At 34.1% G+C, this 72089-nt stretch overlaps 5 protein-coding genes and 1 non-coding gene across 6 annotated transcripts; 3 read left to right on the plus strand and 3 right to left on the minus strand.

Annotated features, from left to right (window-relative positions):
- Positions 1 to 11444: 11444 nt before the first annotated feature.
- Positions 11445 to 14856, minus strand: LOC120085350 (uncharacterized). Its single transcript, XM_039041291.2, has 2 exons — positions 14467 to 14856; positions 11445 to 12030 (listed from the first exon to the last, which is right to left on the minus strand). The coding sequence occupies exons 1-2, from the start codon at positions 14797 to 14799 to the stop codon at positions 11464 to 11466; spliced, it is 900 nt and encodes a 299-aa protein (XP_038897219.1). The 5' UTR covers positions 14800 to 14856; the 3' UTR covers positions 11445 to 11463.
- A 5402-nt stretch (positions 14857 to 20258) lies between these two features.
- Positions 20259 to 21862, plus strand: LOC120086327 (large ribosomal subunit protein eL42). The gene is made up of 4 exons (XM_039042916.2): positions 20259 to 20405; positions 21142 to 21321; positions 21418 to 21492; positions 21631 to 21862. The coding sequence occupies exons 1-4, from the start codon at positions 20403 to 20405 to the stop codon at positions 21688 to 21690; spliced, it is 318 nt and encodes a 105-aa protein (XP_038898844.1). The 5' UTR covers positions 20259 to 20402; the 3' UTR covers positions 21691 to 21862.
- A 142-nt stretch (positions 21863 to 22004) lies between these two features.
- On the minus strand, positions 22005 to 26949 carry LOC120086775 (uncharacterized). The gene is made up of 3 exons (XM_039043569.2): positions 26257 to 26949; positions 24844 to 24971; positions 22005 to 23889 (listed from the first exon to the last, which is right to left on the minus strand). Exons 1-3 carry the CDS (start codon positions 26479 to 26481, stop codon positions 23130 to 23132), a joined length of 1113 nt encoding a protein of 370 aa, XP_038899497.1. The 5' UTR covers positions 26482 to 26949; the 3' UTR covers positions 22005 to 23129.
- A 7059-nt stretch (positions 26950 to 34008) lies between these two features.
- Positions 34009 to 40247, minus strand: HCF136 (photosystem II stability/assembly factor, chloroplast (HCF136)). Its single transcript, XM_039044139.2, has 9 exons — positions 39779 to 40247; positions 39035 to 39270; positions 38583 to 38713; positions 38209 to 38341; positions 37913 to 38035; positions 37272 to 37346; positions 36534 to 36649; positions 35885 to 35969; positions 34009 to 34345 (listed from the first exon to the last, which is right to left on the minus strand). Exons 1-8 carry the CDS (start codon positions 40095 to 40097, stop codon positions 35903 to 35905), a joined length of 1200 nt encoding a protein of 399 aa, XP_038900067.1. The 5' UTR covers positions 40098 to 40247; the 3' UTR covers positions 34009 to 34345; positions 35885 to 35902.
- Positions 40248 to 40271: 24 nt separating this feature from the next.
- TRNAA-AGC (transfer RNA alanine (anticodon AGC)) lies at positions 40272 to 40344 on the plus strand. The gene has a single exon. It is a non-coding gene; the product is annotated as a tRNA-Ala (tRNA).
- Positions 40345 to 64190: 23846 nt separating this feature from the next.
- LOC120084575 (uncharacterized) lies at positions 64191 to 64886 on the plus strand. Its single transcript, XM_039040377.2, has one exon. It carries the CDS (start codon positions 64191 to 64193, stop codon positions 64884 to 64886), a length of 696 nt encoding a protein of 231 aa, XP_038896305.1.
- The last annotated feature ends 7203 nt before the right edge of the window (positions 64887 to 72089 follow it).

Below are 72089 nucleotides of genomic sequence, written 5' to 3' on the forward strand. Positions count from 1 at the left end.
GACAAATTATATATCTAATAAAATAAGATGTATATTATTGACGTTTAAACTGCACTAATTCAATCTAATAAACTAAGATCCAAAGTTATCTAATGAAACTTAAACATGTATGTAAGGACGTACAGGTGGATCATGTTTAAGTGATAACCTAAATGGTCTGTAGTATATGGATAAGGCTGGGTACCTTATCTTATTGACACTATGAATACAACTCGCTTTGTAGATGTTACAATTGTTGTAAAGTGCTACAAATGAGCTGATCATGATCATTTATGTAGAGACATGCGAGTAAGGGTATTCTATATAAAGAGTTTGTATAAGACCGAACCATGAAATGAATAGACTCTCTATATAACACCGTTGATAGAAGAAACTATGACTTGACCTTAATCCTGAGTGAATTGTGAATTCCCGTTAATGAAGACGATCCTTTGATTTGTATAGGTGAGAGTGGCCAAATTAGCCGACTCAACAAGCCTATCATTTTAGGGATTTGTCCAAGTGGGGAATTGGGAACACAACTATTTAAGATGAAATTCACTCTTTCCCGAACTTAGGAAAAATAGATAAATTGCTCCCTTAATAGCTGATTTCGGGTCTTGAACATTAAGGCATCAACTTCTCATTGGTTCGAGAGGTATTGGTTTATAGTTGGACTATAAACTGTTTGTTCATTAGAGGATCATTGGTACTTATGGAGTTAGATGTAACTACTGAAGGATCTCATACCGAGAGTTCCATGAGTGTGTTCAGATCGCTCTGATTTCATAGTGACTGAAATGCAAATGATATACATTCAACACAAACAGTTATGCACATAAATCTAATTATCGGCATGCTCAGAACAAAATAAATAACAGGGAAAGTATTCCATACCAGTTGAAGACTCTCTTCGAACTTCTGAACCCCAACGCAACGGAACCCTCCAATAGATCTACCAACACCCGGCGGGAACGTTGACTACAACACCACGATCAACACTAACACGAACGTTGCAGTGGGGATGACACCACCACTAATGAACCCCGGGTATTCTCGAAGTGAAAACCCAAAGGGTGGGCTTTGGTGAGTTTGGTAGAGGATGGAGGACAACGAGTCATGTAGACGATAAGCAAGTGGGAGATAATACAGTGCTATCGTATAGCATAAGTGTTTATCGTATAGAGGAGCTACACGATCGTGTAGGAAAGGCTGAACGATCATTTAGGAATGTATACAATTGTTTAGAGAAATCGTGAGGTGGACGATCGTTTAGACGGAGAAGCTACTATCGTATAGGCTCTCGGACGATCATTTTCATGAATTCTTTTGGGCGGTCGAAAATGATGAATCCACGATGCAAAATGAAAACCTCTTTTCATTTTTAATCTGTCCGTTACCAAAACCAACGCTGCCCACTACCCACGTCCGAACATGGAAAAATTGGTTAATTAGCGTATAATTAATCAATCAATTAATTAATTAATATAATCATATTATATTTATATCCTATAGTTTAATATCACATATCTACTATAGTATTTTCTCCTCTACTTGATATAAATCATATTAATATCTAATTTCCTCCAAAATAATGTATCTCATACATTTAGCCAATTATATCATATATAATCAAACTTCCTCTTGTCAATTTGAATATTTCAAATTAACCCAAACATTGATTCTTAACTTTATCCAAGCTACCCAGTGGACCTAATGGATCTGTGGCTCGAAGCTCCAATCGTACGTGAATAGCTGACTAAACTCTTTAGCCATGAGATCCACCATCCGTTAACTGTCAGTGATTCCACTAAAGACCAACAGTTGAACTCTTCTTACCACAGATATATTTATATGTCCATCGGATATAACCAATCATGAGTACGATGATACTTCACAGATGCTCGTAAGTACAACTGAGCCAATTTACCATTTTGCCCCTGTAGTTACATCTCACTCCTTAAATACCACTGATTCCTCTAATGAACAATACAACATAGTCCAACTATGTGTGAATACCTCTCGGACCAAGAGAAGGTGTGTGGCGCCACATCGTTCAAGCCCCGGAATCAGCCCTTAAGAGAGCCATCTATCTACTTACCCCTGCCTCGGGGAAGGAGTGAATTCCATCTTGTGTAGCTGAGTTCCCAGCTTTCAAATCAGACGAATCCCTAAAATGGTAGGTTTGAATCGACGATCTGGCCACTCGTACTCATACAAATCAAAGGACTACCCTCAATGGTAAGAGTTCCCAACTCACTCAGGATTGAGGTTATGTTACCTATGTCATCCTAGTGAAGTGAAGTCTCTGTCATGAACGGTGTTATATAACGAGACGTTAATACTTCGTGGTCAGGTCTTATACAAACTTTTTGTATAGGACGCCCTCGCTCGCATGTCCCCAACACGAATAATCAGGATAAGACCATCTATGATAAGTCACAGCATTTGTGACCATTCTACAAAGAGGGCCGCATCCGTAGCGTTACCAGGATAAGATTTTCCTCCTATATTCATATACTACAGACCATTTTGGTTATCACTCAAAACATGATCCACTTGTATGTCACCACATACATGCTTGAGTCACATACAGATAACCAGAGATTTTATGTTTATTGGTTTGTGGTAAAGCAAATTAAAACAATTAACCGAGCAAAATACAAGATGTGAAGTAAATATCATATATTAACAACACAAGTGTTCGTACATACTGTTTACAAACTACATGACACGAGAATTTAGGGCATCAACCCCAACAACTACAAGGGTAAAACGGTAATTTGACCCAGCTGTAGTTACGAGCGATTTGTGAAGGGTTAACTCATTGTTGATTGGTTATATCCGTGGACACAAAAATATATCTACAGTGCGAAGAGTGCAGCTATCAGTCTTTAGTGGACTGTCTAGTAGTTAATGAATATTGATTACTTTAATTAAAGAGTTTGATTAATTAATCTTATATTATTGGAGCTTCTAATCTGTAGGTCCATAAGGTCCCTTGTTAACACACTAAAGAAAAAGATGAATGGTTTGAATTGTTCAAATCAATCGATGGAATAACATATTAATGAGGTTAATATGAATGGTTAATTATAGATCTAATCTATAATTAAGAGAAAAATATTTGAATAGGATTCAAGTATTAAATGCTTATGAATTTGATTCATAAACAATTAATTAGTTAATTTTGAGAGGTGTTGACAAATAAATATATGATGTTTATTAATTAATTAAATATATTAAATTAGATTTAATATGATTATTTAATTAATGACCTAATTAATTTAATAATGGTTATTTAGTTAAATTAGCCCTAAGGGAAATTTTGGAAAGCTATGGAGAAAGTCTTCATATAAATTCATTTTTTTGCCTAAATTAGTGGCAATGATTTTCATTTGATGAAACCTTAGCCTCCAAATCATTTTCCTCTCAAAATTTCACTTCTCCATATTCTATATTCTTCTTCCTCAACCAAGGTGGGAGAGACCACTCTTCTCCCCTTGTTTCCTAGAGAATAACAAGGTCTCACTTACGGTAGTGTCTATTGTTTGTTGGAGAATCGTTCCGGAGAAGACAGCGAGAAAATTGTGAAGAGATTAGATTCAACGAAGGTATGTGATATTATTCTTCCCTTTTCTTCTCTCTTCTAAACATGTTGATCTGAATGTTTGTCCATTATCCATTTTTGTTATTGCTGTATTTTGTTTCTTTTAAACCAAAAATGAAAATGTAAGGTGTTCACACGCTTCTCTCGGGATTCAATCCCTTTAGGGATAAGGTTAAGTACCTTATCCTGATGACACTATGGATACGACCCACTTTGTATTTGATACAAACGCAATGATCCAATGCATTCGTGTGAGTGATATTCAAGTGGAGCTATTCTATGCAATGAGTTTGCATAAGACCGGACCGCGAAATAGCAACCACTAGATGTAACACCGTTGACTAGTTAGGTTTCTATTTCAATAGGATGACCTAGGCAACTTAGTCTTAATCTTAAGTGTATTATGAATTCTTGCTCATGAGTGATTGTTCTTTGATTTGTATGGGTGAGAGTAGTCAGTTCGCCAACTCAATAAGCCTACCATTTTGCGGACAAGACCGAATGGGGAGCTGGGAACATAATAATACAAGATGGAATTCACTCCTTCTCGACTTAGGGTAAGTAAATAAGTGTTCCTTTAAGTAGTGTTTTCGGGACTTGAACAAAGGGTCATGCCCTCTCACTGGTCCGAGAGGGGTTTCTGTTTAATGGTTAGACCATAAACAGGCTATTCATTAAAGGAACCCTGGTACTTAAGGATACAGAGGTAACCTAAGGATAAAACGGTAATTTGACCTAATAAGTGTTACGAACACTCGTGAATGACTAACTTGTTGTTATTGGTAATATATCCGTGTACACATAAATATATTTACAGTGAGAAGAGTGCAGTTGTGGGTTCTTAGTGGAGCGTACCCACAGTTAACGAATATTGATTAATTTGGTTAATGAGTTTAGCCAATTAATCTTATATCGTCGGAGTTCTGATCTGTAGGTCCACCAGGTCCTCTTGTTAGCTCACTAAAGGCTATTAATGAGGAATGATTTGAATTGTTCAAATCAATTAAGAAAATTATATATTGATATGATTAATGTATAATTAATTATAAATGTGATCTATAATTCAAATTATGTAAAAGAGATATATTTGAATGAGATTCAAATATTAGATTTATAAGAATTGGATTCCTAAAGAGATGTATACATATAAATATGTAAATTAACTCTATATTAAATATGATTTAATATAGTTATTTAATTGATTAATTAATAGTTAATTAATTGATTAAGAAATGGTAGAGAGGCGGAAGAATATAAACATCTTATGTTTATATATATTAATTAATCAATTTTATATTAAATTAAATTTAATATATGGTTATTTAATTAATGTACTAATTAATAAAATATTATTTAAATAAAGAGTTATTTAATTAATTGGTATCAAAGGGTACAAAGGTAAATGCTTGGAGAAGGGGTAAACCATTCTCCATGTGTAATCATCTTATTAGCTCATTTAGGGAAAAAATTGTTTTTGGTGAAAAATATACCATAGCCTCCACAAATTATTTTCCTTTATACACTATCTCTACAATCTCTCTACATCTTTCTTTTTCAAGTGTTGGAGACCACTAATCCAACTCTTGGAATCCTAAAAAATAACAAAGTTATTCTCGTGGTAGTGTCGGTGATCGTTGAGGAGACGTTCGTTCAAAGAACAAGAGGAATTTCAAGGAGCTTAGGATTTTGCAATGAAGGGATCGAACCTCGCAGCAGAAACGTTTGTGTGAGAATGTCTTGCATTCTGCAATTCAATTTTTACATAAACAAATTCATTATACTAAAACAAAATATAAACATGTAAATTAGTATGCTTTGGGGAAAAAATTAGAACCATTCTTACCTTTGTAGATTCCCAAGTTTTACAAACAATCCTCACGAAGTTCCAACGAACGGCTCCTCCAACGATATTGATCACGAAGGATTTCTTAAACCACCTTGAATACTACCATGAGGGTAACCTCGTAATTCTCTAGGATTCCAATAGAGGGATAAGTGGTATCCAACTATTGGGAGAGGGAGAGGAGAAAAGGATTTTGGAGAGTAGAAATGACTCTCTTTGTGGTTTAGGGAAAATTTTGCACAATAACACTTGTATGTTGTGTATTGTCAATCTCTGTGTCTCCCAAAGAGGTCGTAGGGAGGCTTTTATATAGAGAAGAGTCAAGCTCTTTTCTACTTCCTTTTTCCACAATTAATTAATTAAATAACACGTATTTAATTAATTGGCTCAAATAATTAAATAACACTTATTTAATTAATTAGCATAATTAAATAACATTAATGTAATTTAATTTAATGTATATATATATATATATTTAATTATCATAAACATCGTAGGTATATGTGCAATACCTCTCTATTAGTTAATTCTTTATGAATCTAATTCACTTGAATTAATTAATTGAATTTTATTCAAATATTACTTTAGAATTTAATTTGAATTATAGATCATATTCATAATCAATTATATATTAATCACATTAATATATGGTTTCCTTAAATTGATTTGAACAATTCAAATTATCCCTCTTAAATATCATCTAGTGACCTAACAAGGAGACCTGGTAGACCTGTAGATCAGAAACTTCAATGGTATGAGATTAATTGGCTAAACTCATTAGCCAAGTTAATCAATATTCGTTAACTGTGGTACATTTGACTAAAAACTCACAACTGTACTCTTCTCACTACAGATATATTTCTATGTCAACAGATATAGTCTAATAACAGCAAGTTAGTTCTTCACAAGTGTTTATAACTCCAACTAGATCAAATTACCATTTTACCCTTGGGTTACCTTTGATTCCTTAAGTATCTCTGATCAAATTACCGTTTTACCCTCGATAGCTCAATAGGATTAAATGAGAATCAATTTTTGGATTAATTTGAATTGTTCAAATTTATTAAGGAAATTAATTATATGTGATATAATTGATTAATTTTAATTATATATAGTATAATTACTATAATATATTTGATACATTATATTAATTTGTGAGAATAAATAAATATTTGAATATGATTCAAATATTAATTATATGAATTAGATTCATATAATTAAATTTTATGTAAATGTGATTTATATTAAAAGGCATTGGTAAGAGAAAATTGAATATTAAATTTTATCATATTATATTTATATTGAATTATATGTTATATCAAATATAACATATAACCTATAGTTTTAATATCAAATATAACAATATAAACTATAGTTTCTTTTCTCTATTTTATGACATTTAATATAAATCATATTTATATTAAATTTAACAACTATGAATCATATTCATAGATAATATATTTTAATCTCATTCAAATATATTATATATGAATATGACATTCAAATATTTATTTCCTCCCATTAAACTATAATGTATCAAATACATTATGATAATTATATCATATATAATTGAAACAATTTAATTATATCCCTTTTATTAATTTGAATAATTCAAATTAACCCAAAAACCGATTATCAACTAAATCCTTTTGAGCTACCAAGGGAACCTTATGGACCTACAACTTGAAGCTCCAACAGTACATGAATAATTAATTAAACTCTTTAATTACATTATTCACCGTCTGTTAACCGTCGGACACTCCACTAAAGATCGACAACTGCACTCTTCGTACTACAGATATATTTATGTGTCCATTGGATATAACCAATCACCAGTACGATGACCATTCACGAATTTCTTGTAAGTACAGCTGGGCCAAAATACCATTTTGCCCCTATAGTTACATTTAACTCCTTAAATACCACTGATCCCTCTAATGAACAATAGATCATACTCCTACTATGACTCAACTCCTTTCGGGCCAGGAGAGGATGTGGTGCCACATTGTTCAAGACCCAAAATAAGTCCTTAAGGGAGCAATTTATCTACTTACCCTTGCTTCGGGGAAGAAGTGAATTCCATCTTGTGTAGTTGTGTTCCTAGCTCCCCAATCATACGAATTCCCAAAGTGGTAGGCTTGTCGAGTCAGCGACCTGGCAACTCTCACTTATACAAATCAAAGGACCGCCTTCATAAGCAGGAGTTCACAACTCACTCAGGATTCAGGTCATGTTACCTATGGTCATCCTGGTGAATGTAAGTTTCTATTATAAAAGATGTTATATAATGAAACTAAATATTTCGTGGTTCGGTCTTATACAAACTCCTTTGTATATAATATCCCCGCTCGCATGTCTAATATATGAATGATCAGGATCAGATTATTTGTAGCACTTTACAACAATTGTAACACCTACAAAGCAGACCATACTTGTAATGTCACCAGGATAAGGTACCCGGCCTTATCCATCTACTACAGACCACTTAGGTTATCACTTAAACATGATCCACTTGTATGTCTCCACATATATGTTTAAGTTACAATGATAACCTTGGATGTTAATTTATTGGTTTATGGTTAATACAACTAAAATATCACATATTTTATAGAAAAAGTGAATAAAATATCATATATTATTAATCACATAAGAGTTTGTTCATACAATGTTTACAAACTATAGGACCCTACGAGATTTAGGGCAGCAACCCCAACACTAATGATACTTGATTAATTAATTAAACTCTTTAATTAAATTAATCAACATTTATTAACTGCCGACCATTAAAGATCGACAACTGCATTCTTCTCATTATAGATATATTTCTATGTCCATTGGATATAACCAATCAACAACACGTTAACCCTTTACAGATTGCTCGCAAGTACAATTGGGCCAAAATTACCATTTTACCTCTGTAGTTCCATTTAACTCCTTAAGTATCACAATCTATCTAATGAATAATTAGTCATAGTCCCATTACAACTAGACCTCTCTCTGGCCAGTGAGAGAGTGGGAGTCTATATTGTTCAAGACTCGGAATTAGTCCTTAAGGGAGCAGTTCATCTACTTACCTTAACAAAGAAAATAAGTAAATTCAATCTTATGTAGTTGAGTTTCCCGCTCTCCACTCAGACGAATCCCCAAAATGGTAGGCTTATTGAGTCGATGAATCTAAGCACTCTCACCCACATAAATCAAAGGGTCGTCTTCATACGCAAGAATTTGTAACTCACACAGGATTAAGGTCAAATCACCTATGGTCATCCTAATGAAATGTAAGTCTCTTCTAGCAAGATGTTATAAAGAGAGACTAATCATTTCGAGGTCCGGTCTTATACAAACTCTTTGTATAGGATACCCCGCTCACATGTCTCCACACGAGTGATCATGATCATATCATTTATAACACTTTACAACAATTGTAACAATAACAAAGTAGGTCGTATTCATAATGTCATTAAGATAAGATACCCAACCTTATCCATCTACAATAGACCGTTCAGGTTATTACTTAAACATGATCCACCTATATGTCTCCACATACATGTTTAAATTACACAAAATAACCTAAGATCTTAGTTTATTGGATTGAGTCAGTTTACGTAAAATAACAATTTGTTTACAGATGTTTACAAACTAAGAGAATATAAAAGATTTAGGACACCAATCCTGACACGTTGTGCACAATGTGAAATAACAAACAGACCAGTTGTATCAAATGACTATTTTTCCTCATACGATTCAATCATGAGACGATGTATCACACCTGATGGCACTTACTATTATTACATAGTAAGAGTTTTATTGTCTTACTTTCCCAAATGTATGATATGAATATTATTTAATATTAATTTTTTCATCATACAAAATAATTTTGTTCAAGATGTTTAATAGTATTTAGTACAACATAATTTACTAGATTTGGGTTCAATGTATGACCAAACCTTGGTAAATGTAGAAAGTATTATTCAACAGACAAGACGACTCAATGTTGCTGACATTGATCGAAGATGTATTCGTCCTAAATAACAACGACAACAAGGCAAAGCTAATCTAGAGGCACACGAAGACGACCACCATGTAGAAAATTTAGCGACTCGTAATTCAAACTTTTAGTTTCATATGAACTTCTATCTTGAAATTAAAAAAACTAATGAAATTACATTCTATCATGAGACGCTAAATCTAGTAAATGAGTATGATATAAAAGATTAAGAACAAAACAAGCAAGAAAGAAAATTGTTAGTTAAAAACTGGGAAAAAAAAATAAACTAAAATCGTCCACGAGTTTGGTCCTTTGATCAGTCAGCATGGCCGACATGGCAACCATCTAGTGTCCACGGTGTGCTGATTGGATAAAACCATAATTATGTAACGGGTACACGATTATTCCCCCACACAAAACTATCCTATTTTTGTAAATACTTTTTCCTTCCATCCTACTTTCGAAATTTCTTTCCTATGTACCCCATTGTTGTCATTACTTTTAAAAATCACATTATTCTTGAATTTAACCTAACAATAGTTTTGTGTCTCACTTGTACAACGTGTAAGGTACCTTATTTATAATCGAAAATATTCATATATAAAAATTTTGACCCCTAAACTTACCAAATTGTATAAATTTTAACTCTAAATTTTCTTTTTAATCAAATTACACCTCAAACTTACATAAATGTTGTAATCTTAACCTAAATCTTTGAAAAGTATTGCAATTCCAACCTTCTAATAAATCATCGATACAAATATTAATTAAAAAAATGTTCTCTCTTCTCTGTTCCATTGAAGGATCTTTGTCCTTTTTTTTATGATCTATGTGCATTTTCTTTTAATCTTAAAATAAAAGGAATATGCATTGTCATTGTCTCATGAGTGATAAATGCAATGCAAGCCCAACTTCCCTAACCAAAAAGCTCAAAAAAGTTGTAAACTTCTAGAAAACCTTTTATTTAAAAAATGTACCACTTGAATATTTTTCCACATTGACTTGCATTGGGTTACAAGATATAAGCTAGTCAACCTAGGTCATTCCAAACTTCCACCCAACCAAAAAGTGTGCAAAAAAAATAAAAAAAACCCCAAATTTTAGTTTTATCCCATGGACAATCTAGGTTTAAATCTTGCTTCAATTTCTAAATTTTTAAAATTATTCTACTTCCATTTATAAACTTTTAAAACATGCATTTTCATTCCTACCCTAATATCAAAATATTTACTCTTAATATTTTTTAAAAAAATTATCATTTTAATTCTTATATCTCTTATTTCTTTGTGAGTTTTTTTTTTTTTTTTTTTTAAAAAAACATAATTGTGAGTATATGTATCATCGTATATTGACACTCTTATTGCATCAAAACCATTATAATGGATGCACTAAACTAAGATTTCTTTTTCCCTTTTCTTTTAGTTTAACAACATATATGTAACGAGGGTAGGGATCTAAACACACACTTTGTAGATATAAATGTCTTAACCAATTAGATTATATGTTTCAAATTTGATAATAGGTTGAGATACTATTTTAATTCCCGTATTATCAAAATTTTTCCATTTTAATCTCTATACTTTCTAATGTCTAATTTTATTATATATACTTTCTAATGTCTAATTTTATTATATATACTTTCAATAAATCTGAAGTCTGTTTTTTTTTAATTTCTTATCAATAAAAAAATAGTCTCAATTAATATAAATTGTGAAAATATATTTACATTTGTCATAGGAAAAGTATTATTATTTAATCAATTTTGATAAAAATTAACTTTAAATAAACTAATATATTTGTTGATAATAAAAAAGTAAACTTAAATAATTGATAGTATATAAACTAATGGAATATAATTAAAAGTACTCCTTTGACAATAATTTTACATATACTTTAAGAAAAAAAAATACATTTTCTAGACAGTTGAATGGATTTTTTTTTTCAAACACAGTAATGACACACTTAGAGAAATCAAAAATCAATCTCAAACATAAATTAAAAAGGGAAAAAAAAAACAAAAATCCTTCAATAATGTCCATTTCTTTATAATTCCTTCAACAGATTCTCCCTGTGATTTCTACAAAGAAACCCTTTTAAAACCACTAATTTCTTCTTAAACCCTTCAGAATATGAATCAGATTCAACAAAATCAATTGTATCACATTCTTCAACAATTGTCCTTAAACTCGTAACAATAAAAATCCAAGTTGCCGTACACAAAATAGCACAAATTCTTCCCCAAAGTACCATCATCGCCAATGTCATCATCAAAACCGACACCGCCGCCGCTGATCGGTACCGTTGGCTCGTTTCACCGTTCTTTGACTTTAACCCGTCCCGCTTGCTCCCCGGCCATTCGTTGTTCCGGTTTCTTCGGGCCGGGTTCGGTGGAGGGAATGATAAAGAGTGTGATATGGTGGGTGTCTTCAGGTTGGTGGATTTCAAATTCTTTTTAGGTGAGGCGGGTTGAGTGAACCGGACCGATCGAAACGACTCGAGTTTTTTGGTTAATGAGAACCTTGATTGACTTTGATCGGCGGGTTTCTTTCGCGAGTTTGATTGTTCACAACTTTCTTTGATGATTTTTTCTGCAATGATGTCATTTTTTACCTAATTTTTTTTTAAAAAACAAAATTTAGAAATAACAGAATTAATACAGATTTTTTAAAAGGTTAAATTACAAGTTTATTTATTAAGACAAATCGTATTAGTAATCACAAGATTTATAGTTCGAATCCTCTTATCCCTAATAATATTAAAAAGAATTACAAGTTTATTCTATGAAAGTTCATGGTTGTGTCTATTAAACTTTAAAAAAGTTTCAAGCTAGTAGTTTACTAAACTTTTAATTTTGTGTCTAATAAGTTATTGAGTTGTATTTAACATTTATTAAAATTAATGAATCGGTTAGAACCAAATTTAAAAATTTAATGTGATAGTAAATCCTAAGCTCAATTTTATGTCTAGTAAATCTGTTAATTAAAAAAATGTAAAAATGTAATAACTTATTTGATATTTTCCACCTATCTCATAAAATTCAAAGAGACTAATTAAATATATTTTAAAGTTAAAAAAAATTGAAGGCATATGCATAAAGTTTGGGATTTCTAAATTTATAATTTAACTTATTTATAAATATGATAATTACTTTTTATAATTAGGATAAATTCAATTTCAATTGGATGAATATCTTACAAGTTATTTATTTTTGTTAACTCTATTACTTGATTAAATTCGATCACCACTCCATTCAAAGTTTGATGTGACATAATACATTGAATAATTTGATGTAGAATAGATTTTGTAGATAACTAGACACATTAATTAGTTGATATGTCATATTAATGTTCTTTTAAAGATATTAAAAGAATAGGCTAAATTTTAGAAAAATATAAAATTATACGTATTTTATCATTAATCTCTCGTATATCTAACTATATAAAATTAATATACATTATTTCACCCATATGCTAATATGGGTTATAGCTTGATTATTATAAGAATTACAATATTGTCCAAAACGATAAAGATTAAAAATTTGAATCACTCACCTCAAATTGTTAGACTAAAAAAAAGAAAAAGACTATTTCACCCCTCCATAAGTTTTTCTTCAGGTCTCATGCTTATTCAATAAATGCAATTAATAAATTTTGATATCTTTTAACGAGATAAGTCAAAGTTAATACAAAGTAAATGAACATAAGTAAATTACATTTTTTTGTTATTTCCTTCCAGCAATTGAATTCATTTTAATTCCACAATTTAGTTGGGATAGGAAATTTTCCGTTGCTATAGTATATAAATGGGTTGAAATTATATTTTAGTCCTTTGAATTCTATTCTATTTTTGTTTCTAAACTTTAAAAAACGTTAATTTTCGTGCTTAAATTTTTAAAAAAATGTTTATTTTAGTCTCTGCTATTAAAATGATGTTAACTCTTTAACATAAATGTGAGAGAACTTTTATTTTTGGATGACTATGCTCAGCAAGATAAAGGTGAAGTATAATGTTAACAACTAACATGTCAAAATATTGAAGGACCAAAATTTTGAACTAAAAATGTCTTTAAAATTCTCTTCACCTTATTCAAAATTGAAACTTCAGATTATTTAATGTAACTAACTTATTTGGTAGTGTGGTCATAAATAAATATAAATCACTTCACCATTTTGTTAAAGAGTCAACACGATCTTAATTTAACAATGATCAAAATAAGTCGTTTTTAAAAGTATAAGGACTAAAACAAACCATATTCAAAGTTTAGGGACCAAAATAAAACAATATTCAAAGTTCAAGGACTAAAATAAATACTTTTAAAAATTGGACCAAAATACAACATTGTTGGAAGTTTAGGTAGGGGTGTAAATAGATCGGTGTCGGTTTTGGGAGAAAATCGGCACCGAAAACCGACTAAAGAAAGAGTGAAATTCGCCCGACCATCGGTTGGTTTGGTCTTTGATTTCTTTCTTTTTTTAAGAGGACTCATGAATGAAAAAGAATGATGAATTGATAATGTGTTATTGTTAGGTTAATAAAATTAGCAACTTTTTTAATTTTAAATCAATCATCTTTTTTATGAAAAAATTTAAATAAATTATGTAATGGGTTTGAAAATTAGACAACATAAAAATAATAATAAATTAATATTAAAATAGTAGGCTTGAACTTGGGTCGTGGTAATGGACTTACTTTTATACTTAGTTTTTTTTTTAAAAAAAATTATTTATATATATATATATATATATATATATATATATATATATATGTCGGTCGGTAGTCGGTTTTCAGATTTTTTTTTTTTTAGGAAAACTGAAAACCAACCAACCGATCCCTAACCCCAACCGACCTTATTTTGGTCAATTTTGATTGATTTGATGTAGAATCAAAATAAGATTTAAACCTATATATATAACATTTGGCGAGCAATGAATTGTAATTTTTCTTTTGTTTAAAAAGAAAAAAAAAAAAGGAAAAATTAAAATTTCCATGTTTCCATATTAATTTTAAACAAGAATAAAAAGTTTCGAAGCAAAATTATTCACATACCTCTTGCTGCCCAATGATCAACTCATCGCCGGTTCGATTTGTCACCACCGACACCGCGACGGCGAAATCTTCATTCGACGACTTACTAGTGGCGGTCGGAGCAATAGAAATCGAGGAGAGCCGGTCGGAATCAGGAATGGACCGGTTAATCTGGACCGGAAGAGAAGAGTGAACCGGCGGAGGCGGCTTTGAGTGAAAGCTCATCCAAGAAAACGGACGTTTACGCTGACCGGCGGAGGATTTGAGGGGCTTAAAGCGGCGAAGCTTGCCGGAAAATCCAAAGCAGGAGAGGAAAAAGTGAGGTTTGGATTTGGAATTTGAGGATTTGGCCATGGAAGAGAGAGAATCGAAGGTAAAGGTTTATTTTGGCATGAGAGTGCCTTGAAGACGACGATTGAAATGTACGCTTTTTATAATATTCAATAAATAAATATATTATTATATCAAATATTAATTACGTGGCTTTAAGAGATATACGTATACAAAAGACATGGAGTTGGTGGGGTCTCTACATGCTGACATGTCAATCAATTCATTTTTGAGAAAATTATATGTTTTTTCACATAAATTAGAAATATATATATATATATTTGGGGAAATTTGATGCGTAATATGAGTGTTTTATTTTTTGTTTTTAGATTTATTAACGCCAAGTTTAGTAACTATTTGGTTTTTTTTTTAAAAAAAAAATTAAGTCTATATAATTTACATTTCTTATCATGATTTATATTTTTCTTAAGTATAATTGTTGAATTTTTAGTCAAATTCTAAAAAGAAAAACAAATTTTTGAAAGTTACTCTTTCTAATTCTCAAAATTTGGCTTAGTTTTTTAAACCATCTGGTCAAAAGGAATAACAAAAGAATAAATTTGGAGACGAAAGTTGTGTTCGTAGGTTTAATTTTAAAAAACGAAAACAAAAAACAAATTGATTATTAAATAGGGTATAAGACAAATGAATTCAATGTGTATCCATTTCATATAAGGTTTTTCTTTCCTAAAAAGAAAAAAAGAAAAAATTGATATGTGATTTGAATTGTGAAAATTCTAAAAAAAAAAACAATATTTTTAGATCTTTTAAAAACTGTGTACCTCAATTTTAAATTTAAAAGTTAGAATTATAGTTATAGCTTTTCAAAAATGGTTAATATATATTGTTTCTTATACTTCTTTTGAAATAAAATACCTAGATTTTGAAATAATAGCTATACAAAATTTATAAAACAAAATAATTAAAAAGTTAGAGGTTTAAATTTTTCTCAATCTCTTTGTTCTCTTTTTCTAGAGCACCTCACATTTTGTTAAACTAAAAATAAAGTAGAATTATTTTTATTATTTACAAATATATTATCAAAATATTTTGAATGATTTTTAAATTTAGATCAATTTTTTAAATCCACTACCAAACACGTATTTAAAAACACACACAAAAATATCTTACATATAATTACGTTTTTCCTTCAATCTCTTATTTTAAATTATGTTATGAGACCAGTACTATATAATAGTTAGATATTTGATATGAAAATTTTTAATATAGTAATCAAAACCAACTTATCTCAACGGGCACAAGTTGTCGCTAACAACTAAGAACTTTGTGTTTTGAATATTTTATGATGTAGTAGCAAAAACATACGATTTCACTAATAATTATAGTTGAGAGTTGAGTTATGAATTGATTTAGGACTTGTTTAGTAACTATTTTATTTTTAATATTAAATTTATGGACACTATTTCCACTTCCAAATTTCTTTATTTGTTATCTACTTCTCACCAATAGTTAATTTTGAGAACTGAAAAAAGTAGTTTTTGTTTTTGGAATTTGACTAAGAATTCAATTATCGTACTTAAGAATGATGTAAATTATTGTAAAATATGTCGATAAAATAGGTATAATTAAAAAAAAAAAAAATTATCAAACGGGATTTTAATTAATTATATTAATTAAATTGAAATAAGTAGACTAATTAAGAGGTATAGTAAATATGTAATTAAAATTGGACATAAATAAATTGAACATATACTGATTTTTTAATCAATTGTATCAATTTCATAGTTCTCAACTTTGACTATATGAATTTAAATATCTTTAACAATGATAAGTTTTTTAGTTCAACATGTGTGAGACCACCATGAACTAAAAAAATATTGTGTAAACAATTGATGACCAACTGGATATAGATTTGCAACATCTCACACCATTTAACAATTGGATTCTTAACAAACATCATAACATCTACTTCAAGAACACTTTGAATGTTCAAATCTCAATTTCAAGAATATTTAAATAAAGATATCATTGTCCAAATTTATTTAATAATATATAAATTTCACAAAGTGTCTTTATATTAACCAAAAAAAAAAAAAAAAAATCACACACTTATAATTTTAAAAATTATAAACATATTTTAAGTCGACAATATGAGGGGTGGGTAAATCCTAATTTCTTAGTTGATAGATGTTTTACTCAATTGATAGTTCTATATCTAGTTTAAACTTGATTATATTTTCTACTTTTTAGTAACATCATTACAAATTAAATCACCAAAGTAAGCTTGGGTTAATAGTATTGGCACGACCTTTGTTTCTAAATGTTGGAGGTTCAATCTCTCACCCCACAATTGTTGCACTAAAAAATTTACCACGCTCTTGTGGGATGACTTACCCCATAAGATCTGGGTAGAAACTTGATTAGATTTGCCATTTTAGTTCAAGAAATCACCTACGACAAAATATTTACATAGCGGTTTGATGTGGTCTAGTTGTGTTTAACCTCCGTTTGTGAGATCCTTAATCTTTTTATTGCAATTCAGTATCTACGAAAAAAAAAATCATATTAAAGATTGTCCGTATCCATTCAAAACATTTTTCATTTCACACGATTTCTATCATTTAAAAAAGTCTTATACACTCCTTATAAATTTTTATTTCTAAATATATATATATATATTAAGTCAAATTTAAAAATAGATGATAAAATTGAACATAGCTCAACGCTAATTCACATGTATTATTTCCTACCATCCATTTTGAAATCTGAGACCAATGTGGAAGATTTGAATGTTATTTTCTAGGAATGGAATGGGTCCAATCTATTGTTAGTTGTAGGATCCGATGAGTTTAAGGTCATTTATCTCATTAACGTGGTGGAATCTTCTATATCTGATATTCATTTCTTTTGTGGGTAATTCTGTTAATGTCTTTGATTTTTGTTATGTTCCTTGTGAGAAGAACAAAACGACCCGTGTCACAATATATATTTTTTTAATATGAAAAGATATTTTTCTAGATTTCATTCTTTCCGTCATCCCTGATGAGGGAGTTGGGTTGTAAATTGGTTTCCTTTTGTTTTAGTTTGTAGAAAAAAATCAAAGTGATAATTAAGATATTGTGTAGATAAATATAGTGAATATAATATATATATATATATATATATATATTTAGAATAGGTAATATAGTGATAGAGAAATAAAAGGGATATTAATTTTGTTGAGCGTTGAAGCGCGTGGAGACATTAACTTTATGAAGCTGTGAATCGGAGAACGTGAGCGGAAGCGATGGAGACTCCAAAAACAAAGTTGAAAGTTTTTGGGTCGTGAATCCCATGACTCCAAACGTGACCCATTCATCCTTTTGGCATTAAAACAAATTCAAATTTCATTTTTAAATCTCTCTTAAAAACAATAAAAGTCGTTTTAAACTTTTTTTTTGTGTAGAAATGGTCTTTGTCTTGCTCAACCCATCGATCAAATTTCAAAGTTATTCGACGGTTTCAATACTACAATAAATAAATTTACTCATCTTCCTCTATTTTTCTCGATTTTTTTTTTTTAAATAATTACATGATACTCTTTGCATTACTTTGGTGAGATTTTGAAAGATTAACAATTTTGTGGGTTATTGCATCAAGAGTTTTTTTAAGGATAATAATTAAGTATATAACAATATTTTTATAAAATTGCAAATATAGTAAAATCTATCAATTCTATCTCTATCAACAATATGGTCTATTCTTGATAGACTTCGAGAACTTCCACTACACACCTTGCATAATCGTCAAGTCAATATTCTGTGTGCAAACTACAAACTTGTGGAACTGCTAACATCGCATTATCTATCGTGGTAAAACGGACATACCATAAGAGTGAACTCTGCATTTTTTAGAGGAAGTCATCATCTCTCCTGATGAAAAAGACTATTCTATAGCGAACATGCTCTGCTTTTCATGTGCTTAAACTGCATGCATTCCTCACAACGTATTTACTTTTTAGCTCAAAGCTATGAAGCACATACACAGATACGGCTACACGATACGAATACGTCTAAGGATACGTCATTTTTTAAAAATATTTTTAATATATATTTCTAAAAAACGAGGATACTAATACGTTGAAAATACATTTTTTTCTTTAAAAAAATCTAGGATATAGATAAATTTAGCATACAAGTTAATAACAATGATACAAAATAGAATACAAATACTGAAGTACAATACAAAAAAAGCAACATTTAAGATGTTGAAGTATAATACTTAATAAAATGTAATAGAAAAGTGACTCATATTGCAAAAAAGAAGAAGAAGAAGAAGATTATAGAGAAAAATATGAAGATAAACGAATAACTTATTGTTGAAGATATCCAAATGAGTTTATATTTTGCTGGACTTTGTGGGGATTCAAATGTGAAGATGGAGATTAGATGATTCTAATCTAGGGTTTAGTCCGTTACTTGTTTTTTTTTCTTTCTTTTAGTTTTGGACTCGAGTAGTGAGCTTTTTAAATAGGTTGCCAAATTTTAGATTGAGAAAAATTAGATGAGATACTTAAAAGACGCATAAAAATAGATACGTCAAATCGTGTGTTAAATACGTATCTGGAAAGTATCTGGAAGTATAGATACGTCAAATCGCATGCCAGATACGTATCTGGGAAGTATCTGAAAGTATCGGTATCCGATACGTGTCTGATACTGATTTCTTGTCTTACATGAAATATCTGTGCTTCATAGACTCAAAGACTCTTTACTTGAAATTTCTATTGGAATCACTCATGAACTGAATTGGACCACCATCATTGCTAACTTGGACTCTTGTAACCCAAGATTGTATCGACAAATCTCGTGATAAGTTGATCTCATAACTTGTTATAAATTTTGTTATATTTGCAAATTTGTTTGCATTGTGCTATATCTGCAAATACTTTGTTTATGATTGCTATATTTACAACTGTCCTTACTTTCATTTAGGTAACTTTGGATTGGTTTTAAATATAATCTAATAAAAAGAGTTATAAATCACTGATCAAAGGTGGTTCACTTATAAAAGCTTAGAGATTAATTGATACAATACTAGATTATGGTTTTAATAGATACAATTCATAAAGTTTGAGGGATATAAACTTATTTTTTTCTCTTCTAAAAACAATTTTTTTTTGTTTTTTTTTGTTTTTGGTTCATCATTAAGCATATTCAAGAGTCATTTTAAGATTGTCAAAATCACTTTTGTCATTTTTAAAGTCAAAACATGTTTTTAATGGCTAAAAATAATTTATATTAAAGTTTACATATTCAAAAGTAATTTTTATATCATCAAAATTAATTTCGGAGGACTAAAAATATATTTTTCAATATTATTGAAAATGAATTTTAGTCATTTTAGAAATACTACCAAATATATCCTAAGACAATTGATTTAAAAATACTAACGGGATAAAGTTCTCAGAAAATCAGACCATACATATTCTGGCCCATAATTAGTTAACAATTGGGCCAATTAATTGGGCTTGGAATGGATCGTGGGCTAAAGTGATCAGAAATCGGGCCCATAATCGGCCTCCAATGTCCACAGTTATGGAGTATATAAAACGAGGGATTTTTTTTCTTCCCGTCTGTTCGCCGATTAGGGTTTCTTCAGAGAAGTAGCAAGGACCAGAATCCATCATGGTAGTCTTCCTTTCATTGTTCTTTGCTCTTTGTTTGGATCTTCTACCTGTTAATGATTCTATGCTGTGTTTGGTTTGAGAATTTAACTTTTAACTGGGAAAACTAAAGCGTGTTCTTCATTCTTTAATCTTATCCTATTTGATTCCGAGTGCTGGGAGGTGAAGTCTCGTAAAATTCTTTTTGACGTGGCTAAAATTGTCGGTTTTGTGGAGCCTAGCAGATAAGCTAATGTTTTGTTAATGCATATGTAATCTAGGATATTGGATTGACGAGTTCCGGGATTGTTTATTGGTATTTATTAAGGGCATTGTTCTTTTAGAAGTTTATGCTGTACTATGCAGTGTGGTTATTTGATGTTTTCCCCCCCTTTTAGTTTGTTGATTTTTCGTAAGTGTTAATGCAGTAGATCTGGTTTCAATATAGTCGAATTGGACAACAAATTAGTATGTTGATACTTGAGAGACTAGAAATGCCATTGTAAACTTACTTTGAAATTCACTCAAGATTATGTTCTGGTTTTTCTCAATTCAATCATTTTTTGTTCATAGTTGTCGATTATGTTTTCCTATACAAGCGTTTCATTGAATTTGGGGGCTATGTATATGTGTCTGTGTGTGTGTGTGTGTGTATATATATATATATCTGTATTGTGCACAGCTCTAATGTATGATCTTAAAATTCTAGTTTTTTTTTTTAAAAATTTTATTTGAATGATATTAAATCTTCTGCTAAATAGGTGAACGTTCCAAAGACGAAGAAGACTTACTGCAAGAGCAAGGAATGCAGAAAGCATACCTTGCACAAGGTTACCCAATATAAGAAGGGTAAGGACAGTCTTGCAGCTCAAGGAAAGCGTCGTTATGATCGTAAACAATCAGGATATGGAGGACAAACCAAGCCCGTCTTTCATAAGAAGGTGAACATCTCTCTTCCAAGATCTGTTCAACCCAAAATCAGAATTTGTTTATTCTCCTTGAATAAGTAATCGTGAGATGTTTAACTTTCCTTCCAGGCCAAAACTACAAAGAAGATTGTGCTAAGGTTGCAATGTCAGGGTTGCAAGCACGTCTCACAGCATCCCATTAAGGTTTGTGTTACAAGAAAATTTCCCTTTCGTTAGTGTTTATATGCTAATATCAACTATAAGGATGGAGAGAACTCTTATTTTAGTCATTCTTCGATTTCTTCATCGTTAATATCTACATTCTATCATTTGTTAATGCAGAGATGCAAGCATTTTGAGATTGGTGGAGACAAGAAGGGAAAGGGAACTTCTCTATTTTAGATGCATTAACATTGTCATTCACTATATATTGCTGTTTTAGGGAGTCAGAATTATGGGCTGTTTCTGCCCTTTGCTTTTTGTTTGGTGTTTTTGATATTTGGGAACGTTTTTACTTGTTGAATTTTGTTTATTGTATCAGTTTATAATGGAACCTAGCTTATCCTCTACCAAATTTCTGGTTTTGAAACCTCACATTTTCGTTTGATGTCTCATTTAAATCTTAGGTGACATTTTCATATGAAATTTCAAAATGTTACGTTTTTCTTTTTGAATTTTTAGCTTTATTTTAATTTGATTGGGGAAGATTTAAGATTTACACTATTTACTCTGTCTAGGTTCTAATGTTTATAATTTAAAATAAGGATAATTAAGGTTCGACAATTATTTTGTTTTTGAAAATTAAATCTATGCAAATTGCTTTTATCTCCAAATTTCTTCTTTCGTTATCTAATATTTACCAATGGTTTAAAAAAGTAGGTCAAATTTTCAGAATAAAAAAAAAAGGTAGCTTTTAAAAAATTGTTTTTATTTTTAAAATTTCGGTAAGAATTTAATCAATTGTACTTAAGAAAGAAGTAAAATTATTATAAGAAATGTGAATGAAAACTAAAAAATTAAGGTTCTATTTTATAATTCATTTTGTTTTTAAAAATTAAATCTATTTTATTTACATTTTTTTTATAATGATATGCATCTTTTTTAACTACCATGGTTAAATTTTTAGTCATTATAAATTCTTTCAATAATTTGGAATTTAAGCTTTTAAAAAGAGCAAGAGCCAAAGTTTTAACATAAGAAAGATGAAGTATATATTCAATTAGGTACAGATTCTTTTTCTCTTAGGATCCTTTGTAATGATTCAACGAATTATCAATAATATCAAAATCCGGCGAATGGATCCATGTCGACTCTAATGGGCCAGTCCAAATGGTTATTTTAAATTGACTAATTGAATAGTTATCTTGAAATATCAAAGTGAGCATGCGGATAAAAATATAAAAATGAATTCTAACGATCAAATGGAAATTAAAAAAGTGTCAAAGTTTAAACTCAATACCTAAGATCAAAAGAGGGAATCTTTCCTGAAACAAAAGAGATGCTCAAAGGTTCTCACAGTACTATATGCCCTTTTGTGAAAGGTGAGAAATGAGGATGAAAATGACAGTAACAAAAGAAAAAGAAAAGAGCAAAATTGTTTTCATATACTTCAGGGGATACTTTATCCATTCACCGGGTATGAAGTTACAGCATGAACGTAGTAGTTTAGTAATTTCCTTCTCACATAGATTACACATTCAAAAAAGAATGTTCTTTCATCGTCAAAATTGATGGGTTCTTCTTATTCAAAATCTTTGCTCGAAATCTCAAACAAACAAGGGTTTTGATCATTGAGCTGGGTCATCCTCATATAAATTTTGTTAAAACCAATGGATTATTAATCAATCCATTGAAGCTTTATACCTGGTTGATCCTGGCTTTGGCAAACCTTCAAATATCGACTTGGTTACCTTTGCAGATGAAAGTGCTTGAAGATCTGTTTTCAAACTCCAAGAAGATGTTGACCACATGGATGAGGAAGAATTTCCTTTTTCAACTTCCTGTAAATTACATGTACTTGATGATCTTCTCATAAACGAGTCTCCTCCCAAATCATCCGTTAAATTTGGTGTCAATTTACTCACTTCAGTAACCCCATTTGATGCTGCAGCATTAGTTCTTGCAAGAGCTCCTTTCAGTCTCACCTCTAAGCTTTTTCTTGTCAATGACAAACAGTCACCATTATTGCTGGCATACGTCTTGTTCGAAATGCTTTCGGTAGCGGTGGAGAAGTCCGCCATAGATTTCTGGCGTCTTCTGACCCGTTTTTCACCCCCTTTGATCGAGTCAGTTGTTCCATTTTGAGCGGTAACGACATCTGTGAATTCAACGTTTTCAAAAGGAAAACCATTTGCAAAGCTTCTTGATTTTCTATGGCGGCCTCCACGGAGATTAGGGGAGGATGCTAGCAGGGGATGAGCTCCCAAATGGTCGAATTCACCTTTTCTGTAGGCAGTCATTTCACAGATTGCTGGTATGTTCGTTTGATGGGTGGCTTGTAAGGGAGTTTTGAGTGCGGAGGATTTCATTCTCAGTGATTGGAATGAGTCCAATAGATTAAAGGATATGAGTCGAGTTGAATCTTGCTCACAATTACTCTTCCTGTAGAAGCTTTTATATGAGTATATATACAAACAATAACTAATTTCAAGCTAAAACATACAGCCGCTAACTGAATGTGGATGCAAATAAGGGTAAAGAAATTTGTAACCTATAAGAAGTTTGATCGAAAGACCAGTTCTGTTTTTATTCCAGTGTCAATCGGAATATTCAGCTTGCAACTGCCTTTCGAGAGTAACGGATTATTTTCTTTGTTTTATTTTCGTCTTTTAGTTTCAGGAGCCGGGATTTCAACAACTAATTTCAAGACAGATGTATAAATTCTAATTATGCTTATGTTGACAAATGAGTAACAAATCTAGTTAACTATTACGTGAGTTCTTTTGGACTAAAAAACATCTCATTGAAAATGATAATTAATCTCTGAGATGAAGTTCAAGATATTAAAATCACAAGTACTACTATTAGGGGGGAGAATCAGACTTTTGGTTTCAGGAGTCAGGATTCAAACATCTAACTTCAAAATAGATGTATATATTTTAGTTATGCTCATGTTGACAAATGAATAACAGATCTAGTTAAGTATAAGCTGAGTTATATTGTGGACTAAAAAAAATATAATTGGGAATAATAGTTAACCTCCGAGAAAGGGCTCAAGATATTAGAATCACAGGTACTACTACTAGGTAGAGAATCCGACTTTTTAGTTTCAGGAGTCAGGATTTGAACATCTAACTTTAAGATAGATGCATGTCTCAATTATGCTTGGGTTGGTAAATGAGTAATATATTTAGTTAACTATCAACTGTGTTATATTGTAGACTAAAAAACATATAAAACGTATAATTGGGAATGATAATTAACCTTTGAGATGGGGGCTCCGGAGATATGAATCATAAGTGCTATGGGGAGAATTCAATCTTATACTACAAACAAAATTGAAGCAGCTTATTACATTGTTCAGGCATGAAACTTGAGAAGAAAAAAAAAACAAACCTGGGAATGTCAAGATCTTCAGATAAGTGAGGAGAAGGGTGCTTTCCAGGAGTTGGAATCTGTAGTGATTTGAGAGCAAACATTTGATGGTCTGTAACCAATGCATTCATTCTCTTGATGTCCGAGACCTATTACATTCATTTACATAATTTTGTTGCTACAATGAACGCATATATAGAACATATATGATAGATTGAGAAGAACAATATACTGAGAAGCAGAAAATTAAAGTTCTACCATGTAGACCCTTTGTTCTGTGGCACAGGGGACATGAAAAAATTCCAAGCCATTTGAAGTTTTTATTCACGATTCAACATTCCTACTTTATTTATACTTTTGTTAAAGAAAAATAAAGGGAAAGTTCAACTTTTACCAAAGTACAAGGACAATCAATCTTTTGCCCTAAAATTTCAATTTCAATCATCTTTCTTTGAAGTACAAATTCATATTAACATGTTATATAATTCTTGGTAGAAGGTAAAAAATTGGAATATTATTGAAATAGAGTTTGAATAGAATCAAAGTAAGCATGACTTAACTATAATTGGTAGGATAAGGATTGACAATTTCAAATAAAAATCTCTATTTGTATTTTCATATATTACATCTTTTAAAATAATTTTACTCCAAGATACTAAAAGTTTATTATGAAAAAAGAATTGCAATTTTTTTTCTAGTACAACAAATTGAATGTGAAGTATGAAGATTTGAACTTTTAGACTTAAAGCAAGAGGGTAAAGTAACATCGCAATTTAGAATACAAGTATGTTTGAGACAAAAACAAAGTGTAGGTTTTTTTTTTTTTCAATATAGCCAATAATATGTATGACAAATTTCATCTGTCCAATAAAAGTATCTCTACCATTATATTTATTACAAACATATTTTCTATTGAGTACAAATTTAGTTCCTCGATTTGATAATTATGTCTGAACTCTATTTAATTCATGAATTTTTTAAATTGTGAATTTAGTCTAAAAAGCTTTCAAATTTCATAATATGCAAAATCTAATATAAAATTCAAACTTATCAATTAATTTTTTAAAATTTTAATATTGTTATAAACCTATCTAACACAAAATTAAAACACATTAAATTCAAATCAAATAGATCCTTTGAGCCAAGGTCCCACACCCTGCTATACTAAAAGAAATAACCTAAAAGAAAATGGTTTCAATTTTCAAGTACTATTCATTACTACTCCCTGAATTAAAATCACAATATATGATCAAGATTCCTCCAATCATCATCCATATGTAGATCATCTTTCCCCAGGTGAAAAGGTTGCAAAGAAAAGAAAAAATAGAAGAAAAATTGAGAAACAGAATTAAACCTTTTGAATCAAAGAAGAAACAAAGAGGAACCAAAAAACGAATGAACAATAAACAAATTCAGAATGTATAATATAATTACCTCGACGCCGTACTTTATAGCAATCCCGGCAAGAGTATCGAACTTTGAAACAGGATGCTCGATGTAGCCAACGCCAGAAAACAATGAAATCGAGGACAAATCTTCAGAAGAGCTGGTTGCATTGATCTCCATTTTGTTCTGCATCGTCCGATTTACACTAATGCCGTTGCTGTGAATAAGATTGTAATCACGATTCTCCTCGTAACTTCCTCTTCCCTTTTCCATCCGCTCCTCTCAAATTCATCATCCAAAATTCATTGAAAGTTTCAGATGGATCATCAAGCCAAAGGTGAAAGATGATCAGATCTAGAATGTATGTATGATCAACAGAAACAGGATTTAGGAGGAAGGATTTTCAAAAGTAGAAGAAATTGCAGAAAATGGAAATTGAGAGTTGGCTCCGAAGGTATCGATCTAGATTCCTTTTTAGGGCAAATGTGGCGAAATCCTCGAAGAACTCGTCTGGATCAACGTCGTCCCCAAATTTTCAGGGAAAGAGAGAGAAACAAACCTCATTTTCATCCGTTCATCTCCATTCACAAACGAATTTCATGCACTCTTCCATTAGAAAACTCAGAAACTTCAGACAATTTCGATTCATCTCATCATTTTCGTTTGTGTTTGCCTGAATTGCAATTTAACGATTTCGTAAAATTTACCCGCGCGTTTTATATTTTTCGAAGCCACTGTTCGTTTCAAACTGAACATCCAAGTCTCATATTTGTGTTTGCCAACATATATATATATTTTTTAAAGATTTATATTTTTAAAAGCAAAATTAAAATTTCTTTTAAAAATGGTTATCCATGGTTTATTTGTAAAACCTACGTGTAAAGAAGTATATGAATTAATGTAGGAATGATTTTCAAAAGTAATTGTAATAAATGATATAAATTGATTGATTCATGAAAATTTAGAATTTTGATGATTCAAATTATAAGTTTTATAGGATATTGGTCGAATGAAACCTTTAATGTACTTACGAAAGTTTTAGATATGATTATTAGTCTAGTGTTGTAATTGATATAACCCTAAAATTTATGAGTATAAAATGATATTTGTTTCACTAAAACATTCGTATGTCAATTGAGTTATGTTCATTTTAATCGAATTAATTTATGTTGATTAAATATTTTAATGGAAGGAGATACATGTGGCGTGAAGTGCAAATTGCAAAAATGAACTTCTAGGTGAACTTACAATTAGAACATCCAATCCGAGAGCATAGTCTTCTCTAAAATGTTTATGACTTAACTTTCATATCGCAATGGTTGATTAAAAAGAGAAACGGAGAGCTCAGAGAGAGAGAGAGAGAAATTTAGAAATTAGAGAAAAAACTAGGATGGTTTACAAATAAAGAAAAATGAGTCAACTTATTTACAAATATAACAAAATATCACTGGCTATTGGTAATAGATTGGGATAGACCATGGTATACTTCTATAATAGAAGTTTATAGCGGTCTACATTGGTGGAGCCAAAAATTTTATATAAGGGGTACTATATGCAATAAAAATATCTATAAATGAATGTAAAAAAGTATTCATAACTTCATAAATGATCTAATTTAGTACATTACAATTTTCATCTACCAGTTTTCATGTTTTGAAATTGATTCATGATAACTTCAATACCTAACTTATCAGATAAATCTTTTTCAATATAGGCTATAAGACAATCATTCATCTATTGATCTCTCATTCGATTACGCATCGAGTTTTCACAATATGCATAACAGAAAATGTTCACTCTACAGTAGTCGTGGCGACAGGTAAAATCAATGTCAAAGTAAGTAATCTGTAAACTAATGGATAGACCTTGTCTTTATTCGTCATGACTATTTTTACTACAAGATCACATATGCTTTTTAGCTCAACAAACTCAATATTTGAACGCATATCAATAACGTAATTTTGAAGTTGATCCTCAAGCATAGATAAGTTCAATAGTTGAAAAGTTTCTTGTGTAAAATTTCTAATCTTTTTTCTATGAAAAGAAACAAATGAATTACTTGGATTTAGACATGCCACACAGAGAAACAATTCAGTATTTGTTTTAGTAAAACGATTATTTAATTCTTGAAGTTGCATATCAATGACGACATAGAAAACTTCAACACGATAATGATGTAAATTTGTAACTGGTTGAGATTTTTACCTTTGTCTTCCTCGAATTAGAAATAGGTCATCCATTTTACGGACTTCAATATCATGATTATGGCAGGAATCAGAAACCATACTGAACAACGAATCCCAATCAGGCTCCCTTATTTTTTGCAGTCTTTCTTTACAAATTTGAACTAAATTCATTGCATTCACAATACCTTGATCTTTTCTTTGTAATACTTGAGACATGATTTGTAATTCCCAAGATAATTTTCGTAAAATGTATATGAAAATCAAGGTCAAAAAGATAGAACTGAACTTTTTAGAGTCTATGCTTCATATTTTTGTTCTGAATTTGATCCACCTTGCACAATTGTCTCAAGTACATCAACTATTGAAGAGAACATTGTAATAAAACTCGTTAAAGTGTAGTAATGTGATCCCCATCGAGTATCTCTTGATCGTTTAATCATTATCTTTTGATTTAATCCTCGCCCACTTAATATTTCACCATTATTCAAAAGCTTAAAAAATTTCCATTCTATGTTTCTCTTGTAGAATATCTCAACGTTTTGTTGATGCCCCAATTACATTCACCAAATTTGTAACAATAAAAAACAGACCAACAATTTCCACATGATTTTTAGCAGTAGCTATAAGAGCTAATTGAAGTTGATGAGAAAAACAATGAATGTAAAAAACACATTCATTTTTTTTAAAAAAATAAGTGCTTCCAATCCATTGAACTGACCTTGCATGTTATTTGCTTCATCATATCCTTGTCCTCATAAACTAGCGATGCTTACCCCATGTTGAGAAAAAAAAAGTCGTCTATGGCTTTCTTAAGTGATAGAGAACTTATATCATGGACATGTATGATTCCAACAAATCATTCAATCACATGAACTTTATTCACATATCGTAATACAATTGACATTTGCTTATTTAAAGATACGTCTTTTGAAAAATGTTTGTCACTTATATTTTTTATAACCATATTAACTACTTCCGCTGCACTATATCTATTTGAATATCCGGTGAAGTCAATTTTAAATTATCTGGGGCATTTTTCAAAGTTATAGCTTCAATATCCTTATTATGGTCGCATAACAATTATAAAAGTTAAAGAAGACCACCTTGATTCTTCAAATCATCTGTCTCATCATGTCCACAGAATGAAAATCTTTGTCGTAATAAAAATCGAATACAATTAATCGATGCAACTAATTGAGTTTGATACTCAACTTGTGCTTGGTCAGACATCCTATTTAAAAAAGTCTCAATATGTCGTTTTTGTTTCAAAAAAGCCTCACATTTACCTAAAGCCGTATTGTGTGCACTATTAGGACCACCAACATGAAATATGCAATTTCTCTTTTTTTCTTCCAATTAGAAAATACTTCACTAACAAAACAGTCAGCTCTTGAATCTTCACTTACTTCTGGTTTGAATTGATAGCAACATGAACAAAATGCGACATCCTTTGAAATGCTATATTCTAGCCAATTAGAATATTCACTAAACCAAGTTGGGCTAAATCGTCTTGACTTTGTACCAAATTTCGGCTGACAATGACCTTTTAGCAAATATGCTCTACGAACTTGATCTCAAATATTATAATTATAATCATAAATTTTGGTTCTTTGAACCGGATCTGTGGATAGTTCTTCTAGATTGAATTCTATATAAGATCGATAAGAACCCAAAACATTTTTCTCTTTTGAAGATGATGCCTCTATTGTCTCCATTGTTACTTTTCTTTTATAATATCTCTCCATATTAATTTTGAATTAATTCTACAAAAGTATTAATAATAAGAATACTACCTTCCATAATATAGATTTAAAATCATAAAAACTTAAAGTCTAAAAAGATTTTAAAACTTTCTTGCCAAGTTCGCATATCCAAATGAGTGACAATAAATAATCCTCTAAATTAAACTCTAAAATTAATTTTAAAAATCTATATGAGTTATGTGAATATAAAATAACATGGAAACATACAAAAATATATAGAGAGTAATGCGAATATAAAACTTATGTAAAAAAATTAATGGTACAATAAAAATATCTCTCCATATTGAATTAGAGCTCTACAAAAGTATTCACAATAAAAGTACTAAAAACTATTATATAGATTTAAAAATATAAGAACTAAAAAGTCTAAGAAGAATTTCAAACTTACATATCCCATGCAACATTAGCCAACCCCTTAACCATTGAACCATGAAGAGAATTTGACAATAAATGCACATTTATTAATAATATTATTAATTATTACTTAAAAATTTATATTACAAATACAAAAATCAATAACTTGACATATTGTTACAAACTTACCATTGGTGGTCTATCACTTATAGAAAATGACATTTTGCTATATTGAAAATATTTTCAACAATCTTACCATTTAAAATAATTATTCAAAAAAGAGTAATGTGAAAAAGGCATGAAATTAGAAAAAATAGAATTTAAGCTCGATATATTGTTACAAACTAATAACAAGTTTACATAGTTATCTTATACGTTAATTAAAGCCTAAACCTCAATAATATCTCCTAAGGATCACAATATATATATTTTTTTATTCCTTTACAAAACAAAAACAAAAACAAATTGACATATGCTCGTACTATCGATCTCAAGGTTAGAGGTTCAATTCCCTCCACTCCATACTTTAATTACAATACCTTTGCAAAAAAAAAAAAAAATGCTCTATAGTGAATTGTGATATTTAAGGGAGTGTTTGACGACCATAGTTGAGTTGAGTTGATAATAATTATTTAGAAAATTAGATTATTTGTGGAGTTAGAATGTTTGAGTTTGTGTTCTAGAGTTGAAGAACAAATTTGATTAGTGGCGCCTGAATCAATTATCCAGGCAGAATCATCATTCTCCACTGACCTACAAATTAGAAGCTCCAAACAACTTCAACAAGCTCTAGTTTATTGTATTTATTTACCATTCCCACTGTTTTGGATTATTGATATTATGTACATTCTAGTTTTAGTTCAAGTGGGAGTTTGTTGGGTTTTACAGGCCAATTTAAATTTTCTGATATGTCTTTTTGGAGCCACTTCAATTTGCATATCACTTACCTCATTCAGTTGGGTTGAACTTTCCAAAATATTTGTATGCGGTCACTTTGTTTTATGTGTGCATCATTCATCATTGCATAGACAAGAGTAGAGGCTTAGAAATAAGTCCTATCGACTGTTTCGTATACAGTTGGAATATCGGTGCTGAATTGAGTTGAGTTGAGTCCGAAAATCTGTGTTTGGGGTGTAGAGTAGAGTTGAGTTGAGTTTGGGTATCTGGTCCAGTATTTCTAAAAGAAATTGATTTTATGTTGAATTTTCCCCTATTTTTTAAAATTTCCAACTACACACACTTTCCTAAAATTTTTAACACTAAAAAAATGCTTTATTCTTTTTTCTCATTCTTAACACATAACAAATTCGTATAAAGTAAACATATACTAAACACAAATTTTGAATTCAATTTTTGAACATTCAATTACATAACATATATCTACAAAAATATCCATGCACATGTAAAAAAAAAATGCATAACAATGAATAGCACTCCATATATTATAAATTTTCCCCAATAGTTAAACAAAATTTGAACTATAAAAAGTAGACTCCAAACTTAAAACTAATGAACCTCAAACTAATCATGGGAGGAATTGTGCAACTAGTGTGGGTCCCACAAGTAAGATAACAAACTATAGTTAGATTAGAATAAAACTAAATGCAAATAAAATTAAAATCAAACATGCTACAACATATCTTAAAAAATTCGGAATGAACTAGATCGAAATACCAAGACTAAATAGGGTTGTCATTAAGGGTCTCATTAGAGGTGATCTTTTGTCGGAGTTGGTCGTCTAAGGTGAATGTTAGTGTTGGTTAACAAAGCTGGTGTTCACTGGAGTTGATCATCGAAGATGGTATTTGTCACAGTTGTCATCGAAGGTGGTTGCCGGAGCCCCGAGTTGGTTGTCGGAGCCCAGAGTTGGTTAAGAAAAGGTGGTCATTGGAGTATGTTGTCGGAGTTAGTCAACGAAGTCATCATCAGAGGTGGTTATCGGAGCTCGGAGTTGGTTGTTGGTGTTGGCCGGTGAAGGTTGTCATCGGAATGTATCGCCTAAGTGTAGTAGCAATAGTTATTGATGGTGACTGATGGATGGAACCATTGAAAACATTGAGGGAGGGAAAGAGTTGAGTGAGTTAGAGGGAGGGTTAGGGTGAGTTGAAGTGAGTTGGTAAAAAAACCAACTCAACTTCACCAACATTTAAAGTTGGTGGGCAAACATTGAGTTGGTAATTTTTACCAACTCAACTCAACCCATGTTGGTGTGCCAAATACCTCTTGATAATTAATGAATTTATTATTCACAAAGTTACAAAATAGGGTTATTTGTTTTCAATGAGGACGAAAACCGTTTCTTTTTTTCTTCTCTTTTGAACTAAATAAAGAAAATACTTGTGCACTTTATTTTAAAAGTATCTTCATTCTTTCAATGTTGTAGTATTAACCGTGACCTTTTGTAGACATTTTAAAACTACCATAGAAGTTGAATTCTTTAAAATTTCAAACGGAAATTAAATCTTGAAACGATATGACGACGATCTAGAGACCATTCTAGATTAATGTCATACTATTATAGAACCTGATTTTCATAATTTCTATTTTCAAAAATAAATTTTAAATATTTATGAAAAGTTAAAATCAATATTTCGACATTTCTTAATCAAAGGGCAGATTTTTCTTAATTTTTTTTTTTTTTTAATTTTACCTTTTATTTTCAAGAAGATGGAGGTGGGAGAATTCAAATTTCTCTTTTGGAAATTCATATATATATAATCAAACAATATAATACAATTTATGTAAATATATTACCAAAGTATAATTTACTACCTCTTATTAATTTATGATTATTTAATTTTTACTAAAAAGATCTTATAAATTAGAGTTGAGATTTAAGACATGTTTAGTTTTGCGTGTTTAATTTTGAGAATAAATCATTTTGAAAAAAAAAAATAAAATTAAAGGGTTTGAAAATTATTCAAAATAACTTTTGAAATACTTTTAAAGCGTACTTTATTATTATTATTATTATTTTTTTAGAGTTTAAATAAATTGATTTTTTTAATACATTTTTTTTACTTGTATCAATATCAAATTGGTGTAATACATAATTTCCAAATTTTCTTTGGAAAGATTACCTTACAAGTGATCAAACTATTTTAAAATTTAAATTATAATTACACATAAGAAAAATGAATAGACTTCATAGAGCCATATCTTCATACAGATATGAAAATGAAAAAAAAAATCTAAATTTATTCCATCCTGCATTTAAAAGTCAAAAGACAAAAAGATATAGCTGAAATCACGAACATAACTCAACTAACATAAAACTTATTAACTTTAAGATCAGAAGTTCGATTCCTCCACCTACGTATATTAAAATACATAGAACTGAAATCAAAAGAGCATGTGCAAAAGCATCCACGAATCCTATAAATACATATCATTGTTTTTTTTTTTTGAGATGAAATACATATCATTGTTATACTTAGGGAGTTGAAATGGTAACGGTAACATACATAAAAAAGGTTCGAATATACAGTAAAGTTGTATAATAATCAAAGGACAAAAAGGCATCTATATATATTACTTCCAAATTCATCATTGTTTGCATTCAACAATGGGCATCTGAACAAGTATACGTTTAGATTATAAATATTTAACAAAAACAAAAACAAAAACTATTTACGATGTCGATTCTTTCAAATGAAAGCATTGCTCAAAGTTTGTGACCTTCAGAAATGAAAAAAAAAAGAAAAAAAAAAAGGAAAGATATGAAACTTGGTAGCATTAACACCTCATCCCATCATCGAAAGCAAGAATGCATAGCTATGATTTAATGATACAAAATTCCCATTGCAAGCATCATATAGAATCTGGTTCTGTAACCTGAATAAGAAAAATGTCAAAAACTTGAGGTCCTGTTTGGTACAGATCTTGTTCTTTAATTTTCTATTTATGAAATTTATGTTTGTTTTCTCCTAAAATTCAGACTTTAATTTTACATTTTTTTTAAAAAAAAACTATAATATATATATATATATATATATTATAGTTTTTAGAATTTGATTTAGTTTTTTTCTTAAAGTAAAGTGTCGGTTAGCTTACACCTATATTTGTACAGCCCATTAGTTGTCTAATTAAAATTTATCACGTGACAAGTAATATTGGTGGAAAGTGAATTACAAAACAAAGAAACTTAAGGATGGAAGTAATGTGTTTAATTCTTATTCTTAAAAACTAAAAACAAAAAATCAAGACCCCGTTCCTCTATTTGGTAATCATTTTATTTTTTATTTTTATTTTTAAAAATTAAGCCTATAGACACTCTTTTCACCTCCAATTTCTTACTTTATTATATACTTTTTACCAATGATTTAAAAAATCAAGCCAAATTTTGAAAACTAAAAAAAGTAGCTTTTCAAAAGTTATTTCTGTTTTTGGAATTTGCCTAAGAATTTAACAATCGTACTTAAGAAATATGCAAATCAATTTACGAAATGAGAAGAAATAAGCTTAATTTTCAAAAACCAAAAAGAAAAAATGAAATAGTTACCAAACGGGATCTAAATAGTTACCAAAAAAGACCTATATCTTGAAAATTTAGGCCCATTTGAGATTTTTTAAAATAAACCCCTTTCTAAAAAAATTTTAAGTAAACAAAATTCTGAACACAAAAAATATGTTTTTAAAAGTTTTCTCTCCCGCTTTTAAGTTTTGGGTATAATTTTGAAAACGATTTTGAATGTCAATTTTTAGAAAATATAAATAAGCATCAATTTAAAAAATATGGCAAATGTCAATTTATACCTCTAAACTTTGAGGATTATATCAATTTAAACCCTAAACTAAGAACTATACCAATTTAAACCTTAAATTTTCAGGATTGTATCAATTTAAACCTGAACTTTGGGGATTGCATCAATTTAAACCCCATACCAATAATTATATCAATTTAAACTTTAAACTTCCATAAGCGTGTCAATTTAAACCCTTAACTTACATAAATATTTCAATCTAGATAAAACATAATAAAGGGTTTAAGTTAATACAATTATGAAAGTTTACACATTAAATTGATACATTTATAAAAGTTCAGAGTTTAAATTGATACAATTATTAGTTTGGAGTTTAAACTGATGCAATCCCCAAAGTTCAGGTTTAAATTGATACAATTATTAGTTTAACGTTTAAATTGATAGAATACCCAAAATTCAGGGGTATATATGGATATTTGCCCTATCTAAAACAACATCAAATGAGTCCTAAACAATTTAAACGAACACTTTTACCATGTGGTTCAAATTTCAATTGATTAAGGTCAATAACTTTTCTTCTTTTTTCCAAGTAGAAGAAATTAAACGGTGACAGCAAGGCAAAGCAAATTCACAACTCAAAGAGAGAGAAAATAGTGATATGAATTATTACCGGGTAAAATCAAACACTTCAACCAAGATACTGAAGCAACACCCCATCATTTCCAAGCACAAAACCTTTCTTATCGTTTATAAACCTGCAGATATGCATGGAGATTATAAGAGAAAACACGTGAAGGTAAATCGAAAGTAAGGAACTCACGCTCACTATTAAACTCAATGCCCTAAATTTCTTTTGCAAAATTATAGCAGAATTCCATCTCGATTATGATCGGAAGTGTTAGGCTTTTCTTGGCAACAAAACTTGATATTATTTTTATGTTAGAGGGTGGGTTTGAGATGACTTTTGAAATAAAAGCTTGATACTTTAAAATCACTTCCAAGTGATTTGTAACGTTTTCAATTTTTATTTTAACATTATTTTCAACTATCTAACTAAACCCTTAAAAATTTTGAAAGGTGCTTCTAACATGTTACAAAAAATTTTACTTCCCAAAAGTGATCCCAAACTCAACCCAGAAAGACCCTAGAAGAAGCAAGGTTAGCTTTGATTCTGCCTCTTACACTATTCATCCGAGGGAGACAGGACAGCCATAGAAAGAGAGTTCATATAAGGGATAGTCTAGGCAATTGAGTAGGAGGTAATTTCAGATTTCAAAAATTATAAAACAAACTAAAGTTTACAGAATGGTCATACTCACTTTACAGAGTATAGGTTGGCTGCAATATTGTCAGCTGCTTTATCACGTGTCCATGACCTGCCACCATTTGTAGTTTTCAGAAGTACTCCACTTCCCCCAGCTGCCCAAGCCTCTTCCTGTACAACTCAGACCAGAAATTAATAAATAAATAAAAATCCATCAAATCCATGATCAATTTGGGCAAAGGGATGATACTTCCTTTTGTCTGGTGCTCATGATAAATTCAAAGGATATGAATATCCAAATTCAGCACACAGACTATGTATTCATTGTCAAGGGATGATTAGATATGCCTACTTTGAACAATATATAGGTGACTTCCCACTCAGCTCAAGGTGTCATAGACAATGCAATTATCTATTATGACACAAGAATGTACAGTTTCTACAACAGTACCACCATTCCTCACGTTAAGAATTGCAGGAAGATTTTGTGATCAAACTAGAAACCTAACTACTCCAGAGAAGATGAACACACCCACACCTCGTTCCATAAATATCTATCAACCTAACTAAAAAACTACATAATCATATCGAGGCTTCTGTCTGGCCCTTCCCTTATGTAATCTCCCATGCAAATACAGAGATTCATTGAGTACGGCCTCCAAGAAGGTCAATTTTAGCTATTTACAACTAACAAAATTAATATTTCTATCTGAATCACAATATCAGCAGGAATCTTGAAGAATGAATGGAGACGCATCGAAGTATAGGCATTGAAATGATTTTAAAAGATTACCTTTGAACGATAACCGACATCTAATATGCCAAAACCTCGGCTTTGAACTGGAACTTCTTCAAACTCCTCACTTATCTGTTATATTAAACATATTGAATTAAACAAGCAGTTAATACTTAACAGGAGTTGGCTGAGAGGCTTAGGCTTCTAGCTGCAATTCTGGGAATAGAATGACAATCTAGAATTTACTTTTTATTTTTTGCAAGGAAACAACAAACACTTTTCATTGGTAAAATAAAAAGAGGCTAATGGTAAAAAATACAAGAAACCCAATAGGGGAAACAAGATTAAAAAGTGATAACAATAAAAGAAACATTAAGAAAATCATGAATTATGAAAAATTAGTTTTGTTCACTTGCAACATTTTCATCATTTTGATTAAGAAAGAAAGAAAAAAAAAAGTTTCAAATGAAAGCATATCTGAAAAGAAATGCACTTATAGAAATCCACTATTGAGTTATTATGCAGCCATAAGTCTAAAGATGAAAACTTATACGTTCAATACTTGAGTAAGTGGTAGGAGAAAGGGGGAATGATTCTTGTTAAAGGTTAAAGTCAAACCACATTGCAACTCTATATCATTTTCCATATTTTCCATTAGAGTGGCTTGACTAGAAATGCAAAGGACCAACTTTACTTACCCCTGTCCCTTTACTAAGAAAAAGTCCTCCACCACGAACAAGAAGCCAAAGACCACCATCAGCTCTCCACCCCATGTTCTGAATCCTCCTTGCAATAGCTCTATTATGTGGCTGCCAGAATGGCTGGAATTGCAAACAAAGCCAAGTTTTATTGACTTACAAACGTGGTGATTAAGCCTGACGAGAAACTCAGCACCCAACAATCTTATTTAGTAGGAGCAAACTGCTTCCACAACCAGTTCAAAGCAATACATTGAGAAGTGAGATATAGAGTAAAAGACATAAAGAAGTTAAACCTGCCCAGGCTCCCAGGTGAGGTAGAAGTTACCACGACTGGAAACAGCTACATAACGACCATCAGGAGAGCGATTTACTGTGTTAAAGGTTCCAGTATAATAGCTTGCACCACTTATACCACTAGAAACTGTTCTGCAAAAGGCAAAAAAAAAAAAACCACATTAGCATCTCATAATAAGGATTGAATTTCTTCCTTTAATGTGCTAAACTAGTGAACTGTGGCCCATGATTTCCTGCCACAAGTTGCCAGTAAAATCTTATCACTTATCAGATTATTAATTATTCCACCATGATTTCAAGGTTAAATTCTAAACAACGAGTCTTTGATGTTAAAAACTCATAGAATGGACAATTCTCCCCTGCTGAAGCTCACCTATTAAGAGTGGCAGAAACAGTCTCCTGAACTGCAGCCTTCCAATTATATCCCTTGTTAGATGTAACATAAATTGCACCTTCATCAGTAACCATCTCCGCACTTTTTTCTCCAGTTGCTTTGATGTAGACCTGAAGATTTATATTAGAATAACCCACTTTAGAGTTAAACATAAGCACTTTCTGGCAGAAAAACACAGATTAAATAATAGCTGTAGATATATTAAAATAAATCAACATTTCCATCTTAATTTGCAAATGAGTGCACTTGAGTTGCTGTGGATAATAGCTTCATGCTCCTACGATCTTACCTTATTTAGCTACATCAAATGAGCATTATAGTTTATAACTACAAAGACTAAAACTTACCATTCAATCTAAAAATAGAAAAAACTAATTCAAGTACGATCATACATGGCAATTCCTTATCAATGATATGAAATATTAGTTTACCATATCTCCAGGAAGCTGAGCACTAAGAGGTATCCTTTCCCAACTTTCTCCAGCATCTGAAGTGTACAACAGAATTGCAGGCTTGCCAACAATCCATCCCTCCTTTCCTTTGAAGCTAATTGAATTAAATCGGTAATTAAAGTCTTCTTCTTCAGCCGAGGGTATTGAACGTGGAGCCCATGTTCTTCCACCATCTTTTGTCTCTAAAATGGTTTGTCTAGTCCCCAAAAGGAAGCCTGCAGTGAGCTGAAAGTGTCAAATGATTTCATGGCATTATACTGGTGAAACGAACTCAAAAACCATAACTGTAAAAACGAGAAACTACAAATTACAATAATCAGGAGCCTTGACAAAATCCGTAAGCACCAACAAGGTAGATAAAAACATTTGAAGAAATCATAATCAGAAATACTTTCCACGAATTCGATTAGGCACACCCCCCCCCCCCCCCCCCCCCCCCCCCAAAAAAAAAAAAAAAAAAAGTATTGATGAAGGTTTCACAAGACCAGCTTAACCTAACTAGACTAGAGTTCTTCAAGCCCTAAGAGACGTCTACATGACGAACAATTAAGCGTGCACATAACTGTTCCATGTACAAATCCTCCCAAACTCCAGATATTTCGTACCCAGTGAGTTCCCAACTCGCGACTCGCAAAATTTGTAGTAGAAAAACGAAAACAAAATCAAAATTCTCGTGCATTTCTTTCTCAAGCAGTAAAAGGAACAAAAGGAATCGAAATTAACCATGGTCCAAATCATCAGGAACAAAAGCAATGTCGAGAAGGACAACACCAGGATCTATAGGAAGGTAAAGTCTCTCCCACTCCGACAAAGACTCTTCGGACTTCGCCGGTTGTACGGGAGCAATCAACGGAGAAAGTGACAGAGAAACCGCGGCTGCCGTCTCAGCTACAAACTGGCGGCGATTGATGGAAGAATTCTGAAGAGAGGCTTTGGGGGTAGTGGAAGTAAGAGTTCGAGGCTGAAGTTGGGGTTGAGAGGAGGAAGCGAAGAGAGAGGAGGTCAATGAAGGCTTGAGGAATTGTTGTTGCAGAGTCGCCATTGAAGAGAAAAGGAAAGGAGCAGAGAAGTAATGGGTGATGATCTCTCTTATCTCTCACATTATCCACACAGAATTTCTCTCAACGGCTTCGCGGGTGATTTTGAAGCGTCTCGAAATGCAAACGGATAAAATCTTGAGGACTAAATTACAAATTTAAGTACTTACAAATGTGTTGGGGATGTAGCTCAGATGGTAGAGCGCTCGCTTAGCATGCGAGAGGTACAGGGATCGATACCCCGCATCTCCAATTTTTCCTTTTTCCCCATTTTCTCTCGAAATTAACCATGTGAAAATAAGATGACAACATAGTTACCAACTAATAAGATATAATATAATAATAAATTAAACAAATGGACAATACTTTGGAAATGAGGCTATGCCACATGATCAATATCTGGTATGCCACATGATCAATAGATATTCTAGTAAAAAGGAAAACATATTCCACTAATGTGGTCAATAATCTTAGCCTATGTTTTATGATCATCATGATATAAAAATTCTTCTCTATATACTAAGTAACCTATTAAAGATCTAGTTTGTATGAGTTACATAACTAACATACATCTTCACAACCAACTAGATCATAATTAGATTTATTAGAATAAAATAATTCTCAAATAAAACGTACCATATGTTTAACTCTACTCCAATATCCTCTTTTTGGAGGAATATCATATATATGTATCAAAATTACTTAAAAATACTACAAAGTGCAATGTATAAACTAATCAACTTATATAAGCGCATTTATTTTTCAAAATTTATGGTTCTTCAGGAGTTAACATTCTTCATCATCTTTTTGAGATCAGATGATATATCCTTTTCACATTGAGTGAATGAACCATCATAGGAGTATTCAATGATGTACATAATCCACAAAAGATTTTTAATGTATAAATTGATGCAATTTCATTTGCTTTATGCTTTATTTGCAAGCTAAGACAAAATTTATCATCTCAATTTCTTTCTTCAGAAATTCTATTATCTTTGAAAACTCTTCAAAAGTTTATGCTCAAATCATCAACATGTAGTAAATCTTAGGTTGTGATTTTTTAATAAAAGGATATGGACAAATGAGGTTATTTTTGTACCCTCATACCAACAAATATTAAATAAGATGATTATATTATATTTTTCAGGAATATTTTATAAGAATCTCTATGATATATATGATTTTATAATATTTGAATTATAAGATTATGGTACCTTTAATTCTTTAGGAATTTTCATAATAAATATCATTATTAAAAGATTCATATAAATGCGGTATGACTGCATCCATAAGATGTATATTAAACTTTTCATACATAATCAGATAAATTGAATATCTCATGGTATTGTATATCGACCATTAGAGAATATAATTTCTCATAATTAATACTAGTCTATTGTGAGAATTATTGTGGGATTTGTCTCGCTTCATATCTTGCGATTTCACTCTATTTATTTTACAAATACTCCACCTGTATCTCGCATGTTTGATATTCTCTGATGTCTGGACTACTAGTCTTCACGATTTAAAAAATGAGTTTACTTATATTGGATCGTTTCTTTTCACATAAGTATGTCGATATTATTCATACTTACTTTCATAAATAATATCGTGAGTAACATTGTATGCAAAAATATTGTCAATTTACATGGTTCCATAATTTATTGAGACCTCATTATTATCCTCATTTACTTCAATATCCTTATGAGTACTCATATCTAGGATTTCTTCTAGAACATCCATATTCTTAACTGAGTCATTTATTGACTATTTCTTTTTCGAAGATTTTTATCTTTGGAACCGAATGGTCTATCACGTTTTACCATGTCCCAGACTCATTAGTGACAACTTACTGCATGTAATGGAGCATTTGTAGCTGGTATATGTGATTTAGTCACTTTCTTAGTATTTATAAATGCATCTGGTAACAAATTTACTATATTTGCAAATGAATTATTTTCTTAAATTCAGGTTTACATTGATCTGTGCGGGGATCTAAATGAGATAATAACGATGCATTCCATGTAATTTTCTTTTCCAACTTTTAACTCATCTCCCTAATGTTGAAAAATTTGTCTCATTTAAATGAAAATCAACAATCATCCGTCAAGGGTTCAAGATATTTAATAATTGATGGGGAATCATTTCCAATATATATTCCTAATCTCCTTTGAGGACCGATCTTAATACATTGTGGTGGAGCAATTGAAATGTATATTACACATCTAAAAATTCTCAGATGAGAAATATTTGGCTCATGGCCATAAGCTAATTGTAATGGTGAATACTTATGATAAATTATTAGCCTAATGCGTACAAGTTATGCCGCATGCAAGTATGTCCCCATACAGATGTAGGAAGCTTAGCTCTTATAAGTAATGGTCTAGCAATTAACTGCAAACGTTTTATGAATGATTTTGTTAAACCATTTTGTGTATGAACATGAGCTACAAAATGTTCAACACTTATCCCAATTAACAAACAATAGTTATCAACAACTTGGGATATAAATTCACTAGCATTATTAAGACGAATGATTTTAATTGTATAATAAAAAAATTGTGTTCTTAACTTAATTATTTGAGGAAGTAATCTTGTAAATGCATGATTTTGACTTGATAATAAGCACACGTGTGACCATTTGCTAGATGCGTCTATTAATACTATAAAATATCTAAATGGTTTACTTGGTGGGTTAATAGGTCCACATATATCACCATGAATTTGTTCTAAAAATGTAGAGGATTCAATTCCCACTTTAGCTGTGATGGTCTAATTTTCAATTTTTCTTGAGAGCAAACATCACATGATAATGCATTAGATTGAAGAATCTTTTGGCTCTTCAATGGGTGTCCATTTGAATTCTCAATAATTCTTCTCGTCATTATAGACCCTATATGACCTAATATGTCATGCCAAATTGTAAATATGTCTGGATTCATGAACACCGGGTTTATTGTTGCATATATTTCAATTACTCGTATATGAGTGTAATATTATCCAAAAGATAAAGCAGATAACTCTTCCAATATACGTTTTTCATATGAGACAGTAGATATAATATAAAGATACTCCATATTATTCTTTCTATCAGTCTCAATATGATAACCATTGTAATGTACATCTTTAAAACTAAGTAGATTTCTCTTTCATTGACTAGAGAACAATGCATTGTCAATCGTAAATTTTGTTCCTCTAGGAAAAATAATATTTGTTTTTCCAAAGCCCTCAATCAGATTTGCAGAACCTGATATCGTGTTGACATTTACTTCCAACATTGTCAGTTTGGAAAAATATTTTCTACTTGTAAGTATTGTATGTGTAGTTGCACTGTCTGTCAGACATAGATCTTCTTTACTCACTTTTGAGTCACCCAACATATGAAAATGATACATGTTTCTTCATTAAAAGATATAATAATAAAAACAAAACTTGGAATAAACAAAATTTAATATTAACCAATGAAAATAAAACATGAAAATAAAAAACGGACAACATTAATACTAAATATTCTCAAAATCAAAAGAAACACTTGTTATGCCATCAATTATGCCAATTTTCTCTTCAGGAGATTTAAAAAAATGTACCACATCTAAATTTGTTATATTGGATGGGTAGAATATTCATTATCCTGGAATGCAAAATTTGCTTCCACATTTCCCCATTTTTCCTTTAGGGAGGCTTGATAGAGATCAACTAAGTATTTTCACTTCTATAGGTATGTGACCACTGCTCAGTTGATAACTTGTAGAAATACAAGTTATTTTGTCTCTTTTATCTAAAACAATTAGGAAAAAACGCTAAAAATGCAACAACATAATGAAAAATTCATAGAGATAATAACATCATGTGATCACACACACACACAAAGCCTATTTCCTTACAAAGAGTTATAAATTATGCTTTGTTTGGTGCAGAAAGTATGTTTATGCGATCGCATGGAAAGTCTTAACGCCAAAATGGAGATCGCATAGTTAACCAATTCAGTGGATTCTTGTGATGGAGAGTGATGCGCATGGGCCGCGGAAGTCAAATAAAAAAAGAACAAGTTGGTAGCTGATAAGAAAGCTTCATAGTAGAACCAATGAACTTCTGGCGTGCAGCAGGCTGCGCATCAGGGTATGACATTTAATGCACCTTATCAGCACAATCACCAGTGAGAGAAAAGAATCCGCCCCTGGATACCTATAAATATTCCACAAGAATGCCATGCAAAAAAAAAAAAAAAAATAGAGAGAGAGAACCAATAAATTGGAAGAAACTCTGTCAAAATCCTTACTTCTCTTTAGAACCATTTGTGAACTTTAAGTGAGAGATTAGGTTTTCACTGGAAGCAGAAGAGGAGCATTGTCTTCAACACAATCTCAGCAAAGTAGTCATTGAAAAGCCGGAGGAAGCAAGAGATTACATACCACAGCTTGACCTTCTTTCTCAATTTTTCATTTATCTTAGTTGTATTTGTATTGTGTAACGTTGAGAAACATATTTTACCAATATGAATGCATATTTAGCTCATCATTTATCTATCTTTGTTATTATCATCATGAGCAACTAAATCACTTATGGGTTAAGAAGCATTTAGCTAACATGAACTAAGTAAAAACACAAAGTTGTTCGTTCAACTTATTTTATGCATGCTTATTGAATACTTGAACAAATTAAAAGATTATTCCGAGTAGATTAAACCTAGGTTTGGAAGAACTAAAGGTTTATATTTCATAAAACAAGAAGAGAGCTCCTTTAGAAATAAAGAAATATCTCTTGCAATAAACACTCATTGCATGCATCCTAGAGATAGGATATTGTGGCTCTGTGCACTAAAAGGTGTAAGTTATAATTTCGAGTCATCTACTTGAACACATGATTTATGCATTTACTTAGGCATGTTCGTGAATATTCTTCTCAACCCTACTTTTATCCATTTGAATTTAACACTCATCGCACAGACTATCTTATATAGATTTATTGTCCATCACATTTGTCATTTAACCAACCTTAGCGTTAGAATAGCATAAAACCAACTCATCACTCATTTAGTAATTTATACACATCAAAATTGAAACAATAATTTTCAACCTATACTTACAAAGTAAACCTTGCGTTTGGCCCTGGACTCACTAGGACTCTATCTGAACTTACACTTGGGTTCGACTAGATAAACAGTGCGTTATAATGTTGGGTTTTATGTCCTAAAACTCGTGGTTTATAAACATTAGAACTTATTCTGAGAATCAATAAAGTTGTTGTTGAATATATTGTTTTTTTTAGAAATCCAATAAACCTAAGTCCCTTGACTATTATATAAGTACTTGAACTTTATGTAGAGACATACAAGTGGATCAGGTTCGAGTAAATAGTCAAAATGATCTATAGTATATGAATAAGGTTGGGTACCTTATTCTGGTAACACTATTGGATGCGGCCTACTTTGTAGTTGTTACAAAGTATTGTAAAGTGCTACATACGAAGTGATCCTAATTCATGCATGTTAAGACATGAGGAGTGGGGGTGTCCCGTGCAAGTGAGTTTTGTGCAAGATCGAACCATGAAACTTATCACTCTTACTTTATAACGTTGTTTATTGTTTAAGACTAACAATTTCAAAGCGATGACCTAGGTAACTTAACCTTAATCCTGAGCTAACTATGAACTCCTGTTTGTTCAGGATTATCCTTTGATCTGTAAATGGTGAGATTAGACCAATTTCCTTTGCTCAATAAGCTTACCATTTTGGGGATAAGACCGGATGAATAGCTGGGAACATAGGGTGCAAGAGGGAATTCACTCCTAACCGATTAGGGTTAGTAGAAAGGTTGTTCCCTTCAAGTGCTGATTCTGGGTCTTGAACAAGAGGCCTCACCCTCTCATTGGCCTGAGAGGGATTCGATTTGTTGATTGGATCACAAATCAATTGTTCATTAGGGGATAAGTGGAACTTAAGGAACATGAGGTAATTTCGGGGGTAAAATAAAGATTTGACCCAGCTGTTATTACGAGCAACCTATGAAGGGTTACTAATCATGGTTATATCAAGTGGACATAATATATCTACAGTGAGGGGAGTTCAGCTATGGGCTTTAGTGGAATCACTTATTAGTTAACGAATGAGGGTTAGATCGGTCTAATGAGTTTAGACGATTAATCACCGATCGTTGGAGCCCATGATCTGTAGGTCTGCAAGGTCCCCCTACTAGCTCGTAAATAGAAATGCTTTAGGGTAGCTTGAGAAATTAATTTGAAACGTTCAAATTAAACGGAACAAGAGAATAAATATTTAAATATGATTTAAATATATAAAGATGATTATTGTGCAAAAATTAATTTAATATTTGATATTAAATTAATTAACTAATTATTTTTTAAAATTAATTTAAGAAAATAAAATTTTAAATTAAAATGATTTAAAACTCATTTTACAAAAAAAAAAAATAAAAGAGAAAAATCGTTTGCATGGGTTGCACATAATGGAAAAAGGGTTTTTTCCATTATCATCATCTTTATGCTCACACACAAACCATGATCTTCTCTACCTTGATTCTTCAAGCATGAGTTGCAAGCCATGCACTCCATCTCTTTGCATGTTTATCTTGATATATAAAGAAGATTGGAGTTGTTGGAGAAGGATGATGAAGAGAAGAATACAGAAATTTGAGAGAAAAATCGTGGTAAGAAGAAGTTGTCTTCTTTAACTTGCTGCTATGAGCTTCCCTTGTTTCTCCACATCTACAAGCTGTTCTTGAGTCTCACAACTCTGCCTAAAGCTCCAAGAGCATAGTAGGGAAGGCTTTAAGGTGGTTCACGTTGATATCAAGTGAAGATAACAGCTGAACAAACGATTTTCTTGAAGAGTTCTTCAAAGGTATGTTCTGAAAACCCATTTTTATGAACAACATACTTTAGTTTTTGCCAAAATTAGTGAATTAGAATGCTTATGGATCCTTGATACTTCCGCTGCATGTTGTTTAACTCTAACATATAAATCAACATTTAGCATTCATTTCATCCCATAGTAAAAACGCATCAAGTTTTTGGCGATGTTATCAGGGATTGCGGTAACTAAGTGTGCTAAGATTATTTGCCACACCCCCTCTCGAGTTCTATTCCCCAAACCCAAAAGGAGATGTGAAGATAACTGACACCACTCTTGTGATATCAACTATCAAACCTTAACCAAAACATCAGATAACTAACACACATATTTTAATTAAATTTTGATAGCAATTACAAGTGTTCATTCTAAATACATTTCCAATCCTAGTTAATCCTAATGACTTTCAATAGTAACCAGGTCTGAGGTTTCGCTCCATGAGAGAGTGGCAATCCAGACCTTGAATGGATTTTCTAGAACGTCCTTTTATTCCGCTACTTAGAAGGAATAAAACATTGGAAAACGTGAGCTAAAAGGCTAGTGAGTGTTATATTTTATAAGAAAATACGTTTGTTCTAGAAATTCATTTTTTTGGAAACCAATTTCACAATCAAGGAATCATAACACTTAAGAATGTAACTCATCTAGCCCGATAACTGGCTATCCCTAGCATGATCATGTATTTTTCAGGTATTCTCGTGAATTTCCCAATATGTATGTTGAGGAAATAATCTTAGTATCTTTATAGCTCGCCGAATGTACACATGTTGACAATTTCCCGTTAGACATGCTTGAAACACGCTAACAATTTCCCTGGGTACAATCCTAGTTTCCAATGTAATTTATATTATGCAAAACAACAAGAATCAAATCAACAGATGAAATCCAGAAAAACACATTTCCTGATCATGCCAACTTTCCAAACCTTTACACATATATATATATTGAAGGATCTCATATCTAAGAGTTCCATGAGCGCATTCGGATCGTTCCAATCTCACAGTGACCGAAATACATCAATATACATTCAACACATACAGTTATGCAAACAAATCTAATTATCGGCATGCTAAGAACAAGATAAACAACAAAGAAGAGAGTTCCATACCAGTTGAAGACAGTTTTCACACTTTGGAACTCCAACGCAGCGGAACCCTCCAAACGATCTACCAACGCCCAGCGGAAGCATCGACTGCAGCACGAACAACCGCAAACACGAACACACAAATGCTGCGGTGGGGATGACACACCACTAAAGAGCCCTGAGTATTCTCGGAGTGAAAACCCAAAGGGTGGACTTTGGTGAATTTGGTAGAGGAAGGAGGAAACAAAAATCGTGTAGGCGATAAGCAAGTGGGAGGGAAAAAGACCGCTATCGCATAGCAGACTGCTTATCGTTTAGGAGGAGCTACACGATCGTGTAGGATTTACTGAACGATCGTTTAGGAAAAGATACACGATCCTTTAGTAAAATCAGCACACTATACGATGTTTAAAGAAGCTGCGCTGGTTAGGCGACAGTGTGCAATCGTTTAGTGTGAGGTGGACGATCGTTTAGGCAGAGAAGAGCTATCATATAGTCTCTCGAAAACAATTAAGCGATTGCTTCGAATGTTCACCAACGCGCGCTCTCGAAATCTTTTGGGCGAAATGACGGACGGTGCAAAAATGAAAACAATTTTCATTTTAACTCATCGGTTACAATAACTGACTCTGTCCACTAACCCACATCCAAACGTGGAAAAAGGATTAATTATCATATAATTAATCAATTATTTAATTAATAAATATAACCATATTATATTTTTTAATCTATAGTTTGATATCACATATCTACTATAGTATTTTCTCCTCTACTTGATATAAATCATATTTATATCTAATTTCCTCCACAATAATGTATCTTATACATTTAGCCAATTATATCATATATAATTAACCAATCCAATTATATCATATATAATTGAACTTCCTCTTATCAATTTGAACATTTCAAATTCACCCAAATACTGGTTCTCGACTTTATCCAAGCTACCTAGGGGACCTAATGAACCTGTGGCTCGAAGCTCCAACGGTACATGAATAGTTGATAACTTGTAGAAATACAAGTTATTTATACTGCTTTATTTAGATATTGTGACCAAAAGAAAGGAAAGTTGCGTCAATTGTAGAGAAATTAGCTAAGAAATGCAAGAATTATAAATTTTCGTCAATACACCCACTGACACCATTGCGATGGTAGAAAAGAATATTTCAATCAAGTCATCGCATGCGTTCATGGCTCAAGGTAATCTGAACAACGCATCTATGTCGCATTACGCCAATCATTCAGAAATGAATAGATGATCAACGCAATGACGGCGCATGCGAAAATCGATCAAGAGTTTTGCGATCAACGCAACTTCAACCGCATGCGGTAATAAAAAACAACACCGCATGCGGGCACATGATCGAAGATGCAAAAGAACAATGCAATTGCGGAGCATCCTGATACATGTACAACTGACCATTGTGCATTTTTGACGGGATTGATTGCGTAACAGAAGGAATATCCATTCCACCATTTCCAAAATTACCATAACAATAAAGTGGGGTCCACATTGTAGAAAGTCAAAGCCGAGCCTATAAATAGCCTCTGAAATTCTATTGGAAGATATACTTGATATAGGCATATTTTGACATTTGTATATTGAGAGAAAGACTGGCCTGAGTGCTGATCGGAGAAGATCCGAGAAGATTTAAGAGACAAGGCTGAAAGGTGAGTCTTAGAGCAATCCTTTCAATCCCTGCCGTGAAGCTCTGTACCAAGGTCACTCCTACTGGACGAGTAAGCCTGAGAGGGAAGCTTTTCTTTCCATTCACTCCATTCGCCGGCAAGCACATCCACCGTCCAGATCTGTGTCAAGACATTGGCACTTTTCTATATTTGTTTCTATCTCTTATCATCAATTGTATTCATTTTCTTAATCTTTCTATCATTCACACCATGTATCAGACGCTAAATATTAGTATTGAATGTCATGATCATTTTCATCTCCATCTTTCTGTCTATTTCCGTTCCTCCATTAATCGCTTTCTCCATGATGTTTTCTTAATCCCTTGGTAATTAGAATGAATTAAACAAGTAAAATAATCTGTGCTAAAGAAATAAATATGTTTAGTTAAAGCATGCTAAACGACATCTTCACCTGTGAGAGCAGAAGTGAAGATGTCATTCTGCCTGTCGAGAGAAGGTTAGAAGAATGCGTTAACTAAAGCGAGAAGTACTTCCAGAGATGGAAGTAACCTTGCGTTCATTACGTTCATCCCTGTTTCACCACAGAGATGTGGGAACACGGCCGATCATCAAGAGGTGTACGCCAAGGGAAAGTGGAACCGTAGTTATATCTTTAACGCAATTAATGAACTTGCGATGTTTATATTAATTATCCTTTCTATCTCTATTTCATACATAAAGACTTGCCACCGCATACAACGACCCTTTGTATAATCTTCATAGTCAGTCTCAATCTCAGTATAATCTCAGTATCATGTATCAGTATCCTGTATCTTGTATCATATTAGCTTAGGTTTACTTTTACCGCATTTTATTGTATTACGCAACTTTACTTTATCGCATATTTTACTTTACCGCAATTTTAAAATACCTGTATAACCAATCTTTTATTAATTGAAAAACCCCCGGTCACATATATCACAAACATAACGCATTAACTATGCAATCCTCGTGTTCGACCTCGGATCACTCCAAGAAACTTGCAGTGAAATTATACTTGGTTTCAATGCAAGGAAACTTGTGACAACGTATAGCTTACTACAAGCATTTCATTAATAATGCATACATCTAAAAGTAGTATCGCATATCATCATCGCATCATCATTTTATGCGCGTACAAGTTTATGGCGCCGTTGCCGGGGATCATTACCTTGCGTTATAATCATCCATGCATTGTGTGACATAAGATAAATTTTATGTTATCAAGTTTATGGCACCGTTGCCGAGGATTGGTAACGGTTAGTACTGTCTGTTTATCGCGAAGAGCAGGCTGTCGGTTTATGAGTACTGGAATGATCCAGAAATTCTAAGCTGACCTAGAGATCGAGCGTACATTTCACGCTAGGGCACGCCAGAACCGAGCAAGGCGAAAGAAAGCAGCTAACATGGCAGATAATAATGACAATGCGGCTCCCGCAGGAAATCAAGGGGTAATACGGTCAGCGCAAGATCCAGTTTTCCTTGCGGCTGACCACAACATTCCCATGAGGAACTACACGGCACCCAATCTGTACGATTTTTCGCCTGGGATTTAAAGACCGATGGTCGAGGAGAATGCGAGATTCGAAATCAAGCCGATCATGCTCCAAATGATCCAGAACGCAGGGAAATTTGGGGGTTTGCAAGGTGAAGACCTACACGCCCACTTGACCAGCTTTGTCAAGATGTGTGGCAACTTCTCAATACCTAGCGTTACCCCTGAGGGTATTAGATTATACCTCTTCCCTTGCACCTTGCAGGACGAAGCAAAGAGGTGGGCTCAGTCGTTAGAGTCGGATGAGATTAACGCATGGGAACAATTGGTTGACAGGTTCATGAACAGATTCTTCCCTCCAGCCGTCAACGCAAGGAGACAGAGGGATGTGTTGAATTTTGAGCAACGCCTAGGTGCATTTCAAATAGTTAGTAAAGAGTTGTCTACATATCGGGATTCCCGATAGCATTCTGATGGAGACTTTTTACAATGGCTTAGATCAATCAACGCAAGTAGTTGCTGATGCCTCCGTAGCAGGAGGATTAATGGACAGATCATATACAGAAGCCAAGAAGGATAATAAAGAAGAGGTACAGGCATATGGATAGAATTGGTACTTAGTTGTATTGAAAATAACCAAGTATACAAGTAAGTACAAATATCGCAATACAGAAAGTTTTGCCTGTACAAAAAATCAAAGAATTTAGATAAGCATAGAAAAAAAAAATAATGAATTGCAGTTATCTTTTGAATTTGATTCAGACGGGTGCACGATTAAAAAGTACACCACGCTTCCATTAACGCAAATACATTTTGGTTGAGGACGGTCAACAACGTATGTATTCCTGCAACACACCCCTTAACTCAACGCATTTCTGGAGGACGAACGCACGGTATTTCTACCAGCGCTCACTATCTCAACATAGTGCATTTTTGCTAAGGACAGGAAAAGAACACATACGAGCGCAACACATCCCTCAATGCAATGCATTTGGGTGTAATGGACGCAAAGTGTATCTGTTATCACAAAATGCACTCATCATCGCATTGCTTATGAATTTTTTTTGAATTCATCAATAATGCAAGTTGAAAAGACTTTGCGGTGTTCAACTTTTATTCAGTCATTCACAGAAATTCTAAGAACAACGCTACTAATGCATATTAAACATGACATGGAAATACATAAAGCTTTAAGGGTTAATTCTAATAAGCAGTAAATAATGCAATTTAGAAAGCAGTAAATAAAAGCTGTAAAGAAAGCAATTAAACATAGAATTGAGATATGGACCGGAAGACAATTTTCCATGATGAACGCAATCCACACCTCTGCAGTCAATCAAGCTTGCTTGCCCAATGTCTTCAAGGACATTGTTCTTCTCCTGGTCTCATCCCGCAATGTATGCTGGGAGAGATATGATCTACTTCCTTCAGGAATCACACTAGGTATGGAGAATGCATTGCACATCTCTCAAAGCTTGCATTCTCTGCAACCGTAAGTCTTGAAATTCCGGCGCTTAATCTGGTTCTGATGTGCTCCTACGCGAAAAGTACACCTGATCTCTGGGCCAGCTTAGAATTTCTGGATCACTTCAGTACTCATAAATCGTCAGCTTGTTCTTCGCGATAAACAGACATACAAAGAGATCTATCCTGCACATACTACAAAAGTACTCAGCACTAACCGTTACCAATCCCCGACAACGATGCCATAAATTTGTTGACGCATAAAATGATGATGCGATGATGATATGCGATACTACTTCTAGATGTATGTGTTATTAATGGAATGCTTGTAGTATGTTATGCGTTGTCACAAGTTTCCTTGCGTTGAAACCAAGTATAATTTCACCACAAGTTTCTAGGAGTGACCCGAGGTCGAACACGGGGATTGGGTAGTTAATGCATTACATTCGTGATATATGCAACTGGGGGTTTTTCAATTAATAAAAGATTGGTTATACAGGTATTTAAAAATTGCGGTAAAGTAAAATATGTGGTAAAGTAAAGTTGCGGTAATACAATAAAATGCGGTAAAAGTAAACCTAAGCTAATATGTTTACAAGATACAAGATACTGATACATGATACTGAGATTGAGATTGACTGTGAAGATTATACAAAGGGTCGTGGTATGCGGTGGCAAGTCTTTATGTATGAAACAGAGATAGAAAGGATAATTAATATAAACATCGCAAGTTCATTAATTGCGTTAAAGATATAACTACGGTTTCGCTTTCCCTTGGCGTACAGCTCTTGGTGATCGGCCGTGTTCCCACATCTCTGTGGTGAAACAGGGATGAACGTAATGAACGCAAGGTTACTTCCATCTCTGGAAGTACTTCTCGCTTTAGTTAACGCATTCTTCTAACCTTCTCTCGACAGGCAGAATGACATCTTCACTTCTGCTTTCATAGGTGAAGATGCCGTCTAGCATGCTTTAACTAAACATATTTATTTCTTTAGCACAGATTAATTTACTTGTTTAATTCACTCTAATTACCAAGGGATTAAGAAAACATCATGGAGAAAGCGATTAATGGAGGAACGGAACTAGACAGAAAGATGGAGATGAAAATGATCATGACATTCAATACTAATATTTAGCGTCTGATACATGGTGTGAATGATAGAGAGATTAAGAAAATGAATACAATTGATGATAAGAGATAGAAACAAATATAGAAAAGTTCCAACGTCTTGACACAGATTTGGACGGTGGATGTGCTTGCTAGCGAATGGAGTGAATGGAAAGAAAAGCTTCCTTCTCAGGCTTACTCGTCCAGCAGGAATGACCTTGGTACAGAGCTTCACGGCGGGGATTGAAAGGATTTGCTCTGAGACTCACCTCTCGGCCTTGTCTCTTAAATCTTCCCGGATCTTCTCCGATCAATATACAAATATCAAAATATGCCCGTATCAAGTATATCTTTCAATAGAATTTCAGAGGCTATTTATAGGTTCAGCTTTGACTTTCTACAGTGTGGACCCCACTTTATTGTTATGGTAATTCTGGAAATGGTGGAATGAATATTCCTTCTGTTACGCAATCAATCCCGTCAGAAATGCACAACGGTCAGCTGTACACATGTCAAAATCCTCCGTAATTGCATTGCTCTTTTGCATCTTCGATCATGTGCCTGTATGCGGTGTTGTTTTTTATTACCGTATGCGGTTGAAGTTGCGTTGATCGCAAAGCTCTTGATCGATTTTTGCATGCACCGTCATTGCGTTGATCATCTATTCATTTCTGAATGATTGGCGTAATGTGACGTAGATGCGTTGTTCAGATTACATTGAGCCATGAACGCATGCGGTGACTTGATTTCCTGCAAAACAAGCTTGAAATATTCTTTTCTACCATTGCGATGGTGTTAGTGGGTGTATTGACGACAATTTATAATTCTTGCATTTCTTAGTTAATTTCTCTACAATTGATGCAACTTTCCTTTATTTTGGCCGCAATATCTAAATAAAGCAGTATAAATAACTTGTATTTCTACAAGTTATTAATAGCTAACTAAACTTTTTAGCCACGAGATCCACCATCCTTTAACTGTCAGACATTCCACTAAAGACCAACAGTTGAACTCTTCTTACCACAGATATATTTATGTGTCCATCGGATATAACCAATCATGAGTACGATGACCTTTCACAGATGCTCGTAAGTACAACTGGACCAATTTACTGTTTTACCCCTATAGTTACATCTCACTCCTTAAGTACCACTGATTCCTCTAATGAACAATACAACATAGTCCAACTATATGTGAACACCTATCGGGCCAGGAGAAGGTGTATGGCGCCACATCGTTCAAGCCCTGGAATCAACCCTTAAGGGAGTCATCTTTCTACTTACCCTTGCCTCGAGGAAGGAGTGAATTCCATCTTGTGTAGCTGAGTTCCTACCTCCCAAATCAGACGAATCCCCAAAATGGTAGGTTTGAATCAGCGACCTGGCCACTCGTACCCATACAAATCAAAGGACCTCCCTCAATGGCAGAAGTTCCCAACTCATTTAGGATTGAGGTCATGTTACCTATGGTCATCCTAGTGAAGTGATGTCTCTATCATGAACGGTGTTATATAATGAGACATTAACACTTCGTGGTCAGGTTTTATAAAAACTCTTTGTATAGGACGCCCCCACTCGCATGTTCCCAACACGAATGATCAGGATCAGACCATCTGTGACAAGTCACAACACTTTTGACCATTCCACAAAGCAGGCCGCATCCGTAGCGTTACCAGGATAAAGTTTCCTTCCTATATCCATATACTACAGACCATTTTGGTTATCTCTCAAGACATGATCCATTTGTATGTCACCACATACATGCTTGAGTCACATACAAATAACCAGGGATTTTATGTTTATTGGTTTGTGGTAAAGCAAATAATATAAGCAACTAAGCAAATACAAGATGTGAAGTAAATATCATATATTATACAACACAAGCGTTCGTACAAGTTATTTACAAACTACAGGACACGAGACTTTAGGGCATCAACCCCAACAATAATAACATATATATATACGATTAAAAAATATGTGAAAGTAGAATGCCACTCACAGTCCTTTTGTTGATATTTCCTACAGTCTTTCTCAAGAGCTCATGGTCCTGTTTCCTCGATTTCTACCTATTTCAAGGAAATCCTAAATTAGCCTAAAATTACTTAAATAATTCCATTTTGGTCTTAAATATCCTCAAATTAAATAACTTGACTTACTCACTTCAACCTACTAAAAAACAGGTGCAACCTTTAAAAATATAGATTTTGAGCTTATTTAGATGGGGTGGTGGGTGGCGTAGGCAGGTAGCATGCTAGGCTGGGCGTAGTTGGACGGCAGTCATGCATAGACACGACGTGACACAAGCACAGGATGTGGGTGGGTGTGCGCGAGGGTTGGGCAATGCATGCAATGTGGGCGTGCACTGGGTCGCCTGGCCGTGCATGATTTATTGTGCTATCACCTTGATGCGCAGTCTTTATGCGGCCACCTTTTTAAGAAAATTCTCATGATCGCATATGACCGCATGGCTTTGCGATCGCAATCTTCAATCGCATTGACGCCTAGTTCCTTTGGATCGCAATTTTATTTGCGCCATCGCATTTTTCCTGCACAAAATAAGTAAATTAACTGCTTTTATGCGATGGACGCATGCGATTGCAATTCCTTTCAGTTTAGCGCTTTTGGACATGATATTGCTTATTTTACCATCGCATTCTCTCATTGTTTTACTTTTTAATGCGACAACTTTTTTTTTTCAAAAACTTGATGCGTGTAATTGTGATGCGTTATGATGTGAGTTACGGTGATGTGGGATATGCAGTGATCATGCAAGTTCTCCTAACAAGACCCAAGTATAAGCCTTATTAGGTTTCCTGGTAAGTCCAGGGTCGAACACAGGGACTACTAAGTAAGTATGTGACAGTCACTTTGATTCTCTTGCGGTAGTAAAAACAAATGAATTGGATGGTGTTTTGATTAACATTTTTCCTAAGCGATGGAGTTGAACGCATAGTTGATGAAATCGAGAGTTACAATGAGTATGCAATGAAGGGGTTGAGAAGGGGTTTAGCTAGCATTTCCTAAGATTATACACAAGTTATACGATCATGCTACACACAAATAACAACATGTCATCTCTCAATGCAGAATGCCATAATTTCTATTTCTAGGACGCATGCGATGTATACTTAAAAGTCGATAGGACTTATGTCTAAGCCTTTATTCTTGTCTATGCGATGATGAATGATGCACACATAAATCAAGGTGACCGCATACAATCATTCCTATTTCTAGGGTGCATGCAATGTGTAAATAGCAATAGAAATTATGTGTAAGCTTTTATTTCTTGCTTATGCGATTCTAATCTGACTCTCTCAAGCTTAGATTCTAATCTGGCTCTCTCAAGTCTAGATTCTATCTTTTGACTACTCTCTCAAATATTTCTAAAGGGTGAATGATGTATACATAAGACAAGATGATCGCATAAAATGTAAATCTTAATTCATGCTAGCTAAGTACTTCTCAACCTATTTAGAAATTTAGCTACTCATGCGAAGTACGGAGAGATTGAACATAGATAGAAATGAGATTTCCATTTGCTGTAAATAAAGTACTAAATACAAAATATCAAATAGATTTGAGAGATAAGAAGCCCGGTAAGCAATGTCTTCCTTCCTGTGGCCTTTTACACTACTCTTTTTCACTTCAACTCTGTTCCAGATGTATATTCTTGCTCTCACAAGTGTTGGCCCTCTCTCCTTTGTAGCACTTTCCGGCAGTCTCTCAATCTGTCCGGGAATGATCTCTCGGCTTTCTTGTCTCCTTGCTCTTCCCCATCTTCTAAGTATATGTACGAGTATGTGCGTGAACGGACTACTAACTCTCCCACTCTCTTTTATAATGGTGGCCTTCGATATTTATAGAGCTTAAGGTGAAGCAGCCTTTCTTGCTAATGATTGCAATGATGGGCGGTCATTAATTCCCCTGCTCTGATGCGTCGATTAATGGTCACCAAAAGTTGAGTTTACTTGCTACAGTGTGGCTTTAGCGGCTTGTCAACTAAATTTGGATTCGACCGTTATCAGCTTTCCGTCCCATCGTGATTTATTATGCTGTCACCTTGATGCGCAGTCTTTATGCGGCCACCTTTTTAAGAAACTTCTCACGATTGCATACGATCGCATCACTTTGGGATCACAATCTTCAAGCGCGCTGATGCCTAGTTCTTTTGGATCGCAATTTTACTTGCGCCATCACATTTTTTCTACACAAAATAAGTAAATTAACTGCTTTTATGCAATGGGTGCATGTGATCACAACTTTAAGTTTAGCGCTTTTGGACATGATATTGCTTATTTTATCGTCGCATTCTCTCATTGTTTTACTTATTTGTGCTGTAATACTTGTATTTCTACCAGTTACAACACCCCCAAATTTAAAACAATGCTTGTTCTCAAGCATAAACCAAAGGTTTTCTTTAAAAAGTCAATCACTTTTACCCTACCTAGACTTTTCAAGGTGCTTTTACCCTACCTAGAATTCTCAAGGTGTTCCTCATGACATGCAGAAATGCATGTTATCTTAGGCCTTTTGTTTAGAATCATGAGGGCTATTAAGCAGAATATGTGACAATTATGTTAGGAATTCATGAGAAAATGAGCTTGCGTCGTTCAGCATGATGAATCTCGGCTAACCCATTATTATGTGTTATTATACATTTAATGTTCTATTTTTGTAGCTAACGTAGGAAGTGGACACAAACGCGGAAACTAGACTATCGCATGCGGAGAAACTCTCCATCGCAAAGGCAAACACGTTCGATCAATGCATGGGTGTTGCGGTAATCAGCCGCATGTGTCCATCGCATGAGAGTTGCGTTTGTCAAGTGATTGCGATCATCGTGTAGAAGTTACAGTATTAAGCGAATGCGGTCACTGAATGATTACTGCTACACGATAACGCATGATAAAGGGATCTACGCAAGGTTAGTGGAATGAACGCATCAACGCATCTACCTTGGGAAAAACAAAAGATGATGTTGACATTTCACCTACCACGCTGTTAGCAACAGAGATTCAGAAAGGACTAAATGCGCTGCGAATGTCAGAATCAGAGCAGTCTATTAATGCTATCGGCGATCCAAGCTCTATATAAAGAAGCCGATGAGCAGAATTCCAATTGGTCCGGGGATTACCCCTGCAACCCAGGGTTTTCCCTGGGATCCAGACAAATGCATGAGAAGAAGCTTGAGAGTTCTTCACCTCTTTCATCCATTCCGAGTGACGACCGGTCATTTCATTTTCTCTTCTTTTCTTACATTGTATTGTATTAAATTTTGTGATTAAGGAATTAATACATGATGTGTTCAATGCATTTTTGTGTTTCCTTCGATTCCATCTCCATCTTCTTTTCTCAGTATCCTTAACTTTCATTGCATTACTTAGTGAGATTGTTAGAGTATCGCATACTTAGTCATGTGGATTAGAGATATGAAACATGTAGCAAACCACCGAGAGGTGTGCGTTGTGTGAGTGTGTGAGAAAACCTTATTTGCTTGGTGTGAAGCTGTGGAAATGCCTGTCTATAGGCTAACGCAATGCTTGTCTATGAGTAAAGTCAGCAACAACCAACTGCCCGAGAGGGTAAGTGGTTGGACGCATCAAGCAATGTAAGTTATTGTTCACTAGAGATAGGAATAATCCTGCGTCAGCCAAGTTTGTGTAGTTACCTTGTCTTATGTATGCGCCCATCACACCTTTAGAGCTACTCGAGAGAGTGTCTAAAGAAAGAACCTAAGACTCGAGAGAGCTAGGTTAGAATCGATCCTCGAAAGGCCTAGATTAGGTTTGTATAAGCAAGAATGAAGACTTAGGAATGAGCTCTGTTTGTTATTACACAGTGTATGCACCCTACGGAGAGGACAATGGTTGCGTCTAGGAAGTAGGATATGGTGGCTGTATACGGTCATCTCGACATTTATGTATACACACTGCATACGTCCTAGATTTAGACTTTTAGTGTGTGTAGCATGATCGTATAGCTTGCATTGACTAAGGTTGCCCTTGCGGTCACTCTTAAGTATTGCAATGAAGAAATCTCCCCTTTTTATCTATTTTTCCATCCATTTACTTCCTGTCAATAGTTTTCGTGTCTCAACCTCTCATTCATGTTCTCATTGCATTGTCTGTCACTTAGAAGTATGAGTAGGGTTAGCATAGAAACCTCCCATCCATTCTTTTATTCAATCGTCGTATGCACATTACTGCATTCACCCAGCTACAAGTCCCTGAGTTCGACCTCAGATCACCTGAGAAACTTGCATTCGCGTTATACTTGGCGTTAGCACAAGAAAACTTGTGACAGAACGCATGGTCATCGCATACATTTATTAACGCATAGTCACTCCAACGCATGACCATCGACGCATGATAATCAATGCATACTTTAAAAACATGCATTGCATATTGCATCCACGAAATTTTAGTTGTTGAGTAATTTGACATCTAGTTTCCCGTCATCAGTTGCCTAGGTTGCGTGGGAGCTCAGTTGAGCTAGGTAGCGTCCCTTGCGGTCTATTTTTCAGCTCTCCCGCAATCTTTCCTATTTGGATTTCTAGGTTGCAGATGGAAGTCGCTTGGTTTTGGAGGACCGTCTCATTCTTTTCAATATACTGTTTTAATAGGTTCTCCAGAGAGGATGATGGCGGTGCTTGCGAGCTGCTGGCTTGTTGTTGTTGTTGACTGTTAGTTCGTTGGAAAAATCCTGGTGGTCCTTCTTTTTGCGCCATAGGTTGGTAACTTTGTTGTTGGTTATTTTTCCAAGCAAAATTAGGGTGGTTTTCTCCACCCGAGGTTGTATGTATTTGCGAAAGGGTTGTTCTTTACAAAGTAGATAGACTGCGGGTTCCGTGGACACTCTTCTATTGGATGTGATTCTCCACATGTTGCACAACTGGTGTTTGTCTATTCAATTGCGTTGACTTTCCCTCTTTGTGTTCCAGGACTGTTGATTTCGATGGCCTGTAACAAATTTATCATTGCATTCATTTGATGTTGCAAAGATGCGATGGCACCGTTATTTGCATCACCTTCTCTTGGTTTTACTCGTTAATCGCTCTCTTGCCAATCTTCACGATTCTTTGATATGCGGTCAAGAATGTTTTTAGCCTAATCATAAGTCTTATCTAGCAAATCGCCTGCTGCTGCCGCATTGGCAGCTGTCTGCGATGCAGGATTTAAGCCATGGTAGAATATCTCCATCTAAAGGCAGTCTGATAATCCATTGTGCGGACAATCTCGTACTAATCTTTTAAACCTCACCCATGCGTCGCTGAGCGATTTGTCTTCTTCTTGTTCAAAATTTGTAATTAAATTCCTTCTTCTTGCATTCTCTGTAGGAGGGAAGTATTTCTTCATGAACTTTTCGACAACCTGTTCCCACGAAGTGATCTCCCATGGTTCGAGAGAGTATGCCCATTTCCTTGCTTTATCGCATAACGAAAATGGAAATAGCATTAGTCGAACTTCTTCAGCGGAGATATTTCGAACATAAAAGTGTTACAAATTTCAATAAAACTCCAAAGATGGGCGTGCGGATCTTCGCCATGCTGTCCACCAAACTGTCTGGCTGTTCTGATCATCTATAACATAATCGGCTTCATTTCAAACCTTGATCCGTCCAAAGTTGGCCTCATGATTCCTGGGGAGAAATCATACAAGTTAGGTGACGCATAGTCCCAGATGGGTCTATTGCGATCATTCGTCAGGAGGATGGAATTTTCCATAATGTTGTTCGCATTCGCAGGTCTTTCTTCTGGTTGTTCTGCCATTTTGGGATTTCTTTCTTGTTGTTGTCGGTGGTTGTTTCTCTGTCTTCTTCGAAATATTCTTTCGATCTCTGGGTCGTAGTTGGGCTCAGGAGCGTGTCCTTCACTCATGCGATGCCGGCTTCTTCCCTTACCAAATGAATGGCAGTGTATAAAGGTCAAAAGCTGCAAAGAAAATCAAAGGGGTTTACTGTTAGTGCAATATGTACCGTAGTCCCCGACAATGGCGCCAAAAACTTGATGCGTTTAATTGTGATGCGTTATGATGTGAGTTGCGGTGATGTGGGATATGCAGTGATCATGCAAGTTTTCCTAACAAGACCCAAGTATAAGCCTTATTAGGTTTCCTAGTAAGTCCAGGGTCGAACAGAGGGACTACTAAGTAAGTATGTGACAACTCAAGTATCTCTAAAGGGTGAATGACACATACATAAGACAAGATGATCGCATAAAATGTAAATCTTAAGTCATGCTAGTTAAGTACTTCTCAACCCATTCAGAAATTTAGTTACTCATGCGAAGTACGGAGAGATTGAACATAGATAGAAATGAGATTTCCATTTGCTGTAAATAAAGTACTAATTACAAAATATCAAATGGATTTGAGAGATAAGAAGCCCGGTAAGCAATGCCTTGCTTCCTATGGCCTTTTACACTACTCTTTTTCACTCCAACTCTGTTTCAGATATAGATTCTTGCTCTCGCAAATGGCATGACGACCGCATAAGCAACCGTACGTTCTTCCAGGGTCAACAGGTACTTCTATTTAACGCGTGTTTGTGATTGTTTCCAGGAAAGTTGAAGTCCCGCTAGTCTGGGCCATTCCGCATCAAGACTATATTTCCCCATGGCGTAGTGGAGCTAACAACTAAAGATGGAAGCGATGCATTCAAAGTTAATGGTCAATGAATTAAGCCCTACTATGGGGGCAATGTGGAACGACGCATGGAGACCATTGACTTAGGCAAGCAGGATTGACTGCTTGCGGAATAACTCTGAAAAACTTCTTTTAATCAGCATCCCTACATCTCTGTTTAAATGCTTTCTTTACAGCTTTCCTTTACGATTTTCTGCATTGCGTTATTTACTGTTTACTAGAATTAGCCTTTACTGCTTTGTGAGTTTACTTTCAATTTAATTCAATTGCGTTATTTCCATGTCTTGTTCAATTTCTTTACTTTTCTGCATTAATAGCATTGTATCTCTTTCTATATACACTGCGGGATGAGGCAAGGAGATGGGCTCAGTCACTAGAGCTAAATGAAATCAATGCATGGGATCAGTTGGTCGAAAGGTTTATGAATAAATTCTTCCCTCCAGTTGTCAACAAACGGAGGGATGTGTTGAATTTCGAACAGAAAGGTTATGAAACTTTGAGCACCGCCTGGGTGCGATTCAGACAATTAGTGAAGAACTGTCCGCACATCGGGATTCCCGATTACGTTCTGATGGAGACTTTTTATAACAGCTTGGATCGATCAACGCAAGCAGTTGCTGATGCCTCCACGGCAGGAGGATTAATGGACAAGACGTATACAGAAGCAAAGCTTATCTTAGACCGCATTTCGCGAAATACAAATGAGTGGATAGATAACGGGTATGAGGAAAGAGGCTCGAAACAAAGAAGAGCAGAAAGTGCCATTGTACCAGCTGATACAATAAACACCCTGGCTGCTCAGATGTCCACAGTAACCTTGCTCTTCCAGACTATGGCTATTCAGCAAGGACATCTCTCTCAAAGTTCAGCGCAAGCCAATGCGCTGATGCAAGTGGCCGCAATAAATTGTGTTCAGTTTAGAGAGGGACACTCAGTGGAAGTCTGCTCATTGAATCAACAATCCGTATACTCTATTTATAATGAATCATTCGTCAACATCTATAACCCTGGTTGGCGGAATCACCCAACTTTCAATTGGGGAGGGAATGATAACCAGGGGGGCCAAGGTAATCATCAGAGCATTCATTTCGAGAATCGAGGTAATCCTTCCGTTTTCATTAATCAGAATCACAGCCAAGGTAATTTTCAGAGTATACAACCCTATGACCAACCGTCTTCTTCTGACACCTCTTGTAGTACCTCTTCTTTGGAAACATTATTGAAACAGTATATTGAGAAGAATGAGGAAATCAAGCAATTGAAAGCTTCCTCCCTTAAAAATTTGGAGGTGCAGATTGAACAGCTTGTGATCAAACTTAAGAATAAAGCGCCTGGTACACTGCCCAGCAGCTCGGGAGCACCGGGACCACACGGTAAAGAACAATGTCAAGCAGTGACATTGAGAAGTGGCAAGACAATGGTCCCCATGCCACCACTACCAGATTCAATAGAAAGGCCAGTAGACATAATCATTAATGATGACCAATCAACCTCGAACAATAGAACCACCAGTTCAGAAGAAAATACCTATACAAAGAATGAATCTCAACAAGACTCAACATCAAAATCATCGCAACCTCCAACCCATAAAACACAGTAAGCAAAGAACCTCAATGAACAGCCAATTGAACAAGAAGTACGGCGGGTCCTCCAATTTTTTCGTCCAGGCTGAGATAGAAAGATGACAACAAACAATTCAAGAGGTTCCTAGATGTTCTCCGACAATTACATATCAATATTCCTTTAATAGAAACGTTGGAACAAATGCCGAGCTATGTGAAATTCCTCAAGGACATACTTGCCAACAAGAGGAAGATCGGGGAGAATGAAATGGTCGCATTAACATATGAGTGTAGTGCACTTTTTCAGAACATCCCCACTAAAATGAAAGATCCCGAGAGTTTCACATTGCCATGCTCAATAGGGGGAAAAGAAGTCAGAAATGCACTGTGTGACTTGGGGGCAAGTATAAACCTAATGCCCTCGTTAATCTTCAAAAAGTTAAATATCGGCAATGCAAGACCCACCACAGTTACATTGCAGTTGGCCGATAGATCAATAACATATCCAGAAGGCAAAATAGAGGATGTACTTGTGCAAGTAGATAAGTTCATCTTTCCTGCTAACTTTATCATATTAGATTATGAAGCTGACATTAAGGTGTCCATCATCTTGGGTTGCCCATTTCTCGCAATAGGGCGAGCACTGATTGATGTACAGAAAGGAGAACATACCATAAGGGTCGACGATCAGCAAGTTAAGTTAGACGTACTCAATGCGTTGAAATACCCAAATGATATGGAAAATTGTCAATATGTTGAAGAACTGCAAGAAGAACATTGGCATGAGCCTCAAGAAGAATCGGAGGAAGAAGACTTTGAGATCGGCGCAATGTGGGAGGAAAATTGCGCCACAATACAAACTGAGTCAGATTTTGAAACAATCAAGTTATCTAAATGAACAACACAACGTACTAAGCCATCTTTAGAAGAACCGCCCATGTTAGAGTTGAAGTCATTGCCAGTGCACCTCAAATATGTTTATTTAGGAGGCAATAACACTTTATCGGTTATAATCTCTGCCTCACTGAGCAAAGAAAGGGAGGAAGCACTTATTTAGGTCCTTAAGAACAAAGCAAAAGCCTTGGGATGGACCTTAGCGGACATTCAAGGGATCAGTCCCTCGTATTGCATGCATAAGATTAGTCTTGAAGAAGGAAAAATAGGATCTATAGAGAGGCAACGCCGTTTGAACCCTGCCATGAGGGAGGTTGTGAAGAAAGAAATAGTGAAGTGGCTTGATGTAGGTGTCATTTACCCTATATCTGATAGCAACTAGGTAAGCCCAGTGCAAAGCGTTCTAAAGAAAAGGGGTATGACAGTCGTCACCAACAACAATAATAAGTTAATTCCTACAAGGACAACTACGGGGTGGAGAATATGTATGGACTACCGAAAATTAAATCTAGCCATAAAGAAGGACCACTTTCCACTCCCGTTTATTGATCAAATGTTAGATCGACTTACGGGGAATGAATTCTTTTGTTTTCTTGACGGCTACTCAGGGTATAACCAAATTGCGATTGTGCCGGAAGATCAAGATAAAGACAAATTTCACGTGCCCATTCGACACATTTGCATTCCATCGCATGCCATTTGGACTCTGTAATGCACCAGACACCTTCTAAAGGTGTATGATGGCCATATTTTCAGATTTCTTGGAGGAGTCAGTCGAGGTATTTATGGAAGACTTTTCAGTTTTTGGCAACACTTATGACTCAGAGATGCGTTGAAACGAATCTTGTTCTGTACTGGGAGAAATTCCATTTCATGGTTGATGAAGAAATTGTGCTAGGTCACAAAATATCAAAGGCATGATTGGAAGTAGATCAAGCGAAAATCGATGCAATTTTCAAGTTACCACCACCAGTCAATGTGAAAACGCTTAGGAGTTTTCTGGGACATGCGGGGTTTTATCGAAGATTCATCAGCAACTTTTCTCAGATCGTAAGACCCCTAAGTGCGCTCCTCAAGATTGATCGCGAATATGATTTTGATGACGCATGCGCTGAAGCATTCCAAACGCTGAAAAATGCGCTCATCACCGCATCTATTCTGATTGCGTCGGATTGGATGTAGCCATTTGCGTTGATGTGTGATGCTAGTGGATATGCAGTGGGCGCAATCTTAAGTCAGCACAAAGACAAGGTTTTGCATCCTATCTATTATGCCAGCAAAACGTTGAATGATACGCAGGAAAATTATACAACCACGGAAAAAGAAATGCTCGCAGTGGTATTTGCGCTGGAGAAATTTTGACAGTACTTAATTGGAACAAATGTTGTGGTGTATACTGATCATTCTGCGATCAAATACCTTATGACGAAGAAGGATGCGAAACCAAGACTGATAAGGTGGGTACTACTCTTGCAAGAATTTGACCTAGAGATTAAGGATCGAAAGGGCACTGAGAACCAAGTCACAGATCATCTGTCACGGCTGGAAAATTGCAAGGTTCAGAAGAAAGAAAAAGACATAGAAGAAAAATTCCCTGACGAGCTACTTATGTCGGTATGCATTAATGTTCCATGGTATGTGGACATTGTAAACTTCATAGTTTTTGGCCAAGTACCAGAAGACTACTCATACCAGCAGAAGAAGAAGTTGAGACACGAAGTCAAATTTTATTTCTGGGATGACCCCTTCTTGTTTCGACTTAAACCTGATCATATTTTGCATCGATGCGTTCTTGAGCATGAGGTCTAGCACATTTTGGAACTTTGTCATGAGTCCTCTTATGGAGGACATTTTGGGGGGCAGCGGACCGTCACAAAAGTCCTACAGAGTGGCTATTTTTGGCCAACACTATTTAAGGACGCCCATGCCCATGTTGTGCAGTGCGACAGATGCCAGAGAACGGGGAACATGTCCAGAAGAAATGAAATGCCTTTGACTTCAATCTTGGAAATTGAATTATTTGATGTTTGAGGAATCGACTTTATGGGCCCATTTCCGCCTTCAGAAGGTCATCAATACATTCTGGTCACAGTTGATTATGTATCGAAGTGGGTTGAGGCCATCACATGCACTAAAAATGATGCGGCCACGTTGGCGAAATTTCTCAAGAAAAATATCTTCACCCGATATGGAACGCCCCGTGCCTTAATCAGCAATGAAGGCTCACATTTTATCAACCGCATCATCACCAACCTGTTGACCAAATTTAATGTTAGTTATAGGGTTGCAACCGCATATCACCCACAAACCAATGGGCAGGCAGAAATTTCTAACAGAGAGATCAAGACTATCTTGGATAAGGTAGTCAGTACCTCTAGGAAGGATTGGTCACCCAAGCTCGATGAAGCATTATGGGCATATAGGGCTGCCTTCAAAACTTCAATTGGCATGTCCTCATATGCTCTGGTCTTCGAAAAAGCTTGTCATCTGCCTCTCGAGTTGGAACACAAAGCAATGTGGGCAAGCAAAAAGCTGAACTTTGATCTATCAAGCGCGGGGGAAGTCCGGAAGTTGCAGTTGAACGAACTGGTCGAATGGCAAATGAATGCCTACAAAAATGCCAAGCTTTATAAAGAACGAACCAAGAAGTGGCATGACAACCGCATAAGCAACTAGACATTCTTCGAGGGTCAGAAGGTACTTCTATTTAACGCGTGTTTGCGATTGTTTCCAGGAAAGTTGAAGTCCCACTGGTCTGGGCCATTTCGCATCAAGACTATCTTTCCCCATGGCGCAGTGGAGCTAACAACTAAAGATGGAAGCAACGCATTCAAAGTCAATGGTCAATGAATTAAGCCCTACTATGGGGGCAATGTGGAACGATGCATGGAGACCATCAACTTAGGAAAGCAGGATTGACTGCTTGCGGGGATGCTATTGCGATAACTCTGAAAAACTTCTTTCAATCAGCATTCCTACATCTCTGTTTAAATGCTTTCTTTACAGCTTTCCTTTACGGTTTTCTGCATTGCGTTATTTACTGTTTACTAAAATTAGCCTTTATTGCTTTGTGAGTTTACTTTCAATTTAATTCAATTGCGTTATTTCCATGTCTTGTTCAATTTCTTTACTTTTCTGCATTAGTAGCACTGTTTTTAAAATTTCTGTGAATGACTGAATAAAAAGAAAATGAACACCGCAAAGTCTTCTCAATTTGCGTTATTGATGAATTAAAAAGAAAAATGAAAATCGGTATGCATTGCGATGATGGGTGCATCTTGCTCTGACAAGATGCACTTTGCGTCCATCTTACATAAATGCATTGCGCTGAGGGGTGTGTTATGCGCGTATGTATTTTTTGCCCGTCCTTAGCAAAAATGCACTATGTCGAGGTAGTGTTGCACTAGTAGAAATACTGTGCGCCCGTCCTCCAGAAATGCGCTGAGTTGAGGGGTGTGTTGCGCTAATGCATGCATTGTTGCCCGTTCTTTGCAAATATGCATTTGCGGTAACGGATGCATTGCGTTAATTTTTAACCTTGCGCCCGTCCGAATAAAATACAAAGGATAAATTCATTTCATTATTTTTTTTATATAGAAGCTATACCTTGATTCTTTATACATGCTTAAATTTTGTGTTGCGATGATTGTAATTCTTTGTATACTTGGTTAATTTGAATACAACTAAGTAACTATTCTTTCCATATGCGTTAGCCTTTTTACTTATCATCCTTTATCAATTATTGTGATGTTCTTTATCTTATATTTTGCGTTATTAATTGCGCTGCCATGATGAGTAATATGCATGCCCTTAGCAGAATTTCTTATACTTTGCACTTTCTGACTAACACTTAGATAATTCATAGCAATAACACTGCTATACCTTTTATACTTCAAGACTCTGCTCAAACCTTCTTTTCAAAATTTTGACTAAGTGTTTTGTCTATTATATCCAAACAACGCAATAAGAACCTTGCGTATCTCTAAATTTAGGGGTGAGGAAGGTTTGAGCAGATGCGATCAAGCATATGCGGTCATTATCAAGAAAATGCGCTATCAAAAAAAAAAAAAAAAATTCATACAAACTCTAATGTCAGCGTAAGGGAAAATCCCAACCTGATAAAAGTTAAGTCGTGAAAGGAAGCTCATAGTTGGATGTTCGCATGACACCCATGGGAGAAAGTCAGAATGAAGGTAGGTTTCCAAGATCGACGCAATATTAAAAAAAAAAGAAAAAAAAAAGAGAAAAATAAGAATACAAGAGACAACTCCTCTAACCAGCAAAAGTAAAGCTTAGCTGAAAATCAAGAGTTGAAGTTGAGATTGGCACACACCCGTAGTTGGATGCTCGCATGACACCCGTGGGAGCAAGCCAAAATGAAGGGTGTAACCATGATCAACAATCTCTAATAAAATGATGCAAACCAGACCACCGCATAAAGACGCACCTAGTTGTTTTTGCAAGAAGAGATAAACATTCTTCTCAAAACAAGAAGGGAAATTTTGGGTAGAGGTTTTTTGTATAAAAGAATAAAGTAGAGCATGTTGATGAATTATTAAAGGATAGAAGGGAATTGCGTTGTTAAGTAATATTGTATAGGTGGAGCATTCGAAGCAACCAATCGACGCAAAATTAGGATAGGAATGGAGCGAAATTACCTTAGTTGAAGATATCCTTGAGGACAAGCATATATCTAAATTTAGGGGTGTGATAACTTATAGAAATATAAGTTATTTATGCTGTTTTATTTAGATGTTGCAGCAAAAAGAAAGGAAAGTTGCGTCGATAGTATAAAAATTGGCTAAGAAATATGAAAATTATGAAATGTCCTAAACACACCAACTAGCACCATTGTGATGGCGAATAGAATGTTTCAGTCTCTATTTTGCAGGAAATAGGTCACCGCATGCGTTAATGGCTCGAAGACAAAATGTACAACGCATCTACGTCACATGTGCCCATCAATCAAGAACGAAGAGATGATCAACGCAATGGGTGCATGCGACAATCGATTTTGGGCTTTAGCGATCAACGCATTTCAACCGCATGCGGTAATAAAAAACAACACCGCATGCGGCGATAGATCGAAGATGTGAAGAGCAACGCATTCACGGAAGATTCTGACAAGTGTATAGCTTTTAGTTGTGCATTTCTGACGGATTGATTGCGTAACAGAAAGGAATTTTCCATTCTGCCATTTCAGGAACTACCATAATTAGACAGTGGGGACCACAAATTCAAAGAGCCAAGGTCCCGCCTATAAATAGCTTCCTCAAATTCGCTGAAACATATACATGATATACTGAGATTGATATACTGAAATGGGGAGAGAGAGAGGCTGGTCTGAAGTGACTACAGAGTAAATCTGGGAGAACTCTGAGCAGAGAATTCTTCCAATTCCCGAAGCTGAAGCTCTGTGTAAAGGTCAATTTTACCGGAAAAGCAAGCCTGAGAGGGAAGTTTTCCTCTCCACCACATCCACACGCTGACAAGCACAAGTCTCTGATCGGGATCTGTGTCAAGACATTGACACTCTTTCCATATTTGTTTCTATTCTCTAATTCATTTTTTGTATTCATCTTCTTTAATCCCTCATTCACAAACATGTATCAAACGTTTAATTTTAGAATTAAATGTTATCATCGCCATCATTATCATCTCTCTGTCTCTTTCCATACAATCATCATCTATTTTCTCCATGATGTGTTCTTAATCCCCCGGGTTAAAAAGCGAGAATTAAGCGAGTGAGTCAAATCTGTGTCAAGAAATCAATTAAGTTTAGCTAAAGCATGCTTGACGGTATCTTCACCTGTAAGAGCAGAAGTGAAAATGTTATTCCGCCTATCAAGAGAAGGTTGGAAGAATGCATTAACTAAAGCAAGAAGTATTTCTAGAGATGGAAACAATCTTGCATTCATCACGTTCATCTCTGTTTCACCATAGACATATGGGAATGCGGCCGATCATCGAGAGATGTACGCCAAGGGAAAGCATAACCTTAGTTGCGTCCTTAACATGATTAACAAACTTGCGATGTTTTTACTTTTTACTCTTTCTCTTTCTGCCTCATTCATAAGACTTGTCATCGCATTCATCGACACTTTTGTACAACTTCACAGTCAGTCCTCGACCCCAGTATCATGTATCTTGTACCATGTATCATGTATCATAGTAGTTTAGGAATTTACTTTATCAACACATTTTTACTTTACAACGCTTTTTTATTTTATCAACGCATTTTTACTTCAATGCAATTTACATTTCTGTACAAACCAAAATTCTTTATTCATTATTAAAACTGGTCACATGTATCACATAAGTATTGCATTAACGACAACAATTCCCGTGTTCGACCTCAGATCACTGTGAGAAACTTGCATTGGAATTATACTTGGTTTCAGCGCAAGAAAACTTGTGACACACACTACTTCATCTCATACTACGAGCATATCACTATAAACGCATATACTTAGAACGTAGTATCGTATAAAATTATCTTTATCACAAAGCACTTGAGCGCATATAGAGCATCATTCATTCATTCATCAGCGCAATAGATAGACAACATTCCATTTTTACCGTTACAAGTTTATGGAAACATGAGCTTGTATCATTCATATTCATCATTGTCTATTTCCATAAAGATAAAGAATTATAAATTTTAGTCATCAGGTATCGTCCTCATTTCGCCAGAAAAGCACATGTTGCCTTATAGCTTCGCACTTACCGAGTTTTGCTCGAACAACGTTGCTGAATACCAAGCCTTGATAATTGGTCCCCAAATGGCCTTAAAGATTGAAGTAGCTTATATAGAGATCTTCGATGATTCAAAGTTGATAATTAATCAACTCTTATACCAGTACGAGGTGAAGCATGATGACTTGAAACCTTACTTCACTTACGCTCGCCAGTTGATGGAAAAGTTTGAAAGCATGACGTTGGAGCATGTCCTGAGGACGGAGAACAAGAAAGCGGATGCCTTGGCAAACCTAGCCACTACCTTAACGGTCCTGGATATTGTGCCCCTTAATATATCGCTCTGGTGGAGATGGGTTGCACCTCCGGTCGGGACTGCATGTGGGGAAATGAATGTGATATCAGTCTACCTAACCGACGAGGAAGACTGACGACAACCCATCATAGATTACCTTAGCATGGAAGGCTCCCGGATAACCCCCGTCGTAAAACCGAGGTTCGAAGGAAGGCC

Source organism: Benincasa hispida, chromosome 9 (assembly GCF_027475165.1).
Source record: "Benincasa hispida cultivar pf3 chromosome 9, pf3_genome.v1.1, whole genome shotgun sequence".
Taxonomy (NCBI): Eukaryota; Viridiplantae; Streptophyta; class Magnoliopsida; order Cucurbitales; family Cucurbitaceae; genus Benincasa; species Benincasa hispida.

Bases quoted from the DNA above. Each gene is read 5' to 3' on its own strand.
- LOC120085350 (XM_039041291.2), bottom strand. From the start codon at position 14,799: ATGGCCAAATCCTCAAATTCCAAATCCAAACCTCACTTTTTCCTCTCC. The intron at 12,031-14,466 runs GTATGTGAATAA...AAAAAAAATTAG, and splicing joins TGATCATTGGGCAGCAAGAG to GTAAAAAATGACATCATTGC.
- LOC120086327 (XM_039042916.2), top strand. The intron at 21,322-21,417 runs GTGAACATCTCT...CTTTCCTTCCAG, and splicing joins AGCCCGTCTTTCATAAGAAG to GCCAAAACTACAAAGAAGAT. The intron at 21,493-21,630 runs GTTTGTGTTACA...TTGTTAATGCAG, and splicing joins TCTCACAGCATCCCATTAAG to AGATGCAAGCATTTTGAGAT.
- LOC120086775 (XM_039043569.2), bottom strand. From the start codon at position 26,481: ATGGAAAAGGGAAGAGGAAGTTACGAGGAGAATCGTGATTACAATCTT. The intron at 24,972-26,256 runs GTAATTATATTA...TGAATGTAATAG, and splicing joins CTATAAAGTACGGCGTCGAG to GTCTCGGACATCAAGAGAAT. The intron at 23,890-24,843 runs GTTTGTTTTTTT...AAGCTTCTACAG, and splicing joins GAAGATCTTGACATTCCCAG to GAAGAGTAATTGTGAGCAAG.
- HCF136 (XM_039044139.2), bottom strand. From the start codon at position 40,097: ATGGCGACTCTGCAACAACAATTCCTCAAGCCTTCATTGACCTCCTCT. The intron at 39,271-39,778 runs GTTAATTTCGAT...AGCTCACTGCAG, and splicing joins TCCTGATGATTTGGACCATG to GCTTCCTTTTGGGGACTAGA. The intron at 36,650-37,271 runs GTAATCTTTTAA...TGAGTTGTACAG, and splicing joins ATGTCGGTTATCGTTCAAAG to GAAGAGGCTTGGGCAGCTGG.
- LOC120084575 (XM_039040377.2), top strand. From the start codon at position 64,191: ATGCCGAGCTATGTGAAATTCCTCAAGGACATACTTGCCAACAAGAGG.